The following is a 62,257-nucleotide window of genomic DNA, read 5'->3' on the forward strand; positions in this document are numbered from 1 at the left end:
AAGTGAGAGAAAAGTTTACTACAAGTCAAAGAAAAATGCAGCGAGCCCAGGACAGGGTGGAGGACACTGTCTGGAAAGGACCTTCTTCTGTAGAAATCAGTGCCAAACTGAGTATGCAGTGCATGTAGTGGGGCTGTGGGGTCCTAGGACAGAGACAGGTGAGGCAGAGAGGATCAGTGCTTGCCATAGCCAAAGACCCCAGGTCATTCCCTGTGTGAGGGTTTACATCAGCTACATGGAGAATTTGCAGGGTCATGGGAGAGTTTCTAGGATGTGTTTTTCACTTGTCATGATGGAAATCAGCTATTAAATGCTCTGGCAGTGGATAGTGAACTGTCACATTTATTCATGGCCTGCATCCCATGAGGAACAAGAACTTACATGAACTCACAAGCAGTATTTGAGTAGCAGATGAACAGACTGTTTTTCTGTCAGGACACAAGCAGCAGTGGCTAGAAAGTCAACATAAAACATGAACTCATCAGTGACCCAAAGGCAGAGTTCACTTGATTAAAACAAAATATGTGAGTAGTTTATGCTGAAGTGAGATTTTCTAAGCTAATAATTGTATTTTTCATTGAGTTTCATTTAATGTTTAATAGTGATTAGTTCAGAGCCCATAGGGATCATTCTCTTCCACGACAGCTGCCTGGATTCAGGGATTGATTCTCTTGCCTCATTCCAAAGCATGTAACAATCTCTTCCAGTCCTCTCAACTACAGGTTTCAGATGTGGGATCACTGGGTAAACAGCGCCCATGTAAAGACTCTTATGGTGCAGCTCTCATCCCTGCCTCCTTCAAGTGTGAAAGGTGGCTCGTCCCCTCCTCCCTACCATTGTCTTCTCCTGCACATATCACCTCCTCTGGAAATGATGGTGCCTAATGCATTCTCTCTCATAAACATGAAAGATGCCCCCTATCCTTTGTAGTATGGAATAGTAAAAGAGGAGAACATCAATTATGATTTATTTTTCCCACTAAAGAGATATGAAATATATGATATTTTAATGAAAAAATTTTCAATAAAAAATTAAATAACTGGGTATGTACCTCTGCCTTTTTCTCTGTGACTTTCAAATAAAGTTACTAATTAAAGTGAATTTCTCGGTAGTGCTAAGGCAAAAGATGAAGAGTGATCCACATGTGGTACTGTACAATACATTCTGTTAGTATTCAGCAGCTCAGATGATACAGTTGCTAGAAGCAAAACAGCCATTGCACAGCTAATCTGTTATTTCACAAGGACTTGGCAAGAAGGATATTAGATTTATCAGCGCAAGGGGATTGGTTAAATATTTCTTAATGAACTCAGCTAATCCAGACACCAGTTGAAAGGTTTCCAACATCAAACTTTGTAACTAGGTTTTGCTGAAAATGAAGACTGAACTTCCATGACCTCTTTGAGTGTTCGACAGTATCTTTCATTGCACCTTTCATGTAAGGTACATTGACTCATTAGACTAGGAGCTATTAAGAAAGGATTCTTGTTTATTATTTGATCCAGCTGTACCTGAGGGTACTTATAGATCATGTGAGAGCAAAGACCTGCCTAAAAGTGTTTCAGCCTTAAGGAAGGAAAAATTGAGAAAATTATAATAATAATAAAAAAGGAACGTTGCAACCTTTTTTTTACATAGTAAAGGGTTTTTCCTAAGCGGGAATCACATTTCACCAAGCTCTAGACTCAATACTGGATTCATCCTTAAGAGTGGTTTGTGCCACTCCTGGAGACAGATCAATTTGGTTTGCTTCCCATGGGTCCACCTGAATATTGTTTCCAGACTGCAGTCTGCCTCCTGGGGGAAAATAAGCCATTGAGGCAGAAAATCATCAGCCCAACCCCTAAGAGCAGATCTGGGACTTCGATTGTCTCAGACTATGTACTTGGAGGCCAAGAAGGGAGAGGGCTGTAGGTAAAATATGATCTCAGAAAACCAGGTCCAAGCAGCATGGATACACTATCATTCCCCACAGGAGACTGGTCAGATGCAGAGGTCTCAGAGTGCTGCCAGCAGGAAGCTTCAGCACAAAAACCTGGTCAGTAGGCAAGAACTATCTGAGGGTAGCAGGTAGACATAGCTAAAACAAAATACATGGCAGAATAAATGCAGGACAAGAGCACAGCCCATGAGCAGTAGGTTTCTCAGAGGAGGGCAGTGACTCCACTTCTGAGATCCTGCAGGGGACTACGGTCTGCAGAGGCGAGAGCAGGAGGGAGAGATACTGGTAGGTACCCAGGCAAGGGGTCCCATTTCATTCCATAGACACAAACACACTGTGCTGCTGGAAAGTAAAGGATGTACAAAGATCAAGAAGGCACTTTTGAAGTGCTTCCCCTTTTGCCACAAAGGGAAATATATCCTGGCTTATATGAAGAGCAATAAAAGGTAACAAATTTATGTGAGTTAAAGCAGTATTATAAAAACGAATACAGCTATTTGGATAATATATAACCATGGTATACAAATTTTAAAAGGATTCTAAACTACTTGCCTCAACCATTGTTTTTTCATTTAATTTTTTACTGATATATAAGGAAATCTGAATCTCCTGAAGTCATTGTTCTATCAGTGTGATAATATGATAAATTCCTTATGTCTGTGCTGGGTTAAGCAAATTTTTCTCCATTTTAGTCTGGCAGCAGAATATTACTGCTGGGAGTAAACTCTAAAGAAACACACACTAAGTCAGACACCTACAGACAATACCCTGTGGCAGAAAAAAACTCTCAAGGAGCCCTTCCTAAGAATTTTCTTCCAATCTTGTCTGACATTGATATGGGAGAACTTGGAGTAATGTCAGTAGACCGCTGTTCTACCTCTAGTTACCCAGAAGAAGGCCTTCCTTGCAGTCCATCAACATCACATCAATCAGCCATGCTGCAAATATTTGCTTTCCTTATTCTTCATACTCCAAGCATATTTTTATTTCCCAAACCAAAACCCTAAATAAGAAGAAGCCCCACTGTGAGGTGACACTGCACAAAGACAAATGCTACATGTGCCACATTTTTCCCTCTTTTAAGAGAAGAAATATTCAGAAGAAGCTGCAGAGCCAGGGTCTTACAGGTGCAGCAAGGTCATCTCCATTGTGACAGAACATTTCTGGAGCTCTGCAGAGCACTTCTTATGGACCTAGAGATTTGTTTGCTCCATATGAAAAAGTTCTGTGTCACTGTGTAGCCACAGACTGACCTGATGCTCCCAGCCTGAGTAAGAGACCCTCCACTCCCTGAATGGAGAGAGCACAGAGCAAATATAACTATGGCAGAAGGATTTCTCTTTCCCCTCCCTATCCAGAGACACAAGTCACTATAACTATTGCTTTGAGAGCTGAATTACAGAGATCTGTAACTTCCAGGACCAGGCCATTTGGTGGGAGTCCTTAAAACAGGGAGAGATGAGCTACAGGTGCTCTGGGACATTCTTCTACTGCTGGCTGGCTTATCCCAGGTCCAAGGAGAGGTACCAGGGCTCACATTGTCATGATAAACAAAATGATTCCTTCAGATCACTGCTCACCAAGTTTTGTGCTGCAGAAGGTGAGGTGCTGCAAATGTGCTGCTTTCTCAGATCCTCTGTGGAGCCTCTTTCCTTTCAGGTCTCTGGCCAGTCACGTTATTTATCCCAGTTTTGACAATATGTTGTACAACCTAAATGGCCACGTGCAATGTGATTGCATCAGTAGAGGAAGGTCATACAGACCATATCTGACATATCTGAGCCTGCAACATGGGGATATATGCAACCTGTAGACAGGCTACAGAAATTTGGACAAATCTGTGTGATGTTCATTTAAATCTTGTGCTGAAAGTCATTTACTCCTTGACGGAGAGAAGGATCGCTTTGTGCCCATAGAAGCTGGATGTCTAGACAGGTGATGTAACACCTGAGATCCAGACATTTTACTTTCTGTGTTACAGGCTGCTCCTGAAACAAACATGAGACCGAAAATTAACCTTCAGGCCAGTTTTCAATGCTGCCATCTCTGTTCAGCTCTGTTCAACCTAAGAATTACACCTTAATCTCATGAACTGACCATTTAATCCTATCAAGAGTTACACAACTGAAATTCTTGCTACAGTCCCTCAGGCCTCTTCTTGTCCTGTGACTGAAGGGGTAAGGAAAGCCTTGTCTTCTCCCACAAACTCCACCTTTTTGACTCTTTAACTGTAAATACAGAATATGTTGCAAGCAGCCAGAAGTGCATGCTACACATTCACATACTCAAGCACTCCCAGCAACTATCAGATAGTTTTTTGCATAGATGGAGCCTTGGTCTGACCCAGGCTTGGGGGCTGGTTCTTTTTACACTTCTTCTGTACACATTTCCAACTGCATGTTGCTATACAATTTAGGATGTGCTTAATTCACCAAATGATGTAGTGGGGGGACAGAATTTTAACCCTTCAGCAGGAAGCAAATTCTGGTTTTGTAGTCTAGTTTTCATCCAAATCCACCAACAATGTTTTAAAAGAAAAAACACAACCCAAACAATCATCATCATCATCATGGCTGGGCTTTGCAAACGAAGATTTGAGAAGGGCTCTACCCACTCTTGCTACAAGGGCGCTGATGGCTAAAAAGGCCAATGAGAGATAGACGAGTCCGGTTGCAAACCCAAACAATACACACACACACACACAACCCCCCAAAAACCAAACCAAACCATTTGTTATGACAATTGTGTTTCAGAGAAAAAAAATTGCCTAGTTTTATTCCCAAATGTCATGTATTCATATATTAACATTAAAAATGCTATTTAAAAGTGAACAGAAGCAAAGTCCTTGTAATACAAAGCCCTTGCAGAGTTTGCTTATAGGAGGTGGCTGGATTCCTGCCCACCACTGATACGTTCTCCTTACCAGAAGAGAAATAGTGTGGAATGGTGTCTGGAAACAGTGTCATTATTAAACAGACCACTGAAAGGCTGGTAGGTATCCTGTGGTAAAAAAACCCCAACCAAGCAACCCAAACCAACCCAAAAAAACCACAAAACAAACCAAAGCAATCCAAAACAAAACATAGATATGAGTGAATACTCTGTTAACTGGTACTTATGTTATTTTGAGAAATTAACAGCTTCTGTTGCTTGGCTAGTTTGTTAGTAACTTCTGATCAGAATGGGAGGATGCAGGAGGGGGATATCCTATTGCTGTTCAGTCCCACCAGTGACTGTGTAAAGTGTTCAGGGTCCTCTGAGTGTATTGAGGTCCCAGTGCCCTCTCCTGGCTGGTATTGCCTGTGCTGGAATTTTCATCAGCCACAAATCGGGGATTTGCAAAGGTGCAACATCTTGTTTTTTCTATCTTTGTTTTTTTAATGCCAGTTAATGCCAGTATTATATAGCATCCAGTCTCCTTGAAAGCAGCTGGGCTCCTATTTATTACTCTCCTTGCCTCAAATTCATAAACCACCTCTCCCCATTTGTCTCGTTTGAGAAACTAAGATCACTTCCTTCCAACAGCTGGACCTGGGGGTAATGCTGGGGTCCAACATGTGGCCCACAGATTGTGGAAGATCAGGGTCTAACTCTAAAACCGTACTGCAAATATGGCTGAAGGAATCCTCCTCTCTCCACTGCTGTTCAGTTCCTTGAAATGCACAGTGGGCAGAGTAGCCAACAGCCACACAGAACACTTCATGCAAACAGTTACAGCAACATAGTGATTTCCTACTCAGGGAAGGACTTAGCAGCAGGAAGGCTGCAAAGTTAACAGTCTTATTCCTCTATCTACCTAGAAGCATCCTCTTCTACATCATCTGGGATTCCAGCTCAAGAAAGGACAAACCCAGGCACCAAATAATACAACAAAAAAAATCTCTGTATGAGAAGACTCTTCACTCCAAAACACTGGTACAAACACGCAGGAATTCAATTCAGAAGAAACGCTGGATTAATGTGGGAACGTATAAGTGAAGAATTATCCAGTAATGCCTTCATCATCTTCAAATAGACCCCTCCACAGTATGATAACTGATTTTCAATCTTGGCCTGGCAGGCTCCTGGGAAAGGAAAAGCTATGATACGGTGCTGATATGATTATAAAAGTCAAATAAGTATAGAAAAAGCCCACTGATAACAAGCCAAAAATCATTCTGCTGTGGAGTTAGTAAATATTCCTTTTCTGAGCTCTCCTCTGCTTTCAGAGATAAAATAATTGATCTTTCTCTCCCTGCTTTGCTCTGACCATTATTTTCACAAGGGGTCTGCATACAGACTTTCTAAAATGAGCAAATTTATACTCCATCCCTCCTGGAACCTCTTGGGTCTGCTGCTACACATACTAATGCTTGCATGCTTGTTGCTATCAGAAGACACACAAAGTGAGTAGCAGAAGCTTTCAATTGCAAAACTGTTGAAGATGCAGATAGACACAGAGCTTAGGGACTGACTGGTTGGTGACATATCTGCCTGAGAGCACTCCATTAGCCACAGAGCTTGGGACAGCCCCAAAGGCCCTGCACTGATTCTGGTACATCATGGATACATCACTGCTGCTGTGGGACTGCTTTTATCATCACCTGTGGGGGTCTCCTTGTACTCCTCCACTCACTCCAAAAATTACTGCTCTGGTGTTTCTGCTGTGGCTGAGAAAAGAAAAGAGTTTTCTACATGGTCATACCTTGGAGGAAGTGCTGGGGACAACTTCAACAAACGTCATCAACATATTTTATGATCTCAGATAATGAAACCTGTTGACTCTTCATCAGGGAAAAAAATGTTGTACCTACCCAAGGCATGGGAATGGTGTCTACACAAAATGATTCAGTGTTTTCATACTGATAACCACTGAGTGAGAGACAAAGTCAATAGCAGTTAGTCACATAAAGCCATGTCTGTCTGATTAAAACTGGAAAAAACATAAGCTCCTGGAAAATCTGAATTTGAGCTCAGTGCTGATTCCAAAGGAAATCAGACCAGCAGGGACCAGAAGGGACAACTGCACAACTTACTAAGATGTAAAGAACTGAGACCTTACGCTTAGTGCTTAAAAGTAAGACTCCATCAAAGAGGAAAATACTATCTCCATGCTTACACATGCTCTCTGAAAAGTACTGTAGTGAGATTCCAGAGCACTCCCTTTACCAGGTGGTAAAGATTTACAGTGTTGGCAAAGGACAGGAAACATTTTTTAAAAAATTAAAAATATGATCTAGCAGCAGCAGAGGGCACCAGTGACAATAACATCTGACTTCTTCAGAGCCCAGAGTAACCCCGGCCAGGGCAGTCCCTTTCACCCTGCAACGTCCCTTGGAGGCTCCAGCAGTTCTCCAGGACTCTGCTTTGCATCTCTGCCAGGCTGCTTCACTTCTCTGGCTGCTCAGCTTTGGACTCTGCTTCAATTCCACTTATCTCTCATGTTACTTACCCCAACTCCTCCCTGTGTGATCCTTGCCTATGCCATGGCCATTCCCACCCTCAAAGCTTGTGCTCTGAGCACCCTTGGCACCTTTCCCTCTTTACTTCAGGTGCCCAGCCCCAGCAGGAAGAAGTCCCATCACAAGTAAATTTCCCTGCCTGTGCCACACCCTGTGGTACTTCCCCAGAGATGTGCCCACCCCATGATTTCCCCTCCAAGGCTTTCACGACTCCTTCCTATCCTCCACAATTATCCACACCTGGAATTTGAGAGGTCATGGTCACTATGACTCTCATTTCTCTATCTTAAGACACTAGAAAACTCTGATCTCATAATTTTGCTATGAAGAGGGAGTTTCTTTTTCTTGGCCCTCCTGATGATCTTCCAGAGCACAGTGGACTGGCTAAATATAATCACAAAGCTGCTTCCAAACCAAACCACCTTCCACCTGAAACATGCTGGGTTTCAGGAATGCAAGAGAATAGTGGTGACAACCATGGATGACCCATGGTATCAAAGGCATGCAATTCATAGAAGAATACACATCATACTCCTGTCAGGTACTTCTCTCTTGTTTTCTTTGCTTGCTCACACCCAGACCCTTGAAAGCCAAAACTCTCCTACAGCTGCATCACACTTGCCCTCTCTTAACTTCCCTTCAGGTGCAACTGCACAGCCGTCCCCTGCCAGCACTCTGTGCATTGGAAGTCAGGCCACAGACACTGCATGCTTGGTGACACAGAGAGATGTGAGAGCCGGCAAAGCTCTCACAAATCACTCCTGCTGCACTCACCAGCATGGTGGCCATGAGGAAGCAGTGCATGATTTCTTCTATTGGCAGTATGTTCTCATGCTGTAGCATGTGGAGGGCTGTCTTGGTCATGTGGTTCAATCTGAATGACACCAACTCGCAAAAGCAGTCAAAAGCCATTTTCAGAGACTGAAAATCAACACCATTAGCAGCAAGATGCTACCACCTTTATGGAGAAAATTACAGAATTTAGGTCTTACCTGTTATGACAATGAAGAGCCAAGCTCATCCTTCAGTAAACTTAGTGAAACCAGACTTTTCAGCTGAGTCTTTGCAATGGATAAAAGTTGCACTTACTGGTCCTATGAATTTAGTTAGTTCTGTGAATGACTGAAGATTAAAAAGAATAAAAGAACAGTTCAGTTATTTAACTTTGGATTAGGAAGAAACAAGTGAAAATTCCCATCTTTAAGTGCCCCAATATTTGAAAAATCAAAAATACTCATCCAAAATATATTCTGAAATGTTACTGGCCTAAAAAGATTTGGTGTGAAAATACCATTTGTTATTTATACCAAACCTGGTTTTACATGCACTTTTTTTCAGTGAATTTATTCATGGTGAAAATGTTCATCTTGGAAGACCTAGATATAGATGAACTTGGGCAGGTCAAATGATAACAAAAAAAATAAACTAAACATAAAGAAGTATCAGAAAAAAGCTACAGTGATATAACTTCTCCCATTATATTTCTTTTCCTGTTGCTTTCCTCATTCCTCTGACTTGACTTAAACTGGTTTCTCCTGTTAAAATGTGTGTTTAGAGGTTATGCAATTATAAGATCATGCAGTTTGACTTGACCATTTTTACAGTACAAAGAATCTTTGCTTGTTAGACTGCCAGCATAATCTTTCAAGATTGAGCCACGCTGAGTTCAAAAATTGCCAGTGATAATAAATCTATCACCAGTCCTACTTCTTATTTGATTTTTTTCTCTCTTTAGCTACTGGCTCTTGACATGGTTTTGACTGCAATATTTAAGTCTTTATATTGATAAAGCAGATAAAGTTTTAGAAGAGATAAAGTGATAACAACAAAACTGAAGCACTACATTTTGCTCAACAGTGTTTTCACTTCTCTGAAAGTACATTGGGTGAATCACTTTTCTTGAAGTTACCTGCAAGACAAAAATACAAGGAAGTTTATTTCTATTCGTATATATGCACCAACTGTATGGTAACATTTGGGCATAGATGTATGAAAAGTTACACCTATTTATCTATATATTATTTTCATATTTTTAAATAAAGTGTGTTTAATTCTCCACTCCACCAGGGCTGGGTCTTAGATGATTCTTGCAAGTCTCCCCAGGAAAGTAACTTGTTCAGAGCAATATCCCACCAAAAGAAAAAGCTTCATTCTTCCCCTCTGTGATGCTCCCATTTCCAGTACAGCAAGTTCTGCCAAAGGTGAAGGAAATGTGAATGGGGAAGCCCAGCCTATGCAGTGAGGTCGCAGCACATGTTTCTGAAAGCAGCTGAAGCCTTCAGACAAAAACCTGCTTGTGACACCTTTGTTCTTGTTTGTATATATTCTTGTTGTTCCTGTATTTATATACTGTTCAAGAAGCATCTGGGCAACATTCTCAGGCACATGGTGTGATTCTTGGGATTGTCCAGTGCAGGGTCAGGACTTAGACTCAGTGAGCCTTGTTGGTCCCTTACAGCTCAGGATATTCTACGATACTGTGATTACCATAATTTCTGAGGTCTTTCAAGGATTGGTTTCACAAGTGTTTATAAAGTCTTAAATTCTTACTGTTGACCTGTCGTCAGTCCCACTGAGTCTCCTTTAGCAGTTTCCCACACACTGTATCAGCTGCTGAAGCACAGATTCCCTTTTCATGATTGGTAACACCTTTTCTAGGAGATTTTTCACACAAACAGAGCCAAAAAGAACCTTCATCCAGAACTCATCCAGATCGTGGGTGAGCTGCTAACTTATCCCCGAACTTACATTTCCGGATCTCCATCTGTATAACTCTGAAAAAACCTATGGAAAGACATTTTGTCATTTGGTGCTTTGATCAATTCGTACATCTGCACATGATCCCAACCTGATCCATTAAAACAACAAAGCCCCTGACCTTTCTGTGAGTTACCCAAATGCAGCCCCACTCTCTTGCTTCCAGTAAATGCATTTTGCAAAGCCTCCTGCATCCCCCTATTATTACATCTCTTGATTTCCTTCTGAGACACGGGTACCATTATGAAAGTTTTCTTTCCGGAAACATTTCCCATGCATGCTTTGAGAAAACTAGTTCGTATCTTTGCTGTTAAGTTAGCCCTATAAAACAAAAGGGAAAAGAAACATAACTAAATTTTGGCCAACCTTATTTATTATTTCTGCTTGCTTCCATCTATGCAGACAGAAATACAAGCACCCCAACTTTTAAATCATGTAGCACTCATTAGCCTTTAAGATCTAATGATGCCAGAAAAAATAATGTTTCAGCAGTGCAGATCCTGTGCAGAAGAAGGCTTCCAGATGACCTTTTATTCCTCAAACTGAAAAGCCTGCTGTGAAATACTGCTGCCGAAACAGCTTGAATACACTGAAACAACCCAGGCTTAAGTAGGATTCCAATGGTGTAAATCCATTGCTTTTAGGTTAAAATGTAAAAACCAATTTTTCTTCATGCCAAAAGCCTACCTGATTTTACGTAGTCTGCTATCAAGTCTGTTACATAGGTACTTTTACACTGGGCCAAATACAGTGGCAAGTGAAAATAAGGCAACACTTACATACTTCCCACAAACACAGACTAGTGAGTCTGCTTTTGACCTGTTGTTTCCACAAGGCCAGAGAAACCAGATCTGCTTGGTTTAGGCCTGACCAAACATAGCTTTCCTACCATCTGAAGCTCAGCAGTGACCAGGCAGGTACCAGACAAAGACAGACTATTCAAAGTTTTACCCAAACACTTTGTGAGACCCGATTATTTGCGGATTGGGCTGGCTTTGCCACCATGCAGGTCTGGTTTTCAACAAACATGCGCTTCAGATAGATTGTCCTACAGTTATTAAGATAGTGATTGATGCTGATTATTGATTACTGTTTGGCAGCTACTAAACTTTAGTAGATGTGTGAGTGGTAGCAGCCAGTGCCATAGACATCATGCTCCAGAACATGCAAAAAAGATATTCATGAAGTTAGCAGATCTGAAAAGTTACCAAGCTTTGACCCCTATAATATCTTCTTCACAGATGAGAGAGAACTGGCTCTTTATGTCACGTAGCTTGTCCAGGTCTAACCCTAGAAACAGAAATGAAAACAAAGGCTGGAGTGTGTATCTGACACTGCCCAAGCCCCAAGGACAGGAATGGAGCTCCCTTTGCTGTCATGACTGCAGTATTTTTGAGATAAAATGGTATGACTCAGCTTATTGGTGAAATGAAACAAAACAATTGTCCAAGAGCTACAAGCTGCACCCAAAGAACTCTGTATTACAGATAAAGTATCTACAGCCTCTTAAAAGAGATGAGAGTCACCCCTATGCATCAGGTCCCCTGAAGACAGTGGCTCTTACATTGCTGTGCTTCCAGCGGAGACAAAAGGACTCAGAGACTGCTGCCAGGTCTTCTGGAAGACCAACATACCACTCACCCATGGGAATATATCCTGAAACGGATCCTGAAGAGGCAGCAAGTGGAAAAGGAGGATCTAAGTGTGGCGGCTGTTCGCACATAGCGTTAATCACTTCATGCATGTGAGGAAGGTGCTCAGACAAGGTACTGAAGAGTGAATGAAGAGCTCTATAGACAAGCACCAAATTAGGAAAGAAAGGGTTCTTCAGTGTCCTTTGCAAAAGGATGTTGTCAGCCTAGTTCCCACTGCTGATGCAGTCTGCGGTAACTGCACTGAGTGTAGAGCATTTCGCTGCTGTACCTGTGCATTTCTGGTGAACCGGCTGGCCAGGCTCCCTCTGCTGTATACTAGTATATGTAGGCAGACAAAAGCCTGAATTAACTTTATAGCAAACCCTTATAAAGTTAAATACAGTTAAATATTTCTAGCATTGGATGCTAGAAACCCCCATGGCATGGGGTTCAGAACTAGATGATCTTTAAGGTGCCTTCCAACCCAAACTATTCTATGATAACTCAGCCATATAATTACAAATTGAGCCTAATCACCAAGTTCTTGATTTTAAACACTGCCAATCTAAAGTTAAAAGGCTGCTGGATATACAGTGCGCTCTCCAGAGAAGCTGAATTTGAAGCTTGATAGAGACCTACCAGAGTACCATCAACTCACTTAGTATTTCTCTCACTCGCTGAAGATATTGCCAGCCACTTGCATACACACAAACAGGAAATTTGTGCAGTTACACAGATAATTTGATGTGTGGTTTGTGACATAAATCTAGGGACAAACTGCAAATACACAGTTGCAAGCAGGAGGAAATGCAGCCTATGAAATATTGACTGAAATAGCCATTGAAACATCATTGTCATCAACTGCCCGCATGCTGCCCACACAGTGGGAATAGACAAGAGTTTTAAAGGAAGTCTTACAGCAAAAGACTGCAGGAAAATAATTTATTCAGTTTACCAAAAGAAAGGGGAAGAACGTAGTAGGGAACTGATCAGAGAAGGATCTTAAATCACACAAAGCTACTGCAAGAAGTTGTCTGTTGCAAGATGCAAAGGCTGAATGCACGCGGAACTAGACGCAGCACGAGAGATTCACCAGTGAGACAAGTGACTCAAACACCAGGGTGAATCGTGTGTTTTGGTAAACCAAGAGTGGATATGTTCCCAGAAGATTCCTGTATCAAGCACCCTTGTATTGAGCTTGAAGAGGGAAATCCTAAGGCCTGTGGTGTGCTGAAATCAGTCTAAGCAATCATAGCCACATCTTCTGGCAGTAAAAACTCATGACTCAGTTAACCTCTAAATGTACCAGCCATGTCTGATTATGCAATATTTATGCCTGTTTATAGTATAAACAAAGCAAACTATGCACTTGTGCAACTATCTCAGTGTGCACAATTTCTTCCTAGATACTATGTCCCTACTATCATGGCAGGAAAAGCCAGTTGCTGATTGAAACTTGCTAGTAAGTAAGATCTTCTGGGGTCTATTTTATGTCCTGCTCAACATGCAGCAGAGCAAGTAACTCTGAAAGCCAAGCCTGAAAACTATGTCTGCTCTCTAGGCAGCCAAAATTAGCATGCTTCCAGTAAACAACTTTCTCATGTTCTTTCTAAAGGAACCACCTCATTTCAGAGCTGATCTGGTGGACTTCATTGCTCTTGTTCCATTTCCCCACCTGTAAAATGGGGATTGACAGGAAAAGAAAAGGGTAGCTTACTTCCTATGGGATGAACAAGAAGTATATGCGCTTTTTTCCCAGAGGCAGTGAGAATCATATTATTGCAAGGGATGTTTGAGGGCTGGGAAAGAGAATATGCCAAAAGAAGTCTATAGAGGCAAATTCACCCTGCAAAAAGAGGAAAGCATGGGAGGCCACTGATGAGAACTGGGCTGGCTGTGAAGACTAAATCCTCACTGTTATTGAAAAACCTGAAGAGTCAGAGACTTCAGCAGGGAAATGCCTGCCCTGTCTCCTTACTGATGGTCTCTCTCTCCATCTCATGATCTCCTTTTCTCTTAAGGAGAGATTTTTTTGAATCTGTTTTTGGAGAAAACATTAGGCTTTCTCCTCTACTTTTGACAGTCCTTTAGGATAACCCTCACCAATTCATTTCTCTCTAGCACTGGTGTTTTACAGCTGAGTGTCCTCTCCAGTGACCAAATGCCAAGAAGAAGAGCTGAGATGACAGAGCTGCAAGAGTTACTGCCAGAGCTTCCTGAACCAGATATCTCCTAGTTCAATCTTCCAACCAGTTGAGAATCACTGCAATTGGAAAAGACAGCAAAGAAGCTCAAGTTGAAGAGTCAGGCTAAATTCCCTTGGACTGGCCTGTAGCAACAGCCACCCAGCCAAGACATGTGCTATTGGCAAACCCTGTTGGGCTGATGCACATCAAGTTGCAGTATCTATTGCAAACCTGAGAGCATGACACACTTCAGAGAGAGAGATGATGTTTTTATTCCCACCTAGGAGCCATCCTGCAATTAGACACTGTACCTTAGTACCATGGCTTAGGAGACTCTGTGCAAGTCATGGCTAAAGATGTAGGGAAGCACCATGGCCCATGCACAGGAAAATTACTGCTTGGTGGATGGTGACCAGTTGAAAAGAGAGGCAGGAGTGGGACAGCAACATGTGTACCCAGACCCCCTGAAAGAGTAAGCACTTTATTACTTGCAAGTATCTGCTTCCTTTCTGTATTATTACCAGTATTACTCTTAACCTCTTTACCTCTTTCCACAGCCTCTCCTGCTGCTGAATCAGATTGCTACCACCAGTTTTCAAAGCTGCACAGTCAAATACCCAAACGTCCCACCAACTGTCCTAGGTCCACAGGCTACAGCAGAGGGCACAGATGTGAGAGAATATCCATCAGTCTTCCCATACTTTGTTTTCTAGACAGGTACTCAATTATGCAAATCCTTATCACATGAAAGCAAGAGGACATTCTCTGTACATAGGGGAAGGACAAGAGTTAGAGCTGGTATGTTGGATATATTGCATCAGCTTGTTGCAATTTTGCTTTCAAGTTCTTGCATTCAAGTTGCACTTTTCTTTTTTCCCCTCTTTTTTTTTTTTTTTCTGGAGAGGTGGGCTCACAGGTTGTTGTCTCTGATCCCTTGGTCTTATTCCAATGTTGCTGCACAATTGCATGACTCCACTCCTGCACTCATTCTTTCTCGTGGGCTACAGTAAGAAGATGCACAAATCATAAGTGTACTTCCTCAGTAAGTGGAAAAGGTCTTACCTTCCACATCTTTCTCAAAGTCCTTAGCTGGGGGGAGAAAAAGGGAATCAGTCTGCTGTAAAGGATCTAAAAACAGTTTCCACACCTGTTTCATATAAAAGTTTGTATATTTTAGTAGTACCCTTTTCCAAAACACACATGAACAACTATATTTCTCAAAGAGCAGAAGCTGCATTTCTCTACACAGCATGTTGTGTTTATTCCTATAAGGTTTTCAAGACATACAGCATTAGATACTGAGTTAGGAAATAAAAGCTAGATGTTCAGTTTTGTTTTATTAGAGAAAGCTTTCTTATCTATTGAAAAAATACATTGCAGGCTGGCACACCTGGTACAAGGAACAAATTCTCAGAAAAATAACCACAAATTTTTATCACCAAACCCACAGCTCTTAAATTTCCCAAACCTCAATTTTGCTTTCCTTAACTCAGTGACTTTCTCAACTTTAACCAAAGCCCAAGTATTTGAAACTATTCACCTCTAAACAAAACAGACAAAACTCAGTAGTCCCTAAGATGGAATATGTTAGTTACGCTTAACTGGCCAAATCTAAGATTCCTCTTAGAAGCTGTCAATTAAGCCTTCTCCAGAAATTCTTCCATTATATGAAGTAGCCTCCTCATTCCCACATTTGTCCATACGTGTAAGGGACATCAAACTCTGCTGGAAAGGCTAAAACAAACCTTCCTAGTTTTATGCAGAAAACACTTAAATTTATGTAGGTACAAAATTTTCATCTCTTATGAGATGCCATTTCACACAAACTTGGTAAGAAAGTGATAAAATCCCATCAACTATGTCAAGAAAATGTCCTGCTTTTACCTTCATCTTTATTAGGATGTTCACAATTGTTGTGAAAATATTTAACATTTGGTTTAATCAGATTAAAAACAATGCATATACATTAAAGATTACATTTTTCTATGTCACCAGTGTCACCTATTAAAACCAGAAAGGATTTTAAAAATCTGACTTGCTTATTGCTCATGATACTTTTTCCATTGAGTAAGTGAATCTGTGATTACATTGTTTTGTCAAGGAGAGGGCAAGATAACAGAAACCTGTATATTGATTCTAAGATTATTTTAAAATCCTGGAAAAATAAACTTCTAACAAATTTGACCTAGAGGGTTGTCAACTAGACTTTGTCTTCAAGACTGCTCATAACCACATTGTTCTGAAAGTTCAGACAGACTTAGGCCAGCTCTGATGGAGGGGGTGGATTTCTTATCCATTTCTGAAAGTTAATTGAAGAAGCATATGTAACAGAAAAGCATCACTAGCTTTACATGCCTCCAAACTCTCCTGGTTATCTCTTCAAACAGCAACACTGTTGGGAATGCGATCTGGGGAAAGGTAGTAGTAAGGAAGCTTTTTGTTCTTGTTGCGTTCAGTGATGGTGTTGACAATCTCATCCAAATTTTTGCGGAATTTTGCCATAGCCTCTTTCACTGGTTTCTCCACGAAGTGTTCATCTGGGTACATGCCCAGAAATAGCTAATTGAAAAACACCAAGAAGTCATGCTTTAAGTAAGCAAAGGCAATTCTGTTTCAACGTTATGTCATCCAGCAGAACAGCACCCAGAGTCTCACCTCACAAATGCTACTATTAAAATAGCCCTAGCAATATTTAAGCTAGTCTACATCAACACTGCCAGTGAAAGATGCTCTGCTACCTCCCCTCCATTGCTGGCTGCTTCTTTCCATCCCTGCATCTTTTTGTAGCGCTAGTTCAGGTGTCTACGTGGCACCTCCTCCACCTGCAGAGAGCTCATCTCCTGAAAAACAGGCACTTTTTTTCACGCCAGTGGTCAGTCAGATGAGCTTCCTAAGCCACATCTCTGCATAGCCACATAAACATTTATGCTGCTAGAGAAAAGGACAGCATGAAAGTGGAATTAACAGCCAGAGATGAAAAAGGAAGATAACTATTTCATTCAGTGACAGTGGAAGTTTCTGCTGACTTAAAACTGTCCTTCAGAGTTTCAATGATAGTTGCTTCAGTCAGCTTGGACTCCAAGGGTGCTCTGAATACTGCACTGCCAATATGCACACTGGCATTGCTTCAGGTGACTATTTCCCATGATACTACTCATAGTACCAGCTTCTCTGCTAGTACTGCTTTCTTTTAAGAGAGAAATTTAATTTATAAGTGCCTTCCGTCCATCATCATCCGTTTAAGGATTTCAGAACGTATCCCCCAGACAGAGCCCTTGGGTGAAACAACCAAGTAGCGACAACCTCATTAGGGAAATGGCTACACACCATGCTTGCAAAGCCTTCCATAGGCTTATTTTGGTTTTGCTCCTCACCAGCCAGGCACAAGCCACCACTGTAGTGCATGTGGTGCTGGAGCAGATTTTACAAAGGGACAGGACATGGCGACAGAGAACTGCTGTACCTTCTTCCCTAGCACTGGAATGGAAAAAACCCTTATGACTCTGCAGCCCCCTCTTCCTCCCACATCAGCAATGCCATGCACAAGCTTAGAAACTTTCATTTTAACTGAAACAGTTTCACAGTAAAAATATGACTTCTTGCTCAGAGCTGGTTTGCATCTGACAGAACAAAGGCAAACCCACACCACTGACAAATCTCTACAGAAAGGTAAACATAATAAAGCACAGAGCAGCAATACAATCTTGTGAGTCTATGCAGTCTTGCCATGGTCCTCGTGGTCTCACCTACATCACCACCACCCAGAGAAGGGAGGTTGACTTACTTCTTTGTCCTGGAATTGGCTTAAGGCCCAAACAGCTCCAAGATGCCAACAGGAACGTCCCCTGTCTGGCAGACTCTCCACAATTTGCTCGATGGTGACAGTCCCCTTTTCCGTTGGAGGAGGGCAGCGCATTGTTGGTGGGGCATTGGGAATCCAGGAGCACCAGTCATACTGCACAACAGAGCAAGAGAGCACAGTGAAAAGCTACAGTGGTTGGTATTTAGGAACAGAGGGAAGAAAATCAGGAGTCTGACAACTGGGAGTTTGCTTCTGTATTATGAGCCTTTCAGGAAGAGAGGATATTAAGGACAGGGATATGCTCTAGAGAAGGACTGGATGTGACAAGAAAGTCCCTTCTCTTTTTGCTCAGGAACTCACAAGAGTCACCTAAATGGGAGTAGTTAGTGTGTTAAACATAGGCATATGCCACACAGCCCAAATTCACCAGCCAGGCTAAAGCCTTGGCTGTTTTATTAAACAAAAACCTTTTCTGATAACCTGAGATGACATCTGAAAAAAAAGTTTCTCTTTTTTGCAAACTTTTCTCCAGTTTCTCTTTTTTGCAAAATTTCCTCCAAAAACATGCCCACAGTACTTTGGTCAGGCAGTAAGAGAGATAAAGGATGCTGGTTCATCATCTAATATGGAATACAGATATGGCCATAGTGAGTGGCAGACTGGGAACTCAGAATCACTTCTGGCCTGCTTCATTGTTGTGAGTTGGTGTTTTTTGCTTCAGATATGACCCTGAGTTTTGCTGCCGTTTGAGATGATGCACTTCAGCTTAAAACTTTCGATACTGTCTCTTACAGTACCCTTCTGGGCAAAACGCCCAGCCTATGGTTGAATAAAAACATCATGTGGTGGTTGAGTAGTTGGCTCACAAGTCAAGCATGGAGGGTAATAGTGAATGGGTAACATCAGACTGGTGACCTGTCACTAGTGGGGTTCCATAGGGCTCCATCTTGGGCCCTGTGCTCTTCAACATCCTCATAAATGACTTGGACACAGCACTGGAAGGGATACTAAGCAGTTTGCAGATGATACAAAACTGGGAGGAGCTTTTGACCCCCTTGAAGGCAGGGAGGCCCTGCAGAGAGACCTTGACAGATTAGAGGACTGGGCAATCCTCATCCCTATGAAGTTCAACAAAAGGAAGTGCTGGATTCTGCACCTGGGATGGGGCAACCCTGGATGTTCATACAGACTCAGGAATGAGGTGCTGGAAAGCAGTGCCATGGAAAGGGACCTGGGGATCCTGACTGAGGGTAAGTTGAATATGAGCCAGCAGTGCCCCGGCAGCCAGAAGGGCCAACCGTGTCCTGGGGGGCATCAGGCAAAGCATCACCAGCTGGTCAAGGGAGGGGACTGTCCCACTCTGCTCTGCACTGAGCTGACCTCAGCTTGAATGTTGTGTGCAGTTTTGGGCACCCACAATATGAGAAAGATATTAAGCCATTAGAGAGTGTCCAAAGCAGGGCAATGAAGATGGTGAAGGGCCTTGAGGGGAAGCTGTGTGAGGAGCCAGCCGAGGTTACTTGGTCTGTTCAGGCTGGAGAGGAGGAGACTGAGGGGAGACCTCATTGCAGTCCCCAACTTTCTTGTGAGGGGAAGAGGAGGGGCAGGCACCGATCTCTTCTCTGTGGTGACCAGTGACAGGACCCAAGGGAATGGCCTGAAGTTGTGTCAGGGGAGGTTTAGGTTGGATATTAGAAAAAAGCTCTTGACGCAGAGGGTGACTGAGCACTGGCACAGACTCCCTGGGAAGTGGTCAGCACCAAGCCTGACAGAGTTCAGGAAGCGTTTGGGCACATGGTGTGACTCTTGGGGTTGGTCCTGTGCAGGGCTAAGGGTTGTACTTGATCCTTGTGGATCCCTTCCAAGTCAGCATATTCTGTGATTCTGTGAAATCAGCACAACTTATAATAGCAACCCACAGTAGTCACCTGTGCCTGCAGCAAAGGCAGAGTAAAGCCACTTAGCATAACTCATTGCATTTCATTGTAGAATGGGCCTCACACTACCAGCACATCTCAAACCCGGGAAGTTCAGGTGACGTGTGAAAAACATGGTAGCTAGGCTGGACACTTGAACCCTTCAGCATTCCTGAAAGAGGTCTTACCAAATGCTTGAAAAAATTTTCTCCCCATAATAAAATCAGTAAAACTAAAATACGAAAGTTAGAACCCCTAAATCTGAGCTTTGGTACATATGTAGAACTCAAAAGGCCTTTCTCAGCTTCCAAATTACTGCAGTTTCCATAGACTTTATGGGGATTTACAAATGGCTAAGCAGTTATTTTGACCAGAAACAATAGTGTAATTCTATACATCTACTAAAAATACTTCTCAGACCTTGCTCTGGTAGATGTACCTCCCAGCCCAGAAGGAAGAACAGTCTTCCCACAAATTCCTACCTGACCAAAATTCACAGCTGCATGTTGAGCCGATGCGGTGAATATGATCACTGTGAGATATTCTGCCAGTGTCTCTCGTGTCCTGATCATCTTAGGAAACCCTAAACGAGGGAGAAGAAAAGTTTAAGTAACCCAGCTATGAAGTAACCCTTTTATCCAGCAGTAATCAAAAGAAATGAGTAAGAGGGCCGTGAAGTAGCCACTGAGGAACAGGGCAGTCTATGAGTCTTGCTGTGTGGTCTAACAGAAGTTGCTCAACTTCTTTGTGCCTTGGCACAGAGTGATCCTGCCTGACCTTACACAGGTTTGTGAAGTATCACCATTTGCAAAGTATGTGGTGTTCCATAAGTGAAAGACAAAGTGCAATTACACCTTTAAAAAACACTGTGTCCCTGTCCTACCTACCCTGCAGCAAGGCACCCAGATAGTCCACAGGGCAGGGGCCTCAAATTCTCCATTTTTCTTCAGTCTGCAGTGCAAGCAGGGAAGGTTCATGTTAAGGAGGAAGTGACCATGTGCTTGTATTTATAAAGGTCTGAGGCTCAGCAATCAAGTGTACCGTGAGAAAGAGTGCAGTGAGAGCTTATTCCCTGAAATGGGAAGTGAGGAAATGAGAACTGAAAGAGAAACAGCAGAATGAGGAACAGAAATAGTTGCATTAAGCTGTCTTTGAAGGAGAATAATCAAATGGAGCTATATAAAGAAAAAAAAACTAATAGGGACAAAGGAAATATTCTGCAACCAAAGCAACCCCAGGCCTGTATCTCTCTTATCCTCACTAAATAACATGCCTGTGCTGTACTTCCTGTCCCATTCCAGTGTGGCCACAGGTCCCAGCAAACCTACATATCTTTTATCTCCACAACCCTGAAGCAAGCTGCCCCTGCTCAGCTGCTTCACACTTCCACCACCAACCTGATGCAGATGTGAACTCAACATGAGGGAGGGAAGAGGCACATGGGTATCTCTGGCCAGCCACCAAGCCCCAAGTGGAGAGGATGCACCATTCCCTCCAGTGTCCTGCTATCCTAAGTACACTGTGCTCATCTTTAAAGGAGTTTGGCATTCTCCCAGTCACAGCAGCCCTCACAGGGAAGAAACAGAGACTAAAAGGGGGAGTCTCAAGTGCCATAGCCTCCCCCGTTTATCCTCCTCTCATTCTTTACAGACCCAGCCAAGTTTCCCTGCTCTGGAGTGGCAGCAGTGCAGACAGAGATGCTGCAGGCCTGGCAAGTTTCCCATGTGTAGTGGCAGTCTTGCCCCCAGTGGTGCTTGTAGCATCCCACGCCAGCTGTAGCCCTGGAAAGGCTCAGTACTTGTCCCATATCATGATGCTTAGATCAAGCATGAAGTTCCTACTAGAAGGTAATTTCTAAGCTTCTTCCTAAGAGACAACTTGAAAAACAAAAAAGGATGGCAACTAGGTGTACCCCAATGGTTTGCTTGACCAGGAAGAGAGAGCCCAGGAAGCTTTTAAACACCAGCACATACTGGTAATGATTGGAAGTATCACAGGTTTGCCTGGACACCTTGCACTCAAATGTGTGCATGCAACACCAAAGCCATTTGCCCTGGGTCACTGGCCAACAGGTGTTGCCAGATGTAAATCAGCCAGGACAGTGTGAAGAATCCTCACCTACCTCTATAAATTCCTGAAAATCTGCTTAGAAAAAATGTGAGTGGAAGTAAAAAACCCCCATTTTTAGGGAAAGACAGGGGAGTGTTAAGTCAGGTGGGAGAATTGAGCCATGTTATGGGTGAGAGCTCCCATGGCCAAGTAATGGTTTGCAAGAAAAGAGAGGCGGTGAGAAGAGACAGAGTAAAGCAGAATATTTCTTGGAAAATCTTCTCTTGAAGAGAGCAGAACAGCTCTTCAACATCAATGGATGCTGAAGAAATACAAAATGCAGCAAGATACTCCTCGGAAGGTTCTTACATGTTCTTATTTGGTGCAAGGTTTGGAAGATGCAAGGGGGTCTCACTGCTCCTTGTGATTTCTGTCAGTCTGCCTGGTGGTTCCAGCAGCACCTACAGACAGCATCCCTCCCCAGCGCTTAAAGCATAAGCAGACAAGATCAAAGGACCTGTCCCCAGTGCAGAGATTACATGAGTTGCCCAAGCTCATCATGAGAATCTGTGCAAAGGAAGGGATTGTCTTCTGAGGGAGGGCCTGATCCAGGGTCTCACCAATAAAACTGAGCCGCTTTGGGCCAGGAAGGGAGGGGGTCTCTAACAACTCAAGGTTGCAGTGCATGCAGCAGTGCTGTCAGAAAGGACTCAACAAGCTGCAGACCTGGCAGGGCCATCACACCTTACCTGAGGCTTTCACACCTCTCATCCCATAGACGTAAATGTCTTTGACAAAAGCCTGGAGTTCCACATCCTCACACACCACCTCGTCGCTCTCATAGTAGATGTGAATCACATCCTCTGCAAAACTGTGGGCAGGAACAAACAAAAAAACAAAATCAAAAGGAGAAAGCAAGTCTGCCACTTCTCAAAATCATCTACTGCCCTTGCAAATGCTGCGTGTGGAAAGGGATAAGGGCAAGAGAAGGTCTCTACACCCTCCTACCTCCTTCCTACAAGCAATGGGAATGCACAGAGGGAGCTTTGATTCATTTGGGACTGCAGCATCACTTCCTCCCCCAACAAGATGCTGGACCACATTGCATCTCCTGAACAATCCTGTGCACTTTATTCTCTTATTTAAGCCTTTGCTCCTGCCCAGACCTCTGTCGTCAGATCTACATCCTTCACTTAATACAGCCTCCCTCTTGCATATTCACGTGGCTCTCACACAGTAGGGTTCCCAAACTGTGATACCAGTACCATCCCCTTTATATGGAACACTCCAAGGCTGCTTCTGAATACCACTCAAATAGTTGGGCCCCTCCTACTGGACATCCTTTTCATGAAACACAACTGGCACATTCCAAAGTGGAGGTGGCCCAGGAAACTTCTCCTGGGGACAAGAGATCTAGAGCTATTTCCTACACTCACTTCTTTACAGCAGACATCTCCTCCCTGTTCAGTTCCTTTTTTCAAGGTCCCTCTTTCTACGAAAGCTCCCAAGGCTAACTCACCTCTGAAAGAAAGGCTCTTAAAACACTCCAATAACAGAAGAGTTCTGAAAGCATTAAAATTAGGTAAGCCTCATTTCCTGAAGATTTGCAGTTTATGACTGAATGACTGATTAACTGGGGCTATGCGCTGAGATATTCTCTTAGCTCTGCGGGTACCTAAAATCTCTTGATAAATATTTTGACAACAACACATAGGGTGAAATATTTGACTACAGACCCTGACTGATGCAATTAAAATCTGTTATCCAGTAAAGATTTATCCCTTAATAAGATAAAAATCTATAAATTTTATAGATTTATTGCAGTTTGGAGACTTTTATAAATCTGTCAATGTGGCTCCTATCAGTGAACCAAGTCAAGAGTTGTCATTAAGGCAGACAACTCCATAAACACCAAGAGTTTAAGTAATTTTAGCTTTTAGAGGAAGCCACAGGAAAAGAAAAATTCTACTAAATGCAGAGAGAAAGCTGCCCTTGCATGAGGTCTGTCTCCATGCATTTGGCACAGGTGCCATGTGATATGGAATGTAATCCTTCTCTTACAAAATGGCAGTATTTTAGACCCCCTTCCATAGAAATATAGATTAGTATATGAAGTGTAGGTGAAGCTTTTTAGGCTGAAGTATTTTTGGGTTGCTACATCTATCTGCAGTTAGATCAGAAAGAGGAAGCTGAGTATCAGAGAAGGGGTTTACAAATTTGCCTTGTTTCTATAGGGACAACCTTATCAGCTTTCTTAAGTCTACACCATTTACCACACCACACGTGAAGAAATGGGGATAGAAATTATTTCATCAAAAATGAAGACTGATAACCCTGTAGTGTAGGAGGTTCATGGGTGACTAGACACATGCACGACCATGTCAGGATCTCGACCAGGGGTCAGGATCTCGACCATGGGTCAGGATCTCGACCATGGGTCAGGATCTCACACACTCTAAAGGGTACTGCCCACACCATTTATAAATCAAATTATTCACCTACGAAGAATCTCTCAGCCAAGTTTGAGGTAATGTAACACAATCCTCCAGCAAGGTTAACACCTACAAACAGTCAAACTAAACTGAGTTGACTGGTATTTGAAAGGCATATCTCGATACGTAAAGAAAACACAGGAAAGAAAAGGACAAAAAAACCAGACTACCTAAAGAAAACAGCCACAGCAAAGTTACAACTTCCTTTTCTCTCAAATGGGCACTAACAATTGCAGGAAATTTTGCAAGATAACCTCTTGTCAAAACACAGAGAAAACACAGGAGTCAAAGATATACCCAAAACTGTGAACATTATACTTGCATCATAAACCTCCTATTTTCTGAACACAAAAGATCTGATTTTTAATGAACATGCTTTTCAAAAGCCATGCAACCAGGAACAGCTGCATATTTAGTAAGCCACTTATGCCATGCAAAAATTCATTGTTTATTAAACTAAACATTGCAGCAGAATAAAACCCTTATGAATCACTCCATTCTGAAGCAGTGTTTCAGATCTGAAAAGGAACCACATTTGTGTGGCCGAGCAGCCTTGCATTACTTCTCCTGACTCAGAATTGCTGCCATCCCTGATTAAACTCAGACCTTGCAATTTTAAAGCATTTTAAGAAAGGTTTTGCTCTAATCAGTTAATACCTAATTTATTGAATTTCAAAAGACAATTCTCACAGAAGTCAAGCTTACATTTTCACTCCACAAAAACCCTGATGAACTCCCGTGGCTGGCTCAGAGAGCTGGGTCTTCTCTTCATTTGTGCATAGCTAAAAAATTGTTATTAAATTCCCTTTGCAGGCTAAATTTCAACTCAGTAAATTCCGTGAAACCCTATAGAAGAGTACTTATAAAGGGTCCTCTGAAATATAGAATACAAGAAAACTGAAAAAAGCAGGAATTAAGAGTCTTTCAAGAGTGTGTGCTTGACTGTATCTTTTTCCTCCAATTAGATACGTTGGATGGAAAAGGCACCACAGTACTAAACAGCCCATGCCTTGTTCACAAGATGTATGACGAGAAAAAGTGAGCAGAAAAATAAAGACATCTGTGTCTCAGTGACAGTGACTTTATTAGCTATTTCTTGAACTATGGTCTTTTACCTCTTTATAGCCTCCCAGACATTAATGCCATCATCCCGGTAGTAGTAGTAGGGGATATCCTCTTTGCTGTCCATCCCTTTAGCTTTGATCTCCTCAGGGAAGCAGAGGGAACTGTAAGTCAGATCTTTCATTGCTTTCTGTACCATTTGTACATGTCCTCCTCCACCCGTAGCGTTTGCCTGCAGGAAGAATGGCAATATGGGAACAGTAGGAGATTATGTTCACTTCGTGCCAAGACTGGTTTTCCAAATTTGCAGGAGACAGTATTCAGAGTGCTGATGAATCTGTTTTTCAAGGAGAAAACCATATCTCCACACAAAGTACCAAACTGCAGAGGTCTACTGGAACTGTGCTTTTTCACTGCTGAGATTTCCCACCTCTCCCATGAACCACTGTTATTAACCACGTTTTCACCATAGGTACAGCAGCTGCTCATACTGGAGTGCACCAACATCGAAGCGTGGCACTTTCTGCCAGCCCTATGCTCCAGAATCAGTGCACGTGTGAAGGAAGGCAGCCATGAGTGTTAGATGAGGGCTTTAGCTAAACTATGCACTGCTGCTACAGAGTCATTTAGGAGGAAGTGTTTAGGGATACAGGCTACCATTAGCCACTCTGGAATTTATGCCAGGAGATCGATCCTGCTGGGTGACTGATAAGGACTGACCAGGGTGTCAGTATATTTACATTTGGAAAACACAGTGTGTCTACAACAGACAGCACTTCAAAACTCTTTAGATGATCACTGCACAGAAGTTCCCACATGTTGCTTTTCTAGCATATGATGCAAAAAGTAGCATTACCTTTACTGTCCTCCAGCTGGTTGTTCATCTACATTGGAACCAACAAACTCTGGAACTCCAGGATCCTTGCTGGCAGGTTTTAGCCACACACTCCTCCCACGTGTATGGGGTGTGGACATGATGCTTCTGTTTAAAGGGATGGGAGGTCTCCACAGTCAGCAGTGGAGTACAGATGACACAGAAGGTGGCTGAATTTAACCTCTATTCTGCTTGGGTGAAAAGCTGTGAGGCAAGGAAGCTATTTTTGGCCTGGTGCAAGTGGTGTAAGGAAGAAAGAGTTGTCCTGAAACAGAGGCTTCCTCTTTAAAAAGGCTTCTGAAACCTCACAAAACCTAACATTTATTCCTAGCGTGTTGTCACAGAGACTGCTGTGTGCCAACTTATTGCGGTTCCGAGATCCAGTATTCCATTTCTCTCACCAAACTTGGTGTCAACTGTCAGCTTACTGAGGATGAATTCAACCCCTCATTCAAATCATCATATAGGTGTGATATACCACTATGTTTCACTGGCTCAGATGAAGCTGAGATTTAAACCTAGCAGAACTGCTATTTATGGCAACTCAGGAAAACAGGCTGGAATCTACACTCACTATGTGTGGGCTTCAAAACGTCTTACCTACATGTCTTTCTGTGATGAAGATTTCAATATGCAATTTTTATTCTCACAGAGTACTTAAAAGAAATTTGGGACTTAACTGTGTGCATCCATGTACAGAAATTTATGTGCACAATATGATATCTTGCACTCCTATGCTTATAACCCAAAGTCACATCAGCAAAAAGTGAGATACTGACTGGCAATGGCCAGTTCTGATTTGGCTGCTTAGGGGTAAAAGAGAATATCTTTAGCACAACAAGCCGTCAGTTCTGTGTGCCAGTTTCTCAGGTGATATTCGTTATGTTTGCCCTTTAGTAGAAAGGTCAAGAAATAAGGCAATGTGTGATGAATAAAGGATCTGTACATACGTAACCACGAAGAACAACGAAGAACCATGAACAAACATGAAAAATGAAGATTCACAAAGAGGATTACCTACCTTGTCAAAAAGGCCACATTCACAGATAAGCTGTTCTCGGGCTTTGGTATTGATGGCTATTGTGAACCGCATATGTGGCACCAAGAGCTGTGACAAACAACAAAAGAAGGCAAATTCTCAGATTGAATTCAACAGCAATCAGACATAAAGGTTGAAGTCCTGGAAGTCATGGTAGCTTAGCTGTACCTTGCCTTATAGGGCAGCCAGTTAAACTGTTTCAGCTGAACTATCACCAGAACTTCCTTTTGGTTTGTCAAACTGATGTGATAACCACCCTAGCCCACATACATCCCTTCATGCAAGAACCAACCTTGAAGAGGGGATGAACAGCAGGCAGCTGCCGGAACATAGCTATGCTGAACACCTCTGAGACTAAGTGTGTCCGTAAGAGGTGGGTCACTGTCTGGTGAATGTGGAAATCAGATGAGCGGACCCAAATTTTAGCTAGCAGCCAGTCATATGTGGCATCTGAAGGAAGGAATATGGGATTGTCTGGCCCAGGCTTTTGACCAAGCTGAAAGACACAAAAAGAAGATGAAATCCCAAGTCCTTCATGTTTAAAATGAGACAACGAATATCCCTTTAGAGACTCTGACCATAGGCCCACCTGGATTGCAATGGGTACAATTTTATTCTCCAGATTCTTATACAGCAGACAGATGGGTGCAGCCAAGTACTGTATTGTGCACGGGTCTGTTTTATTGGCATCCACACCATCAAGGAGCTCATAGTCCACAATGAAAATGTTTCCTTGCTGTGGAAAAAAAAATAAAATAAAAAAGAAGCATGGTGTGTTTTAACAGTGTGCAAGCAGGAAGGCTCGGAACAAAGAAATGGGAAGTCTTGTCAGAGACTGACTTCTGCCTGGTGGTTAAAAGCTACCACTGCCCTGCCCTTGCCCATAGTGGCTCAGGGGTGATGCCACTGAGACACCAACTACCATTCCACAGACTGACTTCTGTCTGCAGAGTCTGACAGTGAGTCTTTCAGCAAAGAGCATCTATGTATTTGGCACTCATGCAGTGACACTCAGATGTAAACAAGTTTCATGCTGCCAGCTGAAGAGAACCCCACACTCACTGTACAAACAAAAGCAAGGCACCGCCCTTGTCAACCCTTCTTCTGCATGTTAGTTCAACTCAGCAGGTGACAGCAAGGTAAGACTATACCAGGAAAGGAAGAGACACTTTTGCCCTCTGAGGCATTCAGTAAATCCCTAACCTTTTCAGAGGAAACCACTGAAAAAGGACCTCTCACCTCCTGGTTACAGCTCTTCCACTGGACCCACAGAAAGGCATGGCCTGCAGCTCCAGGACAGCAGGAGAAAACAGTCAACAGAACTGCTGCCAGTTTGCAGAGACAAATGGCTTTGCCATGACCAACCAGACAGCCTGAAGCAAGATGTGGCTGAAGGTTGTTAGAACGGAATTTGGAGGTTAGAGAATATGAGAAGCAACAGGTGCAGTCCAGCCTGATCAGAGCTATACCTTCACTTCCTCCTCCAGGGTCAGGTTCCTCTCCAGACTGCATTCTACCATATCCGTAGTCACAGGCAGCTTCTTGGGTATCTCTGTGCATCTCCGTATCAGCACAGGATTACATCCATTCAGGAACTGGTAGCCAAACATAAAATCTTCCTTCCAGTGCTGCATCACATATTCTAAAGGAAAAACAAACCTGCAGCATCAACATTTGCACTGCATCAACATCCTACTGTATTCTAGGATTCTCCCTTTCCCCCTCACTCTTTTGTTATACTGCACTGCAACTCTGAGTACAGAAAGCAGCAGAAAAGGATTAAAAAGGTGACATAGAATTTTAAGAAAAATCACTGAAGTTAAATGGAAAATTTAAACTTTGCTTCTCACTTTGAGAAAAATTAAACTGATAATAATTTGTTTCTCCATGAACAGAACCAATGAGGAGTAAAATATTCCAATTCTATGAAAAATACTCTCTTCATCTGCAGATGACCTTCTCAGATCTTCCACCATATTTTTAAATCTCACTCTTCAAATTCACAAAACATGCAGTAAAGAGGGATGAGTCCAAAAACAGATGGCACAGGCAGGAGAAAGGAAATACACAGCAATGTGTGTAGGGAAAGTACAGCAGTGGCTGGAAGAGTTCTCTTACCTGGAACTGGGTGAGGGACACCTGAGGATGGGTTTGAAGTTGACTTAGTAAAATTCCGCATTCATTATTTTGTTTAAATTTTTTTCCCTCTATTTATTTTTCAATTGCTAACATAAACCCAGATTAACATATCAATAAAATTCTAGTCTGGGGTATTTCATCTCTTTTCTATTATATATGTAGTACTAATGGATATTTTCCATAGTTGCAGTGTTCCATTTCATAATGTCATGTCGTCACTTAAGTTTACAAGTTCAGAGTCAGAAACAACATGATTACGTGAAAATTTCCATTGGTGTCTTCAGGGAAAGAATTAACCTAGTAAAGTTTTCCACTCTTATCTGTTTTCAGACAAGGTAGAACATTTTCTGAAAGCAATTTATTTTTCCAAAAAGGGTAAAAGGATGAAAAATATAGACCCAAAGGAATGCAGTGATAATTAAAACAAAAAAGTCTCAAAACCCACAATGCTCTCTAATAAAGCATAAAACTGTTAAGTTTACATTAAGCAGCATTTACATTATCTCTGCCAATTGCATAATGAGTCTGAAGTTGTATCTGAAGTTTACACCAAGCAAAAAATAATTCATCACCTTGGACAGAAGCTGCATGACTGAAAAATGCCTTGAGTCACCTTCTCCATTATCCCTGTGTCTGCCAAGGTTTGCAGAAAAAGCAATTTCAGAATTACATTAACATAACTGAGACTGACACTTAATGTTCAGATGCCACAGTATGGGAGCTTTCCTCGTGGATATGGAAATGTTACCAATGAAATTAATTGCTGATCATATCTGATTCTTGTGTTAAAAGTATTTTAGGAAGCAATCTTATTAAATGTAACAAATTGCTGTAATGAGTTTTTAATAGCTCTGTCACCTTGTGTGCTTGGTTTTATACCCATGACCACATAATTACTCTTATTTGCGTAAACCAATCCTTAGACAGCCTGAAGAAAGGTAAAACTTCAGAACAGGAGGGAAAAGATTTGCCTTTGCAGAGTATGAGCAGCCTATTAACACACATTTGAGGAGACACACACTAACCAATTTAAAGTAGCTGTGCATCTATTATATCCAATAATACAATCAAATAAAATAACCATGGGCGAGAACAGAAGGTTGGGCCTGGCTCACAAATTCAAAGCTGCCCAGCTCTGCTCTACAGAAATGTCACTATGAACTTCAAAACCTGTGACTGTCTGCAATTCTTTTTACTGGGTTTTCAAGTAACTGCCAAGATTTTCATACTGAAAAGGGCTAAAGAAAAGCAATAGTTTGTATTTTGTATGTTAATATTACATCAGTGGAGTTTTTGACAGTAGTAAAGACACTGAAAAAACTGAACATTCCTGAAACCAAAAGTGAAACTCACACTCTGAGACAGGGATGTTTGTCTTCTAGGAAGAAGATGTATGAAATGGCAAGCACAAGCAGGATATTTAATGAAATATGCATAGCTAATTCTGACATATTTTTGACAAGAGACATTTTGGATAAATGCCACAAGCTTTTTCAACTCGAGTTCACACTAATTTCCAGTAAGAACCTCAGAGTGTGGTCTGATGACTCATCCTGGCTGCAGCAGGAATGAGTTACAGTTCCCAGGTCATTCTCAGCATTTTTTAACCCATCCCCAGGTCTGCTGGCCTAACAGCATGGGCTTTCATATCCGAGTTCTGTCAAAATAATCCCTGTGAGGAAAAATATACCCTCAGAAAGCATTTGAGCTGCCCCATGCCACTGACACAAATGGCCCACAAGAACCAACTGAGGAGAGCTACGGGTCTTATGACAGCAGAACCAAGGCAGTCGTAGCATCCCTCTGTTGGAACAGGGTCAAGAAGCCAGGACTTTTAGCAGCAGTGCAACTGAGCACATGGCTGGGATATCAGGCAACAGTCTTTGATCTTGTCTGTATCAGAGGCAAGAGGGGTCCCCTTCACACTTGCCCTTAGCAGAGAACAGTACTAGACTTGCCTTTTTGGAGATATTCCATGTATTTAGATGGCTGAAGTGGGACATGCATGATCAGACTTTCAAAGATGCCTTAAGAGCTCATATGACCTCAAAAGCACCCCCACTAAGCTACCTTTAGGTTTAGATGCAAAATACTTAACATATATGTACTATGGGACTTGTACATACTTGAAAATACATTTCTAAAACCCAAAAAGGATTATGATGCCCAATTGGCCTAGTCTCCAGTGTAGCTCAGGACAGAGAAAGTCGCTGAGCAACTACCAGTAATTCTAGTACCTTGTGAGATCATATCTTTGTTTTTCAGTCTTGAGGGTTGACGGTGTGATCCACAGTGTGAGATTACAGTTTACTTATGGGAGAGCAGAAGAGCAGGTCAGCCACTTCCATCCTGATCAGATACGTACAAGACAACTAACTGATCATTCTACGATGCAAGCATGAGCAAATGCTGATAAACTCACCAGAGATTGTGTTGCTGATTCTGACAAAGATCCTCTCAAAATCTGCAAAATCACTCCAGGAGGACTGGAACATATGCATGAACCGGTTGATATAAAGATTCTCCATCCTAAAAATACACCAAAATAAAACATATCTGAAAAAAATAATCTTCGGCTTCCGTAATACCCTTCCCGATTCTTTTCCACCCTTTTATATATCTAAACACAATAAATTTTTAGAGATGGAATGTGGGATCGGTCAACCCTACAGAATTAAATTTGCAGGCTGTACCTTTACACATAAGCCTGAAAGGCATATCAAGGGCCCAGCTCCTGCTATTGCATTTACAGAACTTCGTTCTAGAGTTGTTCTTGGCAACCCTCAACAGCAGCACTTTAGGACCTACGTCACATAAAAAATCTAGTCAGAAAAACTAATGATTCACATGTTGTCAGTAGCGAGCATCAGCTGAGACTGCAGAGATGATTGTTAACACCAATTCAGAAAGGGATATGGTAACACAAAGAGACTGAGTGATGTGCAGAACAAATAAAGTCACAATAAACGCAGCCCAGGATCGGTCAGCCACTATTCCTAAACAGCTACTCTAAGTCCCTATGTGATCAAGGCCAGATTGGATCTGTACAGTGTGAGATCTGAGCTTTTGAGAGCTTTCTGTTTACTTGAGCTGCTGGTTAAACTTGGCCCTTAAACCTCAGGAACCAAGTCACTTGGTTGCAGACAACACATGAACACAGCAGGCTGGGATCCAGAAATATCTCGAAGTGCAAATTCAGCAAAATATTCTGTCTACAGCACAGTCAAGCAAGTTCCCTTTATATGAGATGACATGTCCTAAATTATTACATAAATGCTAAACTGTTGTTATTAAATAGAAATCCTTTACTTTGACGAAAAGCAAATAACGAATTTGAAAAAGAAATCTGTCTTCCCGCTAACACTTCAAATGCACACACAGCACATAGAGATATGCAGGGCAGATGACAGAGTGAAGAAAGGTCACAGGGTTGCAGGAAGTCCTCCCACACAGAATCTGAGGGAGGAAGAATCCCAGAAGGGTGGATTTATCATCAGTAAACTTATAAAAAGGCTTGGATTAGAACTGACTGAAGAGGACCAAAAACCTGGAGAAACAGCAAGTGCTAATCTGGAGGGGGGCTCTAGACCAGTATGACCATAACCCCCACAAAGGAGCTGTTTCTGCACTAAGCCCAGATAGGGTACGTGTAGAATGGGCTGTTTCTGCTGCTGCAGATGGCAGTCAAGGTTAAGAGGTGCCTGGAGGTATGTTAGGAAGGAAAACTAACATGACAGGACATGACCTCTCCAGAGGTATCTTGTAACTACTGGGCAGGACTTTCTAGATAGGGACTAGGTATCTGAATTACAGATAAACTTCCAGAGGAAGTATGACCATCACCAGAAGTTTAAATTATTTTAAAAAACATAACTTGGTAGCTTGAGAAGAGTTATTTGAGACTGTCTTATTTAAGAGTTTCTACTAAAGGTCCTGTAGAGCCTCTGCCCTCCCTCAGAACCGCTCTAGGATTAGAAAACACTTGACACATGAACTGATATGTACTGTTTCACTCTGTTCGTCTTACTTGAGTCTACTGATCAAACCAAGCAGTGGGCACAGCACCTGAGATCTAGTCACAAACATGCTGTCATTTGCCCTGCTGAATGCCAGGCACACATTCATTCTCAGGTGTTTTTTTCTTCCAAAAGGACGAAGTTTTTCACATTTCCTATCTTGGAGCAAAACTTACAAAGGACTCGCTTTCCCCAAGGAATTAAGTATTTCTGGGTGTCATACTAGCACATACTAAAAATCAGAGCAAGGAAAAAATGGCAGAGTTTCTTGTAGAACTTAATCTCCCCAAATGCAACACTGGTCCCAAATAGCAACACAAGCCTGTATTTCTGGCACAGAATCCAGGCTGAGAGTTTCCACTTACTAGATATTGTAGGTCATGTCAGCACTGGACACTTTCAGGATTATCTCCACCTACACACAATTAATCCTGTAAATTTACAGAGTTATCCTCTGCCAACAGCATCTAAAGATCCGATCTTGCAACAGCATAAAGAATATCTGAGACATATCTCCCCCCTTCTAAGTTGTTTTTGCAGTCCTAGTAAAAGGGCATTCCCCTCCCCTCTTCCACTACTCCCTATACCTCATATAACTCTTACAGCTCTCACATTTCCCCTTAAATGTGCTACTCGCCCACTGCTACACCTTGCAACTCTACACCTTCCTTTGGATTTCCAAACACACCTCCCTGTCTTCCCTCCTACTGCACTCCAGCTGAAGGCAGGACCCATGCCTTCCCCCATGTATCTCCACTCCTTTCCTGCAGTTGTCCCAGGCTCCCAAAGCATATCAGGGTAGCTAGATAAGTGCTATAAAACTCATTCTTCAAAGATTTTCACAGATCACTCAACCATAATCATAGGTCTAGATTTTTCAGCCAAATGTACCAGACAAGAAGCATTGCTATTCCTTGGAAAAACCTCTTTTGTGTCATACCAGTTATCCAGAATGGGTGGCTATCTGCAATACAGTTTCAGGTTCCTCCTTCATGGGGAGGACCCCTTACAGCCAATGACAAAGATAGATGTCCCTGCACTCTGCTGAACTGCTTCCAAGTTTCACTCGGCCGCAACTCAGGATCTCTGTCAACATGCCACAGCCTGGCAGGATGGGATTGCTGGAAGGGAAATGCAGCCTCCAAACTGGTTATGTTGTTCTTATGGCAAACCTCTCATCTCTGGCATTCAGACGCTGTTGCTCCTGTATCACCCAGATCTTCCATATGAGCTGGGAAACAGGTGTTGTGCACTGGCTAACACCAAGCTAGAAGCAACTACTCTTGGAAAACAGAGGATTTGTAGAAGTCTGGAATAACATGCCACTGCCAGGGTAACAAGAGAAGGTCTCAATGATCTTGCACGGCATTTTGCATATTTACACACCTTTCACCTTTTACTTAGAACTTCTTCTTGGTTTTGCCACAGGTTTATTCAAAGAAGCACAACATAATAACTATGATGGATTTTTCCCTTTTTCAGGATGGTCTCACCCCGTGTCTGTTTTATGATGAACAGGCTGTACTGTTGTTCCTCCTGATTGAATCTCAAGAGTACTTCACAAATACACATGGGGTCTTCGCTCAGCATTTTGTGGGATGTAAAGAAAAAGAAATTATCAAATTTGATAATTCAATGTATCACTTTGTACGGAGAGGGAAGAAAAACTAGGAATTAGAGATTCGGTGTGATAATCTGGTCTGAATTGTACTAAAATCCTGACTACAAATCAAAAATTATTTCTTTTGGCCTTATAGAACAATTAACTTGCCTTTTAAACAACACTCTGCAAATTTCCACAGTTTTGTTGGCTTGTTTTATTTTTCTAAAATTTATTTTCCTGAAGAACTGTTTCTGATGATTATAACCAAGTTCATTATCTGCTGACTAAAAGGCTCTTGCAAGATTGTAGAAGGGGAATGTCAGAGTCTAGGGTTTCCCAAGGATCTACACTTAAGGTCCAGTTTCCTTAAAACTTCTAAAGTCTTAAGAATTCAATGAATACTAAAGGGCTGCTTGAGGAATAAGATATTTCATGAGGTGAGGAGGGACCTCAACTCTGATGAGAAATTTAGTTCTAAAGTCTAAGCATAGATATAAAGTTGAGGCAATAAATGTGCCATTGGGCAAGCTTAGAGAGCAGGAAGCATCTGTCCATCTTTCGTACCATTAATCCTTGTGTGTCCTCACAGCCACTTCTCGGGTGTTTACAGGAGGTATTGCATTAAGAAGGTACAAAACCACACACTCTCTGGCCTGTTCTGTCATTTTCCTGACATCCTAGCTGACATGAGACAGAAAGCTAGAGATCCCCACTCTTCAGAGATATTCATCTGCCTTATTCCAATTAGCTCTGAAAGATCTAGGTTCACCTAGCCATACATGCTGCAGAAACACACCCATCACCCTGTTTACACCTGCTGGCCTTTTATTCTGCTAAAAAAAAAAAGAAAAGAAAAAATATTTGTTGAGGTTACAAAGCATCATTCTACTATGAAAAACAGATCCTAGTGTGGTGAAGAGAGGAGGGAGGAAGAAATCTACAGTGGAGCTAAAACAGACAGAAAAAAAAAAAGTTTGTTTTTGTTCTTTAAGGTTTTCAATATTCCAAATTAGAAAACAAGCACATAGGTTTTCTTGGAACAAACCATGGGATTTGACTCTGTTGGTAGTGAAAATTCAACTGCATAAATGTAACACCAAGAATGCTCTGACATGTAAAGACCAGTCTTGTCTCACATCAGACTATGCCACCACCTAATAGATGGTGGGATATCTGAGATACCATGATGTGACCTGGGCATTTGAGAGAGCACAGAAGGAGACTTACAGGTCAGAGAGGTCTTATTTGCCTCACTGACCCTGTGCTATTCCAGAACTCTGCAGGATTGATTACTCAGGCTCATTCAATGGCCATCCAATGTTTTTCTCAATTACATGACATGTGCAAGCTGGTGGACAGTGACTTTGTTGTCCCAAGCAGAAAACACTCAGATGAACTGCTCAGCGGGATGTCAAGGGTGCACTGATAGCATCTTCTTTGGGTATGCGACTGAAAGGTTTAATTATCACCAACAGTCAGATGAGAGAGAAGTATCTCCTGGGGGAAAAGCTGAGAACTAAGTCAAAAGCCCAAGGTCTGAGGGCTCATAGTCCTTCAGATTTTCACCAGTTCTTCCTCCATCCTACAGCCAAAATCATGTCTAACAAGAATCCAGAGGCCCAGTGTGAAAAGCTTAATAAATTAAAAAATAAAATAAAAAATCAATTTAATTCTTTCCTACTTTGATTGACTGATGATCCAGCTGGGAGAAAGGAATCCAATTTTGAGATTAGATGAAACCTAAAATATGATCAGATCTTTATCCCGCCCCAAAAGAGATTCTGAAAAACTCCTGAAGCCCCACAAACACTTACGCTTTAGTGTAGTTCAGAATGAAGTCAATTCCCTTTTCACTGTCAAACTGGATGTCACGAGGCAGTTCACTGTGACAATGGGCATCGATGCTCAGGGGAAAGCCAGGATGCCACTCCTTCCAGCTGAGAAAATAGAAGGGGTTCGATTAACCATATAACCTTACCAGCATGAGAGCTGTGTCTTTACCTACTCTGCTTCTGTGACTCACCTCTATGAAGGAAATCTGTGGCAGAATCAGACCAAAAATAGTGACTTACATCATATCAATACCTACCAGTACCCTACAGAATCCTCAAGTACAGTGGAAGGCAACTACTTGGCCACTTACCTTCACAAAGCTTGAAGTAACTTATATCTATGGTATTTCTAAACACTTGCCACATTTGACTGAAACTGGCATTAGCTTCAAATGTATTGGGAGGGGAGGGGACAGAGAGACAGACAGGTGCCCAATGCATGCTCATTCTTGGGGCTGCATTTTTGCAGAACTGAGATCCAGTAGCTAAAATTACTCAACATGTATTTAGATTCCTTCAAAAGGCACTCTCCAGGATACTCGGATAGTCTTGATTCAATTCCTCAACCTCCTAATGGTCATGGCACACATTCTCTGCCCTATTTTTATTTCAAAACAACAGAAAGCGAGTTGTAAAGAATACTGTTTCAGTGGTATTTTCAAACTGCCTGCCATGCACAGACTGCATTGTGTGTTATCAATTATGCATCTGAATTGTAAATAGCTATTTCCCTGAAATTACAAATGACTTTCCCTTCCTTCTTGCATACATAAATAAAATTTTGTGTCACACCTCTTTTGGAAACATGCATTTCTCTGTTCTATTTCCTGTAATTTGTAAGTAAAAGCATTTCTTATTCAAATGATATCAACAGCACATGCACCAAGACTCAATCCATCAATTCTGATTGGACCCTCTACCCTGATCCTTATTCTCATGATAAGGAGATGCAAGTGCAAGAAATTTTTGTTATTTTAAAAGTACGTTTCTTGCATAAGGAAATGTCTAACACCTTGTGGAGTTACTACTTTATAAAAGACAGCATTTTCTCATTGTGACACTGATTAGGAAAAAGTACCTATGACAGTATTAGGGTGGGTATCGCAACTGTGCTCTGTTAGCACATTCCAGTCCACTCAAACAGGGACTGATTCTCCACTGCACCCCAGTGCAAGATACAACTAAAAGTAGCTTGCTGCAGCAGCCAAAAAGCTCCAGTCAGAGCTGATACGTTCACATCATGTTCCAAAACTGTAGTACTGTTTGTAACAGACAAATGAAATATGCTTCCAAATCTTCCTTCAAAGCACAACCATGTGCCAGAGGGCCCACAATGAGGCTGTATCACTGAATTCCCACTTAAGCCTTCCAGACAGCCTTATTTGAGATTCAAATATCTTGTAATGCCCCTTGCACTGGGATGGTCATCACTTAGAGTGAATTCCACCCAAGTAAAAACCAGATATGGCCAACACGGTAACTTATGCTTTGTCTTATCCAGGAGTTGAGTAATTTGAGCCATACGATAATCTGAACATACTCTGCCAAACTCTGATCTGATGAGAACAGAACCTGCACTTCCCGGGGAGCAGCAGGAAACTCACCGGTACATTTTCTGACGGGACTCAAGCTCTTTGCGTCTGTGCTGCTTGAGAATCTGAGTCTTGTCATCTCGGAGTAGCTTTGCTGTGAAACAGGGAAAAGAGACGGGGTTATGAGGTTTCCCCGCCACCACTGCCCAGGTGTTGAGAAGGACAGCAGAGTTTTCAAACCTTCAAACTTCTGATCTATACCTTTACAAAGTTTCTGTGGGAAATGCTTACATGATCCAATTTAGTACTTTGAGCAGAAATACAGGCTCTTAAGAGAATCTGTGGAAGGAGATAAGCTCCTAGGTTGGTGCCTCCAAGGGGCAATTAGCTCAAGCTAGGAACATCTGTCTCAACTGTATATAAAACCTGGATTCCTAGTATAGACACTTACTGTATGTATCTAGTGTTAAACAGTCTGAAGAGGGTCATGGGAATTAATTTTACAGTTCAGTATCTAAGGGAATTTTCATCAATAAGAGAAACCACAATATTGTTCCCCCTCATCTTCTCTGCCAAAAGACACTAGGAAACCATCACTGAACCTCCCTCCTGAGAGAGAGAGAGCTGTGCTCTCCCCTGTCAGCTTGGGGCAATAATCGCATCTTCCTGTCATGAGAACAGAAAGAAAAAACAATGAGGCTTTATTTCCAGATATTTTGCTCTTCTGACCATGAATTCAACACACCACTAAATAACACAGAGACTTCCTTAGTGATCAGAGAAAGGGCAAGCTATGAGACTCGCTTTACATATGCAAATGGGACAGCAGATAAAACCGGCAGGAGTTTCATAACAATAGTGGTTTGGGTTGGAAATATCAGAGATAATACAGCTGATAACTTATATGCTAATGGTTTCCAGCTGATTGTGTTTAAGTTACCAAGAGGATTTCACTCGCTCTTGTCCTTTACCTCACCATACTCTGAAAGGCAAAGCTGCCTTCCATGGAAGTGTTACAGTTGTTAGAAATCTTATTATGAAAAATGATAAATTCCTCTGGAGATCAAAAATAAACTGACACATAGCTGTAATTATAGGACAAAAGGCTTCAGATACAAAATTCCTCAGCCAGGGGTAACCAAAAACTTAAGGGCAAGATAAACATTTATTTTCTACCACCTCATACTTGTTTCAGCTGTTTTCAGGCACTCATGTTGCAGACCACTACAGCAGCCAACCTACCCCAGGTAGCATAGAGGGGAACCAGCAAACATGGGTGATAAATATCTGCCCCAACCCTGATCACAGCAAGTACGTAGTCAGAGACAGTTAAAACACTTTCCTCAGTTGGTTACCAGTACTTGCAGCAGTCATATCCATCACTCTGCCTTGTCCTGGACTTGACAGCATACAAAGAGGAAGAGTGAAAAGTAAGTTGCTGTTTCAAGTCAGTCCCTGCATCTGCTGACCAGCCTACTTTGGGATTTTATTTCACCGTCATGTAAACAAGACAATTCATAGGCAATTAGTCATGGGCTACTTGGGAGCTTCATATGAAACAACCACAGAACACTAATTCTACTTCGATCAAAAGGGCTTCAGCAATGGGGATGTGGAACAGACAAAAATTTGGCATTAGGGTCAGCCTTCAAATTCAAGACCAGTGTAACAAGCTAGCATAAAGACTCTTCCTTGTATGTGCTTCCCAAAATATTCAACTCAACTTCCAGTGCCTACGCCAACAAGCTGCTCAGGAAGCATTCCTAGTCAGTAGGGAAAGTCCATTCTCTAGGATGCAGCAGGGGACTGGAACTGGGTCTCCATATGAGAGAGACAATTGGGAGGTACGTGGAAAATAGGGAAGGAGAGAGAGAAAAATTCCAGATGTTCTGCAGGAAATCTGGTTTCTTATGGTTCTCACCTCTTCCATCTCGAAGGACAATCTCCTTTTCATCTGTAATCCAACGGTAACATGGGAACTCCAAATAGTCACCCACTGGTGTTTTAACAGTGACATACTTAAGGTACCAGTCATCCTGGTACCAGTATTTTCGTTTCTCAATTTTTATTAGCTGAATTTCTCCAAGGTCTTCTTCCACAATCACATCATATGAGTCAACCTGCAGAGCAGAATACAGTCAGTGATCTACTGCACATGCAGGAAGCATCACCAGCATTACACAGGCATACCTGGTCTTTCCAGGTTTTAGTGGGAGAAAAAAGGACTACTGGACTGCAACACAACAGAAAGATGAATAAAAGAACAAACAAGAACATGCAAAACACTCCAGAAACAGAGAAACATTTTTGTATGCAAGCTAAAAATGGTATTACTCCTTGAAACGTTTGCAAGACTGGGAAAAATACACAGGCCATGAAACCATCCACTATTCTCTCTTAGCAACAGATGAGGGGGTACTGCTAGGACACATCTACTCATGCAACAGGAGTGGAAAGACAATAATAAGATTAAAACATTGGACAAGAAATTTAAAGACTTTTATGTGTTAGTTATATGTGCTTCAGACTAAGAACAGTATCTAGATCACCTAGATCCCCTTTGTCTTTTTCTTCTTATTCTTTTCCAGTTCTCCATATTTAAAATGAGGACAATGGTACATTTTGATTTTGTACAGCTAAGATTTGGACAACGATACATTTTATGTTTGTATGGCTCAGATGCACAAAGAAATTTAAGTAGCTAACTGAAAACAAGGGTCACAAAACCATCTAGCTCTGGAGGCACTTCATTCTTTCATATAAAACAAGCCAGCGTGTGGCAATGTGGTTCAGCTCCTTCTGGAGAGGCCTGACTCCTGCAACACAGCAGGACCTCAGCCCAGATTTGCAGAGTAGCTCATCTGTTTAGCCCTTTTTCATACTAAGGGTCTGGTCACAGTCTTTGCTGGTACTGAAAACTATGGGGACCACCCACACCTGCTCTTTTAGTGGACTCTCCCATGCCTGCTCCTCATCAGGGACAGGCCCACGAAATCTTGAGTTAGTTATCTTTCAGTGACCCAGGAGAGGAGCAGACCTGTCCCAGTGCTGCCCCTCCACCAAGGTTTGCTGAGGTTTGGGAGCTGCAGCTCTGAACCTCATCAGGCTGAGGAAGCGAGTGCATAGCACACTCTCCCTTTGGTGATGACGGCTCCAGCAGGGCTACAGAAGTAGCAGCTACATGGTCAGGACATGATGCTGCATTTCTTCCCCATGCTGAGCACCACCACCCAGCACAACAGCTGTTATGAATGCTGACCTAAGGGGCTTGCTAAATTGCCTGACATATTTAGGACAGTGAACACAGAGACTGCAGAATTGTTATGGCTGGAAGAGATCTCCAGAGATCATCTAGTCCAACCCCCCGGCCAAGGCAGGGTCACCTAGAGCAGGTTACACAGGAACACATCTCTTAAAAATGACAGTTCTGGTGTCATCTGAACTCTTGGGCATTACCAGCATAGGAATAAATGCGTAACTGTTTCAAATATGACTGGTAAGACACCACGTGGTGCTAGGCAATTCATGGGAATGGAAATTAATTCTCACTCTCCAGAAGTCTGAACAGCTCAGGGCATAAGGAAGCAGCCAAGTCCTCATCTTAACAAAGCTGAATTGGGTATGGCAACCATGGGAGCAGCAGTCAAAGACTACCCTGCTCAAGTGATCCTGCTAAGCTTCATGTGGCTACAATTAGAGACTTCATTCTCCTGTGGTTTTTCTCACATGCTGCAGTGTCTGCAGAGACTCACCTGTCTGCATGAACTCTGTCATTCCGCTCCTGACCTTGACACCACACACTCCTTGCTCTTTTCAGGAGCACTTTCTTAGCTTTCCCCTTACATTTGATTTATGCCTACTGTTACTGTCTTACTTGCTAGTTAAAGGCTAATTCACATAAGGACCAAAACTAATTCACATAAAAACCAAACTTCACCAAAAGTGTAGAAAGATTACATTCCAGAAAGAAAAAAGGAAGACAAAAAATTTAAATGCCTTCAGATGGCACTTATTTCAACTGTTAAAAAAGAAAAACTCATAGCAATTTGCCTCCACTTGACTGGAATAAAAAAGATTCCTTGGCATCCCTTCCTCTATCATTTTAACCCATTTGCCACATTATTGATGCAAAGTGCCCTTTTGTATGAGCTATCCATGAATTATCAGCTTTGATGATCATTTTAGAGTGAAGACATCTATCTGTACACCAAAGTTTGAGATGACAGAACTCAGTTCTATCTTAATCCGTTACATAAAATACCAGCTCTCATAAAATTTGTCATATCTAATTGACTCGTGGATGTCAGAGAGAAATAAAAGACCTTTTAGGTTTTGAAGTCCATCCTACAGAAAATGAAACACTGCCTTTGCTTGTCTCTCTCCAATGATGTTCTTCAGTCAACTTTGAAACTGTCAGGCCATGACTGTTACTACACTGCAACTCATATGAGACTGTTTCATACTAACAAGGATACTGGAACTTCTCCTAATATGCAGCCTATTTTAATTTTAGGTTCACATATTTAAAATGGGCATGGATGGTGCCTATTTTGATTTTCTGAGACTTAATGGACTAATCTTAGTCTGATCCATATTCTCCCCATCATATTAAAGCAAAAGACATTGAACTGTTTCTTTTACAAAGGAAATCCATCACATCTTAAATAAAATTTTGCAGTGTTTATGTCAATAGCACACCCAGACACACCAGGCAGTAACAGACTGCCTCGCAAACAGTACAGCAGTCCTTGGCAAGCTTGGGACAGCATCTGTCTGCTAGGATGTGGGCTGAGAGAGGAAAATCAGAGACGAGATCTCAAGAAACATAATGATGCTTATCACTTTTCCTTGCATCTCCATAGCAGAAAAGATACAGTTCTTTCTGTAAAGTAAATAAATATAGTAATTTAAAACATTTTTTTTTTAAGTTTATGTTGCAAGCTCTTCAACCCTGCCATCCCATCCTAGAACAGCTAAAGGGATGATGTATAAAGATAAATTTATTCCCTTGATGATTCACGATTTTGAACCAGCAGTGGAGACTGAAAAATGTTGCGTGGCTTTTCTCAGAAATCACATTAATTGTGCCTTGACACAGAACTATACTGTAAGTGACTGCAGGAAATGCCCCTGTACTCCTGCCTAAGTAAATGGAGATTCCTTCCTCCCACAATGCCACTTTGAAACACCTCACCTCTCTCATCTTTGCCTTTCACCCCACACCCCATAGTCTTGGCTTCACTCTTGTCAACTGGCACAAAGAATTCTGGATTATGGCTTAAAAACAGAGAGCATGCTCAGATGGATTCTCATTCTTCAGTCTTCTTTCCAGAACTAGGCAGCACTTGAACCATTTCTATCCCATATTCATTTCCCTGCAACTCCTGGTTTTCTCAATAAAAACTGTCAATAAACTCTTTACTAGGCTCAAGTTTCGCACTTAGTCAGTACTTTTGCAATTTTATATGTCTTTCCAGGACCAGATGGCACTTTTGCAGAAGAGTCCCTCATCACAGGCTGTCATACCATGTTATCTCAAAGCCAGTCACTTCCTGCTTGCGCACCTCTTTCTGCGATTACAACAAAAAATGAATTTTCTCCTTCCATTTTATCGTGTTTTTGTTTCAATTGGCAGTCAGAAGCTGGAAGCCTTGCAGAGACACAGTCCAAAGAAATCCACAAACGAATGTGAATTATTATCCATTTGTGTTCATTGTTACAGAGGGAATTCAAACATCTAAAGACTAATGCAATAAATAACATACAGAAGCAAGTGATAAACTGCATCTGGGTCAGATTTGCTTTAATTCATCTACTTGAGATTTTTATGCTCCATCTTCTCACTCATTTCCAATTCTAGGGCTAATTGTGTACAGAGGAAAAATAAGGTGATCAAAACCACTGTCTGGCTCAGGAAAATATACTGCAGTATTTTTAGCTCAAGTCCTTACAAAAACCCATTGTTGCCAGGTGATTAGCATGGCATAGAAAGTCTGAAGTTAGTCTTATTTTCTCATTAACTCCTTGTTGCCCAAGATACCTGACTCTCTTTTTTTTTTAAATTCATCTCCTTTACAGGTTCAGCTAAATATTTCATTTTTTAAAATCCACATTTACACATCTATATTTCTAGATTTCTTATAGTGTCATACCTATATATATGTACATGTAAGATTTAAAGAGCAATGGGAAGCAGATCCAAAGAGCTGAGAGAAACGTCCCATTGACAGCCAATCTTCAGAAGAAACTAATTCCTCTGATAACAATCTACTTGCCAATATTACAAAAACCTTGAAATAGTTATTGTTGATGTAATGTAAAAAGGATATGCAATTAACCTAAATGTTCCTGAAAGTTTTTAGTGTTTTTTTGACCAACACAATTCCAATTTTAATAGCAGTTCCGAAAGGGAGGGCTCCCTCCTTGTATCTCACACAGCTTCTGCTGCCTCCAAGCCAGAAATGCCACAGCCTCACCTGACATGACAATTTTGCTAATACAGTAAAGGTGTGTCAGGTTACAGACAGGATAAAAAATCTGGGTAAAAAATGACAGTTGGTTGCTCAAGATTTCTATGACATTTGTTGTACGAGGTGTCTTGTTAAAACACCAAGATGACTGCATGGTGAGCCAGAGATGCTAGAAGTTTTTATACAGTTTGAATTCGGAGTGAGAGAACAGAAGACTATGAAGATTATTGGACTGTCTAACATCCTGTTAAACATTCTGTTCAAGTAATATAATCTCATACAAAACTTAAGTTCTTGGGCACTGACAGAGTAGAAGTTCCTACTGACTACCATTATACTGCAAAAAGGACGGCACAGACATCCCCCCTTTCTAAAAGCACAAACTTTTAAGTGGAAGGAACTGTATTTCTCTTCTGGAAGTATTTGTGAGTGTATTTCTTTCAACAAAAGCAAAAAGCAGATGAAGGGGAAACAGGAAGAAAGGAGAGAAGGCAACACTGTAACAGTTGCTTTGAAATCACTCATCGCCAAAGACATTTACTCAAAGACACAGAGTAAAGAAAAGCAGCCGTAACTTTCAACTGTGTCCAGTACTTGAAGTCAGTCAGACAAAAACTACAACTGAGCTAATTTTGTGCAAATTTCTTCAGGTTTTTCCACATACTTTTCCCTCTATCAACATTTGGCATGCAAATCTGCTACTCAGAATTGACCCAAGCCCACCGTCATCATATCTAGTAGTATACAAAATTTGCAATAATTCAAATGAAGACATTACCAGGACAATGGAACTACAGAGCCTGGCTCAACACTTAGAAAAAAACTTGGAAAGCAGACAAAGCCTTACAAAATAATACTGCAAAATTCTGGTCATCCGCTAAAAAGTGCATTTGTTTTTGCAAATGTATTAACAATTGAATTGCTTTGCAGAAAAGAAAATTACAGAGATGACGTTGAAAGAAGCTCTAAGGACAGAATGCTGAAAATAGTGGCTACATTTTGCAAACCAAACAACCTCAAAGGCCTGCTTCAGGTTTCTTTGTTTTGTTTTGTTTTTTTGTTTTTTTTTGTTGTTGTTGTTGTTCTCCTCTACTGGTATTTTTCTTTCCTTTCCTTTTTTTTTTCTTGCACAACATATTAGTAAGGCTCACATTGTTCTGGACACAATGTAACCTGAACAGGTGCCTGGAGAAACACACTGCACTCCCCAAGAAAACATCTTCAAACCCAAAACTTAGCACATCATACTGCAAGTGTTCAATGAGGCAGATGCTTTATTGAACACAGAGTTATTCTCATTGTCCATAAAAAATACATGCTGAAAAAACCGACTGCGTATTTGCTGCTACTAAAGATCCCCAAACCTCTGTTCATTGCTCCCTCACCCAGTGAGATATATCTCTGTTCCTGCTGGACCTGATCCCACTGCAGCTCAAGAACTGCTGAATGGACATATACTGAATGCTCATATCATGCCATTTCCTAGTCCAGTTGGATGTTGAGTACTACAAGGCTCTCCATCACAGCCACGTCTCAAAGACAGTGAAACCCTCTTTTGCAGCCCAGGAATAAGAGCAAACTGAACCCTGGTGGTTGTCTCCTCAGCCAGGCAGGGCTCAGCCCTCCTGGGAGAGCACCCGAACCCTATGTTTGCAGGACGGTCTGAGGTCTCCTCCAACCTCTCTTGCTAATGTTTTTCAGCTTAACTTAAGTATGTGACTATTCACCAGATAAGAAAGAAAGAAGGACTGGATGTCCATTTGGGAGATTCAGGTAACAAGGGTCTAAGCTAATGAATGTTTAATCATGAAAGAAAATCAACTTAATAGCAGCGGTTGGTAAATATCTGGGGCCCATAACTACATGTGCCATCAACACCTACTCAAAATGCTGACTTCTATTAACCATGTCTGCAATATCTAACACAGAAGAGACCAGGTACTCAACTTAGGCTGTGAACTCCATGGTTGAAGAAAACATACCTAAAGCAAAGCAGCACCCTGACAGCTACGCCTCACGCCTCACTTCCAAAGTGACTTATGAATACTTCTTTAAAACTTTCAAAGTTGCTTAAATCTCATCAGATCTTTTGGAAACTGTGATTTAGGTTTCCAAATGAAATACACATTTCGGGAGGGGGAAAAAGGCCTGAGTCTGTTATTTCTACAGTGGACAATAGGCAAATAAGTGCCATTCTAAACCAGTGCTTACAGCATAAGCGACTACATACAGATAGTCCAAATACTGTGATAAGACAATAGAGAGGACAGGGTACAACACATATCAGAAATCTAGGTTAGGAAGAAGAGCATAGCTGATAGCCCAGTCACAATTTCCTTCTCACATTTACACATTCAAGCTGGTTTTCAGCTTTCACTGAAGTTGCCCTACACATTTCCCTTAGCAGGCACTGTAATTCTCACTGGAAGTTCTTACCTCTTTAATTCCTTGGAGATATCAGGGCTCTGACTACAAGTAAATATGGATTCGAAACACCTATCAAGTGGAAGCACCCAAATATTTTTAAGTATTTGTAAAGAAAGTACGAGGAGATCTGAAAGCCTGTTGTGAGCAAGGACCGAAGGGCCCCATCTTTCCCTAGGACCACAGACAATGCTAACACCTAAGGCAGGGCTGGGGATGACGGGCGGCCGGGAATGTCAGCAGGCACCTCTGTCCCGGTGTCCCGCTTCAGAGCACCGGCACACGCCGACAAGAGTTTACAGAGAGCCCAGCCCTGCTCGGGTCCGGCCCGAGGCACCTCGGGAGGATAAACGCGTCGTCTCGGCCGCAGGGCAGCCCCCGGGGCAGCGGCGGGACTCACCGCGCCGCGCTCGAAGTCGTTGTAGAACGGCTTGTCCAGGAGGTGCCTCTCGCTGCAGCCCGACGTGCCCTGCAGGGTAAGGTACACGTAGTCATCGGTGCCCGCGAACCACTGGCTGCCCGTGGCCACCGTGACCGTGTAGGACGGCATGGTCCCCACGGCGCGACCCGGCTCGGCACGGCCCCACCGACCCGATGGGCGCTGCTGAGCCGCGCTCCTGCCTGAGCCCGACCCTGCCCAGCGCCACCGCCTCCTCCGCCCCTGCACGGCGCGGCTCGGGCTGCCCGCCCCTTCCCCAGCGCCCGGCACACCTCCCCGTCCTGCACAGCCCTCCCGGCAGCCCGCCCCGACACTCCCGGGCAGGCTCTGCTGCGCTGTGCCCCTGCCCCGGCATAGCTGCCCCGCACTCTGCACTGTGCCCCACTGCATCCTGGTACAGCTGCCCCGTATCGTGCACTCCAGCCCTGCCCCTCACCCTGCACTCAGCCCTGTCAGTGCACTTGTCCTCCCGCTGGGCACCAGCGCCACGCCAACAGGCTTTACACGGACCTCCACGCTGTACTTTTAACAACCTCCCACAGCTACACAACCCAACACAGCCTTCAGAGCTCTGCAGCACACTGCTCAGCACAGCAGTCCTGCTCCTGCTGGGCACAGCTGTGCAGTCCTGCACAGCTCACCGTGCCTCATCACCTCTATGCTTACCATTTACCACCTCTACACATCTCAAACTGCTCTGCACTCTGTAACCTCACCTCTGAATCACCCCAGTCTGCAGGCACACCTGCTCTTCTGTGTGCTTCTTACACGCATACTACACTGACCTAACATACTACACAGATCTACCCACACGAGCTCACTGCATATATCCCACTCTCTTCATCATCCAAAGTTATTCCCTCTATCATAGAATTATTAAGGTTGGAAATGACCTTTAAAATCACCAAGCCTAACCAAGTTCACCATCAAACCATATAAGTGCCATATCCACAGGGGTTTTTTATGGGATGGTGACTTACACCATACTGCACCCTCATTATATACACTAACTGCAAATCTGTGTACAACTAACCCTGCCTCAGGGGTACACCCATAAGTAACCATGCTTTATTTTCTGTATTCCTCTAAGCTTCTCAAACACCGTTGTCTTTACACTACTGTGTGAACATCCACTGCCAGCATACCTAGACATCAAACCTGCAACCATACACAGCAAACACTCTCCATTTACACAAAGCCCTCCAAAGATCCCACAGTATCACAGTCCTCACCCTGAATACACCAAGCACCTGCTGTAATTAAGATGTTGTCATTAGGAACAGAAGAGCTGCCTCTGCTTTTTCCAGACTCTGACTTACCCCAGAGAAATAAACCCATAGCAGTGACACTGCACACTCGGGACTTCAACACCAAGACTACTGACACTGGTGTGTTGTATTTTCATCAAGCAAACAAATACCACATGCTGTCACCCCTGTTACCTCACTGACAATCTTCCTTCATGCTGCTGCCAGAGACTTCAGCACTGTTCTCTTCCGTGTTGTATCTGATGGCTGCTTGATGTCCAACAAGGAAACTGCTCTTGGAAATGGCAGTTGGATCCCATAGCTGGATCTGAGGCATGTGTCCTAAAGATTAGTCTATGGAATCAGACATAGGCTTGCATTGCAAGGCTTCCCCTACTCTCCCAGCATCACCCTCGATCCCTCTTGGCACAGTGGCTGAGGTGCAAGGAGATCGTGCTGCACTCTGCACATACCACATCTCCAAGGGATGGAGGAGGGGTGCTTGAACTGCTCGAGCCGAGGCAGACCCTGATCCCGGGTTTCCAGCTTCCTTTTTGACACCACCAACCCACTTCAGGCCTGTGACCATCCTCACCACTTCTGGCTGTTCTTCCAGCTACTGCATTTTAAAGCATACTATGGAGCCCTTTGGTGAGGGCACAGAACCCAGGGGTCTCCCTAGCCAAGGTGCCAGCCCACACCCCCGCTCCGGACGCTGAGGACACAAGCGTGGGTAGGGACCAGGGGCTGGATCACCACTTCCCCTCCTGGGGGCTTCGGGCCAGCGCGGGACTGAGCCGGTGGCTGCAGTTCCTTCTTACCCTCGGCCCACTCAAAACCCCGTCGCGCCGGAGCCCGCACAGGGTCTGCGAGTGCCGTGCCAGGACATCCCGGTGCCGCAGCGCGGGGCTCGCTTTGGGAGGGAGAACATCCAGAAACAGAGAACGCGGGCGTCGCTGCGGGGCTCTGCCATGGGGACGGGGATGATCTTAGAGTGCAAAGTTACCGCCTTTGCCAGTGCGAGAATAGAATAATTTTTAACTGTTTTAAGCTGGAGCTGCTGTTGTTGGGAGGCGGTAGCACCTGCTCTGCCAGCGTGAGCAGAGCCGAAGGCGTGAGAGCAATCGCTCTGTAATGGCCCTCGGTCCCTGGGTGGACCGGACAGTGCCCGTGTGTGCGGCTGCACAGCGGCAGTGCCGGCTCCCAGCACCCGCTCGCACAACCCGACAGCCCCGCCTGTCACCGGGCCGGGACCGGCACCCAACCCCGGCTTATTCCTCTCCAAGTCCCTCTCCTGGGGAGGCAGGAACCGTTCCTACACCACACTCTGCCCTCCAACCCCTGAGCATCTCTCACCCACCTCGTTCTTCTCGTGAGGATGGTTTCACTAGGCAGTGGTGGGGTCCGTGCATTCACATGTAGGATGCTGGGAAACCGGGCTCTTAAAACATGAGCAGCTGTTATTCCTGATCTGGCCGAGTGTTAGTGGGAGGCTAGGACAGCTCCCTGCAAGGGGCAACAGCAACTCTGCCATGGATTTTGCTGCTTGTTACTCACAGCTCCCCTTGGCCTGAGCATCTCTCAGATTGAACTCACAGCAATAGCCAGCTGCTGTTTTATCTTTGTGCGATGCCAGTGAAAAACAAGGTTGTTTTGTGAAGATGTCACATATCTTACAGCCCTCCTGAGGCTACAGGCATTTTGGGTGGGCAGATGGCCCTCCTGAAATATGCCAATATGGGAGGAGGGAGGAATGATACAACATGGTAATTAACAAATGACAGAGGGGAGAGCAGAGCCTACAGAAATTTCCAATCTACATAAATAATCTAAGGGGCATGGGGTAATAGCTGAGAACATATGGGTGCTAATTGCATATTGCTCCACCAGAATGGGGAGAAATAAACCTCAATGTTCATAGAATTGCCTCTGTCCCATCTCAGTGTCCAGAAATGAACTTTAGAACTGCAAAGCTCAGCAAAGCGCGTCCTTGCTCTGCCATCCAGGCAGCGGCAATTCTGACACCAGTTGAATCTCCCACAGGGTCTCATAGGGTTATATCAACACTTACTACACTATCTTTATACCTTTTGTTCAAGGGACCACCCAGATCACAAGGGGCTGAGAGTCTCTCCATCCCCATGAACTTCCTACCCTCTTTTTGAGGTGGTGTTCCTGGGATCCTCCATCCCATTTAACGTGATGTTAAGACATCTTCCTCAGCCCTGAGGACCCATGGGATTCGGAACTGCCTGACCTCATCGCTTTCCACTAAATATGCAGATCCTCTCACTGCCTCTGGAGGTGTAGCAGTGCTACTCTGGCACTTAAGGGGAGGAGGGAGATAAAAAGCAGCGTGCTTCCAGGCTTCTCCTCCCCAAATCATTGCTGGGAGGCCACTAAACAGGAGGGGAAAGCAGAGGCATGGGACATGCAAGCCACAAACAAGGTACGCACAAGAAATACAGCTGCATTAGAGGCAGCTCTTTTGGTATCATTTGGTTCTGCACACACTTGACAACTGCAAAACTAGAACAGCATTGGGAGACTGAAGATTGCTGCCAAAGGCCTAAACCCCAGCAGCAAAGGGAGAGTCCTGACAGAGCCTTGTGCAACATCAGGCAGGTCCAAATTCATCCCTGAAATAACACCTCCAATTTCTACCACAGCTTAGTTTGCTCAGTGGAATAGTTTGATTTAATTTACATCTGATTTCTCTGGTGTATATCAACTGCTTATATGAGACCAAGAATATAATATGGTCCTTAAAATAAACCATCATCTTGCTGGCATAAGAAACACTGGTTTAGCTAATCCCATTATCATAATCATTTCTCTTTTAACACAACACTTTCAAAAGCAAGAAGGTAAACATGAGAGCAAGATAAGTGGCAAGCCAGGCTTTAGAGACCTCAGTTTATCCACAGGAAGGGAACAGTGGTACTTGGTGAGTCATCCTGGGATGCTCAGGGGTAAAGCAGATATGAAGCACTACACTCTCCAAGACAGCTGTGCTCTCTCAGCTGGGATCAAGTCATCAGCCTGAGACATTTCCTATTCTCTCTCAACCATAAGGATAACTGTTTCCTGTGACAAAGGAAGCTGCTGTCCCAGCATCAGACCCTACAGCTCTAAGAGTGATGAATTCTCCTAAGCCTGCTTGGCCAGCCTTGTTTGCAGGTGGCCTTTGAGACAGTGTCAGAATAAACCTCACAGCAAGGCACTCCCAGCAAAAGTGACTGGGAGGTTAATTTTAGTGAAGTCTTGAAATATTAGAAATTGCAAGCCTGATTCCTTGAAGCTTCAGGATTTAATGAGCACACCCTGACTGGTGATCTCCACCTCCTCTGCTCTGCGTAGCCTTCTGGTGTTTTATTCAGTTATTTCAAACCCTCCTCTGATGTCAAAGCCTTTGAGACAACTTCATTTATCTCCCTCAATTTCAAGCAAGGTCTACTCTCTATTTTCAGATTTCAGCTCCTCTGACACATTTTCCTAGAATACACTTTGAAAGAGTATTCTTGAAGTTTGCCATTGTTTGACCCTGACTGAGCAATATAACATTTTCAATTACTCCACTCTGTGTAATGTACTGAACTTGCTCCCCATTTCCTTGCTCTTATGATTTTTTTCTTAAAAAAAGAAAAACAAACCACAAAACCAAAACCACCTCCCCTGCCTCCCCTCTCCACTTAGCCAAGATCTTTCTCTATAATGAGATATTATTGCCTGATTTTCTCACATCATACATCCATCCCAAGACTGTGAAAAAGCATCCTCTTCTGTCTGTATTGTGTAACACAACACAATGCCAACATGTCAGAGAGCATCCTAAACATAAGAGACTGGGGCCTAGAGGATTTACAGGAAAAATGGGATCACAGGTGGACATTCACCCTTAATTTGGATGGTGTCACTTTTGGGTGTTTCCATGGTTATTCCTATCAACCACACAGTTGGTTCATCCTAGCACAACCCTCTTGCCCAGAGGCAAGTTGAGTGACTGAGGAAGAGGGAAGAGGAAAGAAATTTGGGTTGCATGAGTAGACTGAAGGGACAAGCACATGATGATATGGGTAAACAGGCTAGGGATAGTGAAATCTGAAATGAAGGTGGGTGACAGGAGAGGTCCATAGGGTGGTTGTGGGAAGGGGAACTGGAGGAGGATGAACAGTCCCTGCAGCAGTGCAGGAGGCTGAGCAGCAGCAGTGCAGGCACAAGCCTGGCTCTTGAGAGAGGGCCTGGTTTTCACAATTAGCAGCTGGACTTGTACCTTTTGACACCTTGGTAGCCTCCACAGGGCACTTGTGGATCTTCCCAACCGCTGCCCTTCTGTCCTGCTCTGAGAGGCAAGTCATGCTGGCCCTGCCAGCCAGACACCAGTAGCTACTCACCAGACAGCTCGTTCCTGGGCACCAGCTGAAAAATCCTGTTCCTGGAGTTGCAGCTGTGCCATGTGCTGCTGAGACAATGCTTTGCTCTGCCTCAGATGGACACACTTCACACAGTGACAGCAATGCTCTTTCAGATGAAAATAAGGTTTACAAGAAGAAATAAGTTATTTTATAATTAACTTGAGATGCCTGAACCCAAGACAAGGAACACTTTTTAACCAGTAGCCAGATGGGTTTTACAGGCTTTGTTCCTTAAACTATTTATCAGCTCTTAATCTCAGAGACTGCCAGTCAAACAGCAGGCCCTGGAATATATCCTGCCATCTCTCCAGAAAGGCATTTTTGTATAGAGGTCTTGCTGGGTTCCAAAGTTTATGTAAGTAGCTTCATTTACTAGAGCCAGAGTTGCTTTACCAAGGAAATATAGGACAGAGACTTTTGTTTCGCATGGGAGACACCTCTCTGGGGTTGCAGATTTAAGATTTGTTACCTAAAAGAAAATGAAAAACTAATTATCAGATAAAAAGAAACAGAAATGAAAAGCTTTTCTTTGAGCCCCCTTGTGTCTGTTACAGACACAACACTCCAGATCATCTTTGCTCTTTGGCACGTGTGCCTTTGTTATGAGCTCTCTCACAGCAGTGCAGATAGCAGTTTCCTTGACCTACTGGGGGAAGAAATGCATTCTAGAGAAACTGCTGAGGATTTCCTGTTCCATATACAAAACTATTTTTCTTCTTCTTTTCAGACATGAAGCATTTGTAGCATCCCTCAGTGTTGATTCCAGAAGGTCCAGATTTTAAGGCCCATAGCAATCTTCTCTCCTCACCTCCTTCATGGCAGAAGCCAGAAAATACTCCCCATGATTCCTGCATTTGAGGTCAAAGCACCTGCACTGAAGGAGTCGCCCAATTATTCTGACGGTTACTATGCCTTTGTCATTATGAATAATTTAACATCAAGTTGTCATGGGATGCTACTCTATGTTGGTCTGCTACACTAAAGAGTCATCAAGTCCAATGTTTAGTCCAGTGAAAGAACTCACTTTGATTATCTACTACTGAAGAGCTCAATTTTTTTCTATATCCTTTTTCAAACAAAATGGATACTATAATGGTTTTGCTTTGTTCCGTTTTTCATATAAACACTTTATTGCTGCAGTCAATAACCCTGTGTATCACACACCAATAACCAATTACAGTTTAAGAAACTAAAAATAACTCTGCAAGTGGCAATACTGAGAAAACAAACATACATGAAAGGGTACAAAACTATACATTTAAGTTACTAGAAATTTACTAACCAAAAAATTCTGCAGAAGTGTGAAGTGTCTTGTATAAACTATACAACACATGCCAGTGTAAAGTTGTTCAACATTATACAATTACCTATCTACAAATGTTTTACCTAAATACAAGATTAGCTGCAATTTTTAAACAGTTATCTTCTATACAAAGACAAGTGCTTTCAGTACTTCATTGGAATATAAAGACACTGTAATATCTCAAAACTAAAAAATAATCACGAAATAAAAGGTCCTGCTTAGAAGTTTTCTTTGCATATCTAATATAATGCTAAGGAAATCCAGCCAGTAATATCCTTGCTTTTTTATTTGCCCATTTTCACTCAAATTTGACAGGGACCCAACCCAGAGTCACCGACCTCCTTTTCATTACTGGCCACAGTCTCCACAGCAGACTACACCAGAAAGCTGTATCTTAATACACTTCAGTTTTAGAAGAAATTTGGACCTGGGTCCCACTTTGCAATAGGTATTTACTCTGCCACCCACAGGGCAGAAGCAACGAGCTCCTGTGCATGGCCACATCCATGCATCACTTCAGAGGTTTCTAACCAGTGGCACGCCAAGCAGCCCCCTCCTTACAGCACCCTAAGCGGTACCGTTCTGATCAGTACAGGGGGTTGGCAGAAGTGGGCTTGGACAGAGAATTACTCTTGTTTTTTAGGATTTCCCAGGTATAGCACAGACACCCAGTACTTCTCTAACCCCTAGCAGGCTTGTTCAACCTTCACTGAATACCTCCTGCTGAAGCAAAGCCCATCTCAATGACACTGAACCAGAGGAAGTCGTGCCCAGGTCTGGCCATTTTTTCAGAACGTGGGAACATTTTAAACACCCGCTCCCTAAATACAGGCTTACAGTTGAAGAAAGTCCTGAGAATTCATAGGAATTTAACATCTCATGATCTCTTAAATGGGATCAACCTTCTGCAGCACACATCTGTATTTCTAACATAATGCATGTTCACAACCTGGCAGATAGATCAAATGTGACACAGTGGGTAAATTTCCTTGGCCCAGATGGTGCTTTTCTGGATAGGAATTACATCAATAGAATGGGAGTCTGGGCAGATGTCTAGGGCACTGGACATAACACTAAAGGCTCTGGCAATCTAGGGAAGGGATTGTGGTAGATGGCATTAAGCCTATATTCCCTCCTACTTAAACTCTGGGCTCAAAAAAGTCCCACGGTAAACCAAATTAACTTTGGCCAAAGTGCAAGGACCAGACTTCTATTTCAGTCATTTCAGAAGCTGCCAGAAGGATGTATGGGAAAGCCTGATCTGACAGGGGTTGGTTGTTCCCCTTACTGACATCTGGGCAGGAAGGACAGTGCTCACCTGAGCTAGCATCAGTGCCTCACAGCTGGAAGCTGAAAAAAGTCAACAGCATCTTCTTGAGGAGAAAGAAGAAAAAAGCACCATTCAGCCTTCTCAAACATTTGATGGCACCATGCAGAAGCAGAGAACTGCAGCTTCAGAAGCCCACCATTAACACCAAGCAAGAATCAGCATAAGAAATATGAACAGCATAAACGAACTCCCGAGAGATGAATCTCTTCTGCAGCCTTTCCTGGTATGAACATTCCTAAGCAATGTAAAGAATTTAAATATTAGGCCTTAATTTTCACTCAGAAAAGACCTGCTGGGAGAGGGAATGGTTAGCAGCAACACTGGCTAAAACACTTTCATTCGCAAATATTTTTCCCCAGATGATTTTGCCAGAGATGATTTTTCATTCCAAGATACTCAGGGGCACAGCAAAAATCTTCAGTACCCTGAATACATTGAACACTACCTGGCACGTTCCACATGGAGCTTCCAAAACACCAAATGAGATTTCACAATGTTTCACCAAAAATCACGTATGACAGTGACAGCAACAGGACCAGCAAGTTACAGTCTGATATCAGAACTTGTCAGAACATTGCTCGCACACCAGTGTCTCTCAGATGTGGGCTGGAGAACAACCAGGTTTCATACAAGAACTTGACCATCTTCATTTCACCTACTGGTCACAGATCAGAGGAGAATGCGCTGAGCATCGGTCGGCAGCTGATTCTGTGCCTCTTGCCGCTGTAGCGTGAGTGTCGCGCAGATGGGCAAGCCTCGTGCACTTGGCATTTCAGAAGAACTTGATGAAGGTGTGCAAGACCTGATATTTAACCCACCTGAGTTTATTTAGTGAATCTTTCAAAGAACAAAACAGAAAACAGAACAAGACTGCATTATCTGGGTTCTCATAACAGAAGAGGATCACCCACAGCAGAGCTCAGGAAAGGGCCCGAGTAATTGCACTTTAAATTATGGCAGGCACAGGCAACAAACTTTACTGTGTATGGTCATGAAGACTGCTGCCCCGATACTAGCAGGGTATGCAGGGTTTGTCTGCCTGTATCACTTAAGCATGGGACATCCCGACACCTAGTACAGTACACAGACCCATGCCAGTGCAGCTTTACTAAGTCTGCCCAGAGGTCTGGATGTTTTAACACGTCTCAAGGTACCATGTTTTTTCAAGAAGATCACAGACAGCAAGCTTCAAGCATGAAGTGACAGAGGCACGTGTGCACACACAATACTTTCCCTCTAACAGCTCTTAGAAATCAATGGTATGTGTTCTCTTACCATAGTCCCTTCTGCCTTCCATTAAAGTATCGATTAAGAAATAAAGTAATATTAGATTTTAAGCAAAAAAATCACTGATATCTTACTGTTATTTTTGAGAAGTTTTAAAATAACTACTTTTGCTATGAAAAGAACATCCTCAAAGTTGTACTTGAAAAATACCTAGTGAAACTTGGACAAGCTCAGAATTTAGTTCAGCATCTCAATAAGTAAACGAAAACTTTAACCTGAGAAGTCCAGGCAACTCCTACTAAAAGCAACCAGATTATTATCATTGACTTTACAGAGATTCAAATAGGGCTCAGGCAGGGAAAGGCAGCTTTCAAATGCAGAGGCCTTGAATGCTGACTTTTTGTGGGGCTTTGTTTCTGCTCCAGTCACACTGAGACTTTGGTTAAATGAGGGCTTGGAGGTCGACAGTGGTGCAGTGAAGCAGACTGGACAAATGAATCAACAGCAGACACTCCAGGCTTTGGGTAACTCTGTCTAAAGCTAGGTAAACAGATTTTAAAGCTGTCCCTCTCTTTGCATGAAAGCTGACTGATTAAAAAGCCAGTCTCAAATTCAAAAGCACAGACAAAACTATTCTCTGATCACATAGTGCATCATATCAGGACTAAAACCAGGCAGGTACTTTGAAACTCATCCACTTAATATGATATTTACTTCCTAGACTTTAATCTCAGCATCTCCTCTGACAACATCAAATTCTTGGGTAATTCACACGTGACACAACACTAAAGAAGCAAAACCAGTTTCAGCTGTATTGACAAAGTTTCTTTTTTTCCATAACAGCTCACATTTTTATCAATATAGCAACAAACCCTTTGCTAATGGTTTGGAATGAAAGTCACATCAGGTATATATGTGCAGGTGTGTTGATGGTCTGACCTGTTGGGGGGAAAAAAAAAAAAAGGCAAAACCAATTCCCAAAACAGAGCACTGAAACCATTATGTATTGAAAATGAACACTATACACATTCTAGTACTCCCCATACACAAGTCACAAGTGCAATATCCTCTGAAGAAAACTGTTCCTTAAAGGAAACCCAAACAGGCAATGTTTTTTAGTGTTATGTTTAGTAAGATAATGTGGGCATGTGTTGGAAATCACAGACTGGAATTTTTAAAATTTTCTTTTTATAAGGCAAGAGGTTTATGTTCCAGAAAAATAGACGGGGCAAAGAACGAATAAATGTTTCAAAAATGACACATTCTTTCAAGTTTCATTCTCATTTGACATACATATTACAAAATAAAGATTTTTAAAAGTGCTATATGCTTTGTAAGTCTCATCACAATATGTAAAGCAAAATTTTACACCTGCTGCCTACGACAAAATGTTAGTGGCAGTGTTAGTGGTAGATTAGACTCTAGTGCTCTCATTTCCCTCAGTGTCTGGGACAACCTCCTTCATCATGCATAAAGAACAGACAACCAACCAACCCCACTGTACACATACTCCAGAATCAGAGTCATCTTTAAAGTAACAGACTCCATGAAGTTTATGACAGCTCACTAGTGGCTTGCTTGATACCAAACACAAGGCTCATTCTACCCAATATCCTGTGGCTCTCTGATCAGCCAGTACAAGACACAAAATGTTGAGAGGTATGCAACCATGGTGACATTGACAGATATGCCTAAGGGATTTTAAAAAATTCCAACAAAAAAAAACAAATGTAAAAAAAGTCATCTGCCAGCCCTCAGCTATTAGCTGATTTTAAAAGGTAGAGCAGTTTGCAGTAAACAATGATATTCAAATCTTCCAGGACATACAGAAACACTCCTCCTACCCAGCAATCAGACATGAAGAATTTCTGCAGCACAGTCTTCTGGCTCCGTGTAATGTGAAGAGTTTGTGTCTGAATGGTGAACCCCAAACATTTCTTTACTTTCAAAGTTTGGCTCCATTAGTGCAGGTTTTTCAAAAATATTCTTTTTGCTAGTTTCTGGGCAGTTTTGTACATATATTACTCGGTTATAAGCTTTAAGTCTCTTCCACAGCTGTACATACACTTTGCATTGTACATACATGAACAGAAGTCCTCCAGTGAAACCAATGGCCACAACTACCAGTTTAGTCCAAAATGGCCACTCTAGAATCCCTGGAAGAAAGAAAATAAAAACAAAGAATTAAAAACAGGACCTGGTCAATATTAGCTGGACTACACTGCATGTCTCAAAAACGTCCTGTAAGGAAACTGTCAGAGTTTGGATCATACAAACTATTCTCATGTTGCCATTTTTCTTGTTTGGGTTTTTTTTTTTTTTCCCTTCAAGTCAAACACTTCTACGTCACATATCACATTTATTCTCCCCCACCAGAGAAAAAACAAAATAATTAATTTTCTGTGTCAGCAATTGTGCAGCACAATCACAGAGTCAAGGCAACCACAAGGAATACATTTAGGTCCTTTTACACCTGTTTTTAAACAAATACTGGATCAAATTATGAAAGGGATTTTATGGCGTGGTTTCCTCTTCATAGTAAGAGACTCAACTCAGTGACCCAACTGTTCCACTCTGTGATCACATGGTATATGGAGACATAAGGGAATGATTGTTACCATATAGTTGACATGTTTATCATGCAGACCAGCCAATTTTATCTGCATCAGATCCAGTAACTTGTATCTGAACTACAGCATCTCTTCTGATACAAAACTGGAAGTGTTGGAGATGCTGAAGCATTCCAAGCTTACCCTCTGTCATAAAAATTACCACCATTACTTTTCCTAAATTTGTTTATCTTGATTTTTTAGACATTTCTATCAACTGCTTTTAAATGAAAGACTATTTATTCATTTTATACATATTCTGCTTACATAGGTCCTGTATTGATCCAGTCTCTTTCCTCTTTAAAGATAAGCACCATCACAAGATGGATACGAAATCATGTTGAATCACCCACTATCAGGTTTTTCAGAGAGAAAAATCATGTCCTTCCAACTCTTTAAAGTTTTAACCAAGATACAGGTCAGGGTCGTTTTGGAAATGCATGGTAGTGAGGGTTAGAATGAAAATATTTTAGTCCCAAAATACGAAGGGCACTTCAGCCTTATTACTGATGAAATCCCACCCATGATTAATACTTGAGCCTCTGATTTGCAGGTGATCTGATGCCACCTGTAGGCAGTGACAGTATATGCTTGGCCCTGTGTGGACATAAATCCACACACACTTCCCACATCCCCTAGCTCATTACAGCACTCCCCAGATTTAGAATCCAAAGGAAGAGAGGAAAGAAGGCACCATAACATGTACTAAATATTCACACCATTCCTCCTATTCATGTTCATCTAATATATTTACTGGTTAAAATAACCTGGAGATGATAAATCTTTGAAAGCATATTATCCTTGGATTTGCAGGTTTACTTGCAAATCAGCTACCTCCTCAGATGACCCTGTTCAATCACCAGCAACATATTTTCCACCTGCATGTCTAGCTGGCATGCAGTGCTCTGTAAGCAATGACAGTTTGCCTTCTAGCAGCTCCCAGCCTTGGTAGGTACCCTGTCCCTTCTGTATCCACATTCAGTCACAGCTCAGTTGCCTTGAGAAACAGTTCTGTGACAGCTTCAAATCTGCACCCCAGCATACCCAGGTAAACACATTTCAGTTTGTTAAGTTTACTGCTGACATGCTAAAGAAAACCTACTATTCAAGAAGTTAAGATATCCATGCAATGGGGTGAGAGACACTACAGGAACTGCAGTGCACCTCCTCTCAGTTGCATGAGCTGTAGTTCTAAGAATTAACCTGAATTTCTTCTGCTTCAGAAAAAGTTTTTATCACTCATAAAGATTTCTCCAGTCTAACATGGCTTTCATTGGAAATTTGTGCTAACCCACCTCACAGATGACTGAATAGAATGAAAACCCTGTTGACTTACCTCAAAGATTTGGATTTATCTTCCTCTTACTTCTTCTCTTTTTTAAAACTGTTCTGGTTTTGCCCAGTTTAAAGGTAACCAAATGCTATCTGCTCAGTAAGTGTTCCAATTCAAATCTAAATTTACTAAGGCAGGGCAACTTTGTATCTGGCTACACTGGATTAGCTCTCATACCCATGCATTTCACAAGTGCGAACTAAATTGATCTGAAATAGATTTTAAAAGCATCCACAGATTGAATTACACTGATTTAATCAAATCACTTTAGAACTGGGCTTTTAAACCAACCTCAGGGTAAAGCTGACAAGTATAAACATTACTGGTACACTTATGTTCTGCATCTTCTCTGCATTCAGGATAATTATTCCAAAAGAATAAGTGAGAAGACAAGGAAGTAACATACCAGTAGTTTGTCCCTGTTTAATCTCTTCAGCGGTCCTGTCTATCAGGACATAGAGAGACCACACAACGCAAGTGATGGCAATGATATGGAATGTTACAGAGCACATGATCTTCCTCCTCTCGCTGGCTGTCATCTGCAGCTTCTCCCACTGGCAAGAAACCCAGAACCAGAGTAAGAAATTAGGTGTTTATTGTAGTTACTAGAGAGTATGAAAAGAGAACGCTGATAAACGCGAAAACCAGGGAGGAGACCAGTTTCCTCCTAACAAGGATTTAAAAAGTCAGATGCCATTACTGCTCTGGCCCCAGCACTGGTGTGACGGCTGGCAGCTTACCCTGCTGTGATGGGAGCCATCCTGGCGCTGGAGGGGGCCTCCAGCACTCAGCTTCCCTCTGGAGCCTCAGCACAATGTTATCACTCTGTGCTGACCCACGAGGGGCAGCTCCAGCAGAGAGGGACCCTCACGTGAGGCCCCGCACAGCACAGCACAAGTAATGCTGCTCCTTCTGTTCCCCACTCAAGGCTGTTTAGCTCCCACCTCCTGCCTCTGGAGGTTTCATTCAGTCTTCATGTATATTTACCACCACTTAACAGCAGTGACGCTCTCGTAGTTTATTTTCAGTGTTTCAAGTGCACTTAAATACATATGCCCTAAGAATATACAGTAGAACTGGGATGACAGCTTTAGAAGTGAGAGGACACAGCAATTTAAAGTCCCAGACCTGCCTCTATCAATAA

At 42.6% G+C, this 62,257-nt stretch overlaps 2 protein-coding genes across 7 annotated transcripts in view; both read right to left on the reverse strand.

The window, feature by feature from the left end:
• Positions 1-15,655: 15,655 nt before the first annotated feature.
• ALOX5 (arachidonate 5-lipoxygenase) lies at positions 15,656-47,832 on the reverse strand. 2 transcript variants are annotated; one of them, XM_027878106.1, is made up of 14 exons: positions 47,611-47,829; positions 40,238-40,436; positions 38,389-38,470; positions 36,767-36,889; positions 31,756-31,862; positions 28,664-28,836; positions 27,784-27,930; positions 27,487-27,690; positions 27,177-27,263; positions 25,335-25,513; positions 22,477-22,598; positions 20,161-20,261; positions 17,745-17,915; positions 15,656-16,519 (listed from the first exon to the last, which is right to left on the reverse strand). In XM_027878106.1, the coding sequence occupies exons 1-14, from the start codon at positions 47,758-47,760 to the stop codon at positions 16,340-16,342; spliced, it is 2,025 nt and encodes a 674-aa protein (XP_027733907.1). In that variant the 5' UTR covers positions 47,761-47,829; the 3' UTR covers positions 15,656-16,339. The 2 variants fall into 2 exon arrangements, 1 of the variants encoding a protein (XP_027733907.1); XR_003570556.1 differs by lacking the exons at positions 15,656-16,519; positions 17,745-17,915 and adding an exon at positions 20,566-20,718 and having other exon boundaries at positions 20,165-20,261; positions 47,611-47,832.
• A 6,581-nt stretch (positions 47,833-54,413) lies between these two features.
• MARCH8 (membrane associated ring-CH-type finger 8) overlaps positions 54,414-62,257 on the reverse strand; it is a 98,568-nt gene continuing 90,724 nt past the window's right edge. For all 5 annotated transcript variants that reach the window (XM_027878117.1, XM_027878112.1, XM_027878114.1 and 2 more), the window contains 2 exons: positions 61,520-61,667; positions 54,414-59,327 (listed from right to left, as the gene is read on the reverse strand). In XM_027878117.1, coding sequence (XP_027733918.1) covers positions 59,023-59,327; positions 61,520-61,667 — 453 coding nt within the window. In that variant the 3' untranslated portion in view covers positions 54,414-59,022. The remainder of the gene's footprint in view (positions 59,328-61,519; positions 61,668-62,257) is intronic.

The sequence above is a fragment of the Empidonax traillii genome, unplaced genomic scaffold (assembly GCF_003031625.1).
Source record: "Empidonax traillii isolate 1590-97213 ecotype Southwest subspecies unplaced genomic scaffold, ASM303162v1 scaffold38:size1800464, whole genome shotgun sequence".
Lineage (NCBI taxonomy): Eukaryota > Metazoa > Chordata > Aves > Passeriformes > Tyrannidae > Empidonax > Empidonax traillii.

Bases quoted from the DNA above. Each gene is read 5' to 3' on its own strand.
- ALOX5 (XM_027878106.1), bottom strand. From the start codon at position 47,760: ATGCCGTCCTACACGGTCACGGTGGCCACGGGCAGCCAGTGGTTCGCG. The intron at 38,471-40,237 runs GTGAGAACCATA...CCTGTTTCACAG, and splicing joins TGTCCTTCGAGATGGAAGAG to CAAAGCTACTCCGAGATGAC. The intron at 36,890-38,388 runs GTGAGTTTCCTG...CTATTTTCTCAG, and splicing joins TCCCGTCAGAAAATGTACCG to CTGGAAGGAGTGGCATCCTG.